At 35.1% G+C, this 61,773-nt stretch overlaps 3 protein-coding genes across 5 annotated transcripts; 2 read left to right on the plus strand and 1 right to left on the minus strand.

Annotated features, from left to right (window-relative positions):
* The first annotated feature begins 5,512 nt into the window (after positions 1 to 5,512).
* On the plus strand, positions 5,513 to 23,196 carry LOC121410985 (protein Wnt-7b-like). 3 transcript variants are annotated; one of them, XM_041603431.1, is made up of 4 exons: positions 5,513 to 6,218; positions 13,855 to 14,084; positions 15,878 to 16,146; positions 21,093 to 23,196. In XM_041603431.1, the coding sequence occupies exons 1-4, from the start codon at positions 6,148 to 6,150 to the stop codon at positions 21,570 to 21,572; spliced, it is 1,050 nt and encodes a 349-aa protein (XP_041459365.1). In that variant the 5' UTR covers positions 5,513 to 6,147; the 3' UTR covers positions 21,573 to 23,196. The 3 variants fall into 3 exon arrangements, with proteins under 3 accessions (XP_041459365.1, XP_041459364.1, XP_041459363.1); XM_041603430.1 differs by having other exon boundaries at positions 5,514 to 6,218; positions 15,866 to 16,146; XM_041603429.1 differs by having other exon boundaries at positions 5,515 to 6,218; positions 13,855 to 14,102.
* A 4,928-nt stretch (positions 23,197 to 28,124) lies between these two features.
* LOC121410986 (PI-PLC X domain-containing protein 3-like) lies at positions 28,125 to 32,389 on the plus strand. Its single transcript, XM_041603432.1, has 2 exons — positions 28,125 to 28,532; positions 29,700 to 32,389. Exons 1-2 carry the CDS (start codon positions 28,406 to 28,408, stop codon positions 30,530 to 30,532), a joined length of 960 nt encoding a protein of 319 aa, XP_041459366.1. The 5' UTR covers positions 28,125 to 28,405; the 3' UTR covers positions 30,533 to 32,389.
* Positions 32,390 to 37,277: 4,888 nt separating this feature from the next.
* Positions 37,278 to 59,688, minus strand: LOC121410987 (coiled-coil domain-containing protein 66-like). Its single transcript, XM_041603433.1, has 16 exons — positions 59,531 to 59,688; positions 55,463 to 55,524; positions 54,950 to 54,972; positions 54,050 to 54,425; positions 53,158 to 53,484; positions 49,629 to 49,795; positions 48,077 to 48,220; positions 47,308 to 47,374; positions 46,310 to 46,458; positions 43,189 to 43,322; positions 42,504 to 42,591; positions 41,477 to 41,783; positions 40,732 to 40,944; positions 39,221 to 40,008; positions 38,371 to 38,454; positions 37,278 to 37,793 (listed from the first exon to the last, which is right to left on the minus strand). The coding sequence occupies exons 1-16, from the start codon at positions 59,539 to 59,541 to the stop codon at positions 37,728 to 37,730; spliced, it is 3,006 nt and encodes a 1,001-aa protein (XP_041459367.1). The 5' UTR covers positions 59,542 to 59,688; the 3' UTR covers positions 37,278 to 37,727.
* Between the last annotated feature and the right edge of the window lie 2,085 nt (positions 59,689 to 61,773).

Consider the following 61,773-nt stretch of genomic DNA (forward strand, 5'->3'; position numbering starts at 1 on the left):
TTTCATTTCATTTAGTTATAAAACTTGATCATTTGCATTTTACATTGAAAACTCTATTGTTACATTTTCTTTTTTTCGTAAAACTAGTGTGTACATTTACTTATGTTTTCATCATTATTAATAATTTACTTGTGGCTTTTGTAAGAACTTAAAGAAGACCACACATTCCGATTAACTCAACCCTGGAGATATGATTACATTTTGAATAACAAAAGTCTCCGAAGGACAGCGATTTTCCAATTTTAGAAAATAAAATAAACCAAAGAAAATGAGATGATATGCTGGCATTTCTAATTTCCAGAATCAGTCTGGAGACGGATCGAATTTGCAGGTAGAAAATAAAGAGTTATGAATTTGAGAAACTGGTTAGGTCTGAGTTTGTTTCTTCAGCTAACGAAGCTCGTTACAATTGATTTGGAGAAATGATATGCACTTGAGTTTTTGTTCTCAAAATTTAGAAGTCATTGCATCCCGTAGGGTTTATTGTGTTACTGTGTGCCGTCTGGCCCCAAGCATCAACTCTTCACAAAGTAGTTCGACTGAGGGCTTGTTTAATTTTCTACATGTGTGGCGGCCAGGTCCCTGGAATGTATACCCCGGAGTTATTCAAGAAAACATCCTGATTGATTCCTTTCTCCTCATCTCTTTCCTTCTCTCTTCCCTCCTCAAATCTAGTCACTGTTCTCGAGATTCATATCATACTGCGGGCTCGCGGGAAATGAAGTAGGATCCTTTTGTTACAAGATGATGAAATACCTGTTAATTTTGAACATCTGATGTATTCTTTTATTCAAACATGTTTCAGATCCGAGAGATAAGTTATTTATAACTTTATGCCTACTTCCAAGGTAAATTCCAAGGTAAATTCCAAGAGATGTGAATTTTGAATAATATGTGCCCCGTCTCTTCCTCCTACACCCCCGGCCCCCACACCTCACACATTTTCTCCCCAAGTCAAAACGACAAAATATAGGCTATTTACGAGTCAGAATTATTCTATGATAAGTTTGGACAAATATCGAATGTATTGTAAGAACAATGATCCTGTTATTTATTAAAAATTTTCCTCCAGACTCTTGAAAAATATATCAGACCCATTTAATCTTTCTCTTGTGGAGTTTGAATTATATATGGAATATAAATTGGTATTTCCAATCACTTTGTTTTTACTCCTTTCGAGCATTAACACATTATTTTCAGGTGCAATATTTTCAGTGCTTCGCTTTCTACAGACATGTACCACAAACACCATTGAAAATGTGAAATTTACAGCTATTTTTTGAACGTCAAATCAATGTTAACCTAGTCATTTAGGACAAAATACTGTAGAGCGCCTAAAAATTATAATAAAGCCGGTCATCGGATATAATCAGGCAAGCTATACAGGGACTTCCTACATGGATACCCATTAACTATTAAGCACCTGGGTGGGGCGTGCCAAAGTTGGGATCGTTTGAATCCTTGCTAAACGATGCGAGGCCGATGTGGGATTCAAACATTCGACCTTCTTGTTACAAGGCGAAAATAGGAACTACTACAGCACGGCGCTTCAAAATCTTATTCATTGCATTTTTCCTTATTCATGCTGGTAACCAATACATTTAGTAAAGGGAACATTTATTTGGAAGTAAAGTAATTAAAGAAAACTAACGAGAAACATATTGATGAAATATTGATGAGAATACTAAAAAGAGAGAAAAAAAGATGAGAATTTTTCACTCCTGATATGGCATGTATTATAGTGCCAAAAAGTACAATCGAGAAAAAAAAAGAAATTTGTAGAAATATCAGAATGGTACTATTTCTGGGCATTTATTTCCATAAAAGTAACCATTAACTACCTTGTTCAAACCTTCTTGGACTGATGTTGAATATCTTATTAAGCAAAGTGAAATATTATTTTTAAAGAGGCTTCGTCTGGTAATTTCTGCAACCATGATTGCAGTTGTTTTTCCTCTTAGTTGGTGTCATCTGAGACACTAATAAAGTTAATTCCTTTAAAATGTCTTTGAAATCTTTTTGAAGGACGTAGTCGTATTTCACAACACGAGTCATATTTTACTAATTCCGATGAATTTATTTTCGTTTTGTGGCCTCATTCTCACCTTAAAAATCGAACAATGCTAAGTCTTGATTTCAAGCACGTGTGACAGGCAAAGTGAAAATATGTTTCATTATCATCAGCCGCCTCAAAGTGCAATAGGTGTCACGTGATAATAGGTAAGTTAATATGCAATGACAGATGACTTATTCGTCCAGGGGAAGAAAATATTTGGAAGAAGGTACTTTCAAAGAAGGGTTTCGCACCGATGCAAAATTATCAGTTTAGATGGCGATAAGAATCTTTTAAAAGGCAAGATTGAAAAACGTGTGGAGTATATAGTAGGAGACAATTTCATTATATTCAAGAGTGATAAAAATAATATACTAATCAAATTTTTTTTATTGAGTTACACAATCGTATTTATAATAATAATAATAATAATAATAATAAAGGTATATTTACCCAGGGTAGCCACTTCAGTTCCGAAAACTGTTCTCCAGCGGGCCCTGCTATTATAGTACACAATCGTATTTATAGTAATCGTAATTGTCGTTATCATTTGTCGTCAATAATGTCATAATCAATGTTAACCCTAAAATTAGTATCAACTTTAGCATTACTTTTGGGCAGGAATGTCACTCTTCAGACTAAAGTCTGACTTCAGAACGTTCAACAAATTTTCGGGAGCAAATGTTGGAAAGGTGTCATTGTAGATGATAGACAGATTTTTTTATCAATGTTTAGTCGCACCACATACAGTACATTATAATTAGTCCTCATGCAATGCTGTTTAATGGGTCGGGAATAAGCTTATGTTAGTTAAAGTAAGAGATTTCATCATTTTTTATTTTTTTTTTTTACTTTTTCTATCTATGAAAGCTTCGCAAAATTAAAGTCAGTCATAAACACCTACAATAAGTATCATTCAATATGTATATTGAAATGCTTATTTATTCATAATTGATTTTTTAAACTCGTACTCTTTAGGTCTATTAGAGAGCTATCAGTTTGTAAAAGAAACTACGTTGAACAGACATATTTATAGTTGTGTATTACAGTATTAGTTCTATTTTAGGAACCCAATCATCAGAAGACCTAAATTGCAAAGCATGGACGATTGTGACCCAATATAAACCAATGAAGTTGTTAAAATAACTTATTATCAATCCCCAAAATCTTGCCAAAGGGGTAACGCTCTGTCCCAGACGTTTAATTAGATACTACTTACAATTTCAATGTATATACTTAGTCTATAATCATTCACAATTTTGTCGTACAGTCAACTAATTACATTAATTTACACTGAAATACTTTTCACTTGAACAGGAATCCTCAAAAGGGTGAATTTATAGACGGAATTCGTAAATGCTTCCGATATCTTATTGTATTAACTTATATTGTACTCTTAGTCTGGTGTCTGTTCATTGACCTTATGTCATGTTAGTGAGAAACGGTGTTAGGATTGCAGAATCGAGTGGTGAAACCTTAACTAATGAATCCTTATATCTTCCTACTCTGATGTTATCATTATCACAGAGAATAGTCAATTTCAGATAATGTTGTGCTTTCTGTTGTCTGGGTACGAAATTTGTTCGTAAACAAAATTTCTGTGCGTTGTTGGCGAAGGACACTGGGTCGAACTTGACGAGATTCATCAATTTTGAAGATAACCTACATGGCCTTGCAATGAAATGGAAGCAGTTGTTATTGATTCTTTGACGACAAGTGGATTAGGTGATGACAATTCAGTTGAGTAAAATTGTATTCCATTATCTTTCTTCGAGACAATGACTTTAATAGAATACACTTGGATGTGTGCATGTTTGTCTTAACCGGTATCACTTTATTCTTTGTTGATGTACTTGCGAATAAACCAAGCTTTGTTTTTTCTTAGAATCTTTTTGAGTGGGTTGAGCAACTCTAGATGTGTGACTCATCCGATGTTGTTATTGACGAATTTGAACTTTTTGCCGTTAACCAACGGTTGCTAAACTAATAAAAGGCTAAATTGTCATTACACGTACATCTAACACATCTTTTTATGACTTGTAGTTATGGAACTGACAAAATTCTGAAATGAAAGCTTTCCCAAACAAACGTAGATTTGTTTAATTCTATTTTGCTTCTACATTTTCTTATTTATTTGGCCCTGTTTAGGAACCTGTGTGTACATGTTCTTCATGTATCTTAAATCAATTTTACGTATGTTATGTTTTTGACAAGTTGTGATATTTTAGGCGCGGATGATGCGGATCCAGTATTTTTCTGAAAGGGTGCACTGAAAAGGTCATCACTTCCAAATGAAGGCGTTTTTGGTTTTTCGCTTTTATCTTTCTCTTTTGGGGAGCTGCAATATACGTATGCAAAAAAATGTATTGAAAAAAAATATTAGATAGGTGAAAAGGAATGGGGAGATGAAGAGACATTCGTTGTTTTTTTTTGACAAATCAAATCTACACAAGCTAATTTTTAATTCGAATTAAAATTTTAAAAAATCAAACCCTTAGGTGTAGTGATGACAACCTTCCATTGAAAACTGAATCAAAACTTAATGTCATTTCCAAATTAAACTTACAAGTCTTGATCTCAATCTCGATGTTTGTTATGCTAGTTGTAAAAGAATTGATATTCTTGAATTTTTATTAAAAACACATGTATGTAACATGGTGCAATATTACTTAGTAATAGCCTATGTCTGTAGGATACGAATTAAACCGTCGGAAAACAATTTATAGAACTTAATGCTCTCCATTTTTTCCGTATTGTTTAATTCATACGAATGATTTATTTGTTTAATTAGTGAAGCACAAGGAGTGGAGTGATAAAGAGTAGCAAGTTGTATGTCGTCAGCCTAGATATACAGATCTTGAAGAGCGCTTGAGAGGGTATTAAAGTCGGCGTCTTTACAATACCACAAAGGCATATTAATTAATCAGACAATAGGAAAACAGGTGGCAAAAGAAACCCAATACAACAATATTTAAGCGGCATCCCTCTTGCTATTATCCTTCAGTCCTTTATGTTTCTCTGTTCCTTAGTCTCTGGTCTTTTAAGTAAATACGTCTGAGGCATGTAAGTGTAAAGTCGGCCCTTTGGCAACTGTAATGCAAAAAGGGTTTTCCACCGAAGATTTGGGAAAGAAGAACGAGACAAATAAAGTGAGAATGGAGGGAGAGAAACAGAGAGAGAATGGTAAGAGAGGGGTAGAGAGAGAGAGAGCGGGGAGAAAGAAGATACAATAATAATAATGATAATGATAAAGAATCTTTAAAATTACAAAGAAACAGAGAGATTTGATAGTGTTAAAAGAGACACATGGGCATAAGAAAGGAGAAAGAGAAATGTGTAGAGGTGGAAAGAGGAGTAATGATATATGATAGAAAGATGAATCAAGACAACATCAAGAAGAGTGTTGGCAAAAGGTGGAAGAGATGAGATTGTTTAGGTATCGGGGTCCAAGATTGTAGTACAAAGAATGTGCGATCTTCGGCGGGCGGTGATTGAGTTGACGATATGGAGCGAAGAGAAAAGAAGGAATTGAAACTGTGTACAGAGGGTATGAAGGTATGGGTTTCTAGACTTAATTTTTTTTCTTCTTTAATATTCTGTAAGTCGGTACGGCACGATCACGTGTGTATTTACTCAACGACAGATTTCTCAGTGTGCCGATCCTTCGGGCTAGGTAGCTCAGCTTGCTTCGCTCACCGGCTAGCGTGACGGATTCCCATTTACTAAGCAGACGACCCGAGACATTGATACTTCTCTACATCTCCCGCGCCTTTTCTTTTCATAGCCCTTCCTCCTCATACATCACGTCATTTTCTCCGACCGATATGAACATGTCCGTCCATCTTATGCAGGACTTAAGAGGTTCAGTCTTGCTCGGACTGGTTGTTACCATATGACGTCATAAACCTGATCTCTGAGGACAAACTTTGGACATTGTTTCTCTTTTTAACTTTTTTTTTCTGGGCGGTCGAGGATTTGGTGGATAAGAAGAACAAGAGGATTGCTGAGAAGTGTATACGTTTGTGTGAAATGGATCGTTGAAGAATCTGTGCCGAGGCTTGATTGCTATTTTATCAATTGGGCATTGCTGAGCCATGCGGCCTAACTTGGTGTGGTTATTCCATATCATACTGCTGGTTGAGTTCTCACACCAACCCAAGCTTTTGTAAGTACAAAATACTTGATAATACAAGAAAAACCCAAAACCCTAATCTACTGTTGATATGATTTCCTGTATGACTTTTTTTTTGCTTTCGAGAAATATCGAGACAGGCGAATTTGGTTTCAGCCAGAGATGGGCCACAAACATAATTAGATTTAAATACATCAATTTTTAAGTATATGATGTAGATCTTTTTTAAATACATGAATTTTTAACTATATGATTTAGATCGAATTATTCTACAAGTATGATTTTTAACGACAATCTACTAAGACGGTACGATGCATCTGTCGGAGATACAGGATAATGTTTTTTTCCGATTCGTAACGCCAATGAGCAAGTGGTATAAGATCACTAATGCCGAAATGGGTCTTCTTTAAAACATATTATTGGGCAGTCCTGTTTTGTGTAAATTCAAGAAAAGGAACAAGGATTAAAAGATGATAGAGTCAAATTGTAGTTCTTTGATATTGGTGCTGAACGTTTACATATTGTCTAGGAATTTTTGAGGTAGGATGCTGTTGTCAATAAGTCTCAGGGCGGCGGAACTGGGGGGGGGATCGGGGCTGGAGACCACCCCCCACACACACACACACACACACACACATTTTTTTTTGCAAAACCTTTACAAACCGCGATTATTTTTTGCATGATCACCCTCCACCCCACCACGACCTTAAAAACTGTTCCGCGACCATGTCACTGACTTATTAGAATTGAGTAACGTATGGATAGTTAAGGTCTATCTTTTTTTTCAGTATTCAGATAATGCTTTTTATTTATGACAACTCTGACTTATCTTCCATTACCCCCAATGAAAGGGTAGGATGGTTTCATGTACTAACGGGTTTGTATAATGTGTCGCAACAAAGAAAGACATCTTCTGAAAAGTAAAAAATTGATTCAGAATGCCGCTGTGTCTATCAAGTCATAACTCGGCGTCAAGGTTGTGCCAATGTTTGTGTGGTTGATTCAATACCCCCGAGAGGAAATACGTGGTTGAGTCCCTGCCCCTCCCGGGACACTCCCAAAACTGAACTGGATTCCCCTATTTTATCAAGAGCAAGGGTACTTAGACATGTTAGACATACCCTGAAGCTTGGAGCTGACGCTGCATGGCGCGTTATGGTCAGTCCTAACATGTAGCCCGAATGTCTTCATCGGAGGAAGGCGTTCCCGCGGGTAGCTGGCGGAACTGTGATATTTCCCGGTTAATAAACCTTGGGGGATATTCTCACCCACCTCAATTGCCAAGTTCATAGTGCGTTAACCCCCGACCATCCAACACTTAACTCCTTAAACACATTTAGTAAATCGATGACTATATACTTTAAGGCATCATGTGAAGGAAGGTAGTTTCCTCCTTTCTATCAAAAGCACTGTTTAAGAGTTGAACGATTCTACTAATTTCATGAGATACCGGGAGATCATAGTTTCTTTTCTAGACAATGTAATACACGAATAAGTCCTTTCCAATACTGAAGCAACAAGAAATCTTTGTCTCTGAATCGTTAGAATTTGATGAATGGTGTGTGTATTTTCATATGTCCTTTGCTTTGTCAGTTAAACACAACATATCAGCGCTCTAATGAGCCGGTACAGCACGACACAGAACTCTGAAGATGAATTACCGCATTGGACTAACCTCATCTCTGAAACTCTTTTATGCCTCCTTTTGCTAAAATATTGTCACAGTATAAAGAAATGAACGATTTAATTCACACCATGATGATAATATTGTGAGATTCATGGATATTAAACATGTTTAATTTTGTGTGTGACATAAAAACAAACGAAAAAAAGCAGCGCCGATATAAGATACATCATAAAAGAAAGACTGGGAGCAAGATTTTACTTTTTACTTTTAAACCAAACAGGTTGTTTTTGGCTTGTAGGTATGTTAATTGTATGTTCCTCTCCTATTTGATTCTATTTATAGCACTTTGTTGCTTTGTTCATGGAGCTACTCCCTTCATACAAGCCATTGTTTGAAACCTTAGAATGAAAATCCATTGGCGCCAAGTAATGATTTATATTAAACTACTGAGGTATTATGTTCGGAACTAAATAATCTTACCTTCATGGAAGAATATTTGTGCGGTATTGGCAGATTGTGGGGATTGTGGTATCATCTTTGTGAACATTATGATACGTGAACAATTTGAAAAATACGCATAGCACCATCACTTTTAGAAATGATAATAATAATTTGTAAAGAGTGCAACGTGGAAACGCGCTTCCCCAAACATTTTTTTCTGCATGATGATATTGAAGCATATGTCATGTATGTGATTATCGTTTAATCAAGATTATTTTAAGATTGAAGGCAAAGCACACTTCTGCGTCCCATATCATAATATTGCCATTTAATATTACTTTTATGACTCGATTTTGAACTCGCAAAACCGCAAGTACAACATCAACCCGAATGGGGGTCGATAACAAAGCCGTATAAACCTCTTTCATCTGACCCTGTCGGATTCACTCGTATAGTGTACCCTCGAATGGAAACTAATCATGTTGATGAACATGGATGTTTATGTTGTTGGAATCAATGTTGACTCACTGGTATTTCATTCCATTTCACAGACCTATGCCATATAACCGCGTATATAAACATTGAACACACACACAACGAACACACGCACGCACGCACCCTCACCCTCTATGGCATTCCCACGAGAATTCTACTTGCACAATATCTGCTGGTCAATCTTTAACCCGTAACCAGCGATTCGTGTAATTTGTGATGACGGCATCGATAAAAAAATTGGTTAAGAAAATAGAGGTTCATCCCGAAGTCGTTATAATCCAACAAGTGTCAGGTCGAATCTTTATCTGAGGTCTTTATATTAAGAAAAACGGAAACTTTTTCAAACAAAAAGTGGAAGGAATCTATCAAAGGTTGACCTAATGATCATCTCCATTCGGAATCCATGTTCGTCATGCCGAGTCATGGGTGATGGCTCTACTTATCTTTCATTTCTGCAATAAAAAGATAACTGTATAGACCTATTAACACCATACCTAGGATTCTTAACTTTACCTATCTGGTAATAAGACATATTAAAGAGGAACATGTGGGGGAAAATCACATGTGAATTGCTACTCTCGTCACAATGTCATCAAGAAGTGGGACATCGAGGAATTAAATTGGAATTCAAATCATATGCGGGTTTTATGATTTCCATACTCCAAACTTATAAAAAGATATTATAAACAAGTCTATGTTTTTAAAGTCTTTACCATAGGCAGAGCATAAAAAGAACCCTATTGATTCCGAATTCATCATTTTTTTTATCCTCTGATTAAACAACACAAGATATTATATACCTCCTTTTATGCATTTTGAGGTACTGCGTGTGAATACGATCGTAATCGCAAGCGACTGATGTTGACGAAATTAAGACGATTCTCGTGCATCTTTGCCTGATCATAATCCAGCACGTTCTGCATGATGTCAATTTGACTTTCATGGGACTAGTTTGAGAAGGGGTAATCGTTGAACGTTTCCATATTTTGTACACGGTCCGAAAAGTAGTATAGCATGGCGGTCGGTATTTCAACGAGCCGATTTGAAGACCTCGTTCATTTACACGATGAAAGACGTGGCAAAAAGCGATACCTTCTCTGGCTCTTTCACTCAACCATATTCCATATACCACCCCTCTCCAGAGTTTCATTCTCTTTCTTTGCTTATTTTTACGTCGTATCTATCATTGCCTTCCTCTTCTCCCACCCACACTTTCCACCAAACCTTTTCATCACTTTCTACTTGGAAAGGTTATCCTCACTTTCTATTTAAGAAACTTCGAGAAGAAGATCATAATTTTACTCAAAAACACAGCTTTGGAAATTCAGCTACATAGGGGAAGGCGGGGTAAGTTGTGACAGTTTTTGCTTTTTGCATGTTAGAATTGATATGATTAATAATCTTGTCGAAATAAGTACCTTGCCTTGAAATTTAACTCTTCTGAAATATTTTCCACCTTTATATAACTTTCTATCCCCACACTGAAAGTCATCGTGACCTTTGAAAAAAACGATGTCAAATGGCTCAACTTGCCCCATATATGGGGTAAGTTTGATCCACCTTCTGGGGTAAGTTGAGCCACAAAAACTTATGTACAAAATGTATGAAGGGAGAACCAGCATGTCAATTTTTTGTTTAAAGTCTTTTCATTTGCTAATTCTCTATAAATACTAACATCCTTTAAAAGGAAAAGAGCAGCCATGTAAATTTACTCCTTTCAGCCAGCATTTCAATCGATTTTTATGGTTTGTTTGTTTTTTAAGATACATTACCATAGGAATTACCATGGCTCAACTTGCCCCATGCTGTTTGGCTCAACTTACCCCAGTCCGAACTCAGTGCGATAATTTTGTATCCACACATTTATTATGCATCCATCATATAAAAGACTATGACAAGAATGAAGATCCATACCTGGACTAATAATGTTGTTATCATGTCTTTATTATATTTAAAGACGTGTGTGTTTATAAAGCACTTATCTATTTTACACTCTTTTTTACTTTTTTGGATGAAATTCATATTTTTCCCTCTAAAAAACTACTTTTTGTTTCAAAGTTGAAAACAATATGGTGGGGTTAGGGGTTATGCTATGGGTCATCAATACATGACACCACCACAATGTCTGACTCATTCATTATTGGCCTGGGGCTGGTGGCTCAACTTGCCCCTATGCTCAACTTACCCTGCCTTCCCCTACTTGTATTAGATTAAAAGCAATTTCGGTATGTGGGCTTATATTTATACATACAAATATTTAAATTATGCTAATTGGCTCTGGTGTTTAACAAGGAGTGATCCCTGCTTTGATCTCAATACATTTTTTTTAAAAGCTGTCAATCGCCTTTGATATATAGATTTTAAAATATGCGGGTTCAAAACCTGTTATACAAAACAAATTTTTCGTGATTTTTTTTAATTACATTTTGAGGATGCCCTTCACACCGTTGATTCAAAATGCTTGGCAGTATTTCAAACATTAATCATAATATATAAAATATACATTATACTCCGTTAAGTATTATAGCCACATGATAATTCAGTAATGGAATTGGTATCATGTGGTGAGCATTGAGTCCATGTAAGTCAGACTTTAACATGATGTAAAACACATTTTTATGGATATATTGAATAAAAAAGGGGTAGAAATATGTAGTTCGCCAGATTGAAGCGTAACATGATAGTCACGTGTGAGTTATGTTGAACGTGATGCCTACTCCTGTCGAATGTCTCTTTTGATATCAGACCTAGTGATGATATTTCAACAACTATGTCCGTTAACCATCATCTGGTAGTGATGCTGATGGGGTGAGATACAAAGTTGGTTACCATGGTGATAAAGATTGAAACTATGAAAGGCGAGAGATAATTTCAATTTGATAACTGTTGGTACTATAGAGGATGTGACAATATTTAAAGTTATTAGGATTTCGTAAGAGCAATTGAGAGCAAACACCCTCATTTCGCTATCATTATTTCAATGTTTGTGGTTTTGTTCATTAATTATTTTTCTTCGTTGGCAGCTGATCATTTTTTTAATGGAAATATTAGAGTATAAATTATTATCTGTGCGTCTGAAGATTAACGATGCTGTCATTATATGTATTTTTGTACCCGTTTGTTCTTTTTCAAGTTAGTACATAATATTCAAGGCTCCCGCACAATTTACTACTAGCCTGTGGTCCCAGTTTGATAGATATGGCGTTCTTTTGTTACGTCTTAATAATAAAAGAAGGATATATCTTATTTGAGTTCCATAATAACCAGAAAATATTGTTACTCTGTTACTTTTACAAATTACACGTCTTAAGATCGAATAAATTGCCAAGTTGACGTTGAGTTGTATCCCGATATCAGTACGACTGTCCGATCGTCATTACTATTCATTTGATTCTCCTTAAAAAATAATGAATAAATTAACAATACACTTTCCAATTAAGATCATCAGACACTCGCACAATACATATTTTAATCCTTATATCAAGCTCTTGTTTCAAAAATAATGTCAGTTAGGCCTATATTCATGATATTCACAAATTGTGCGATGGCCTGTAAGTTTTGTCATTGCCATACCGTTTCATTATTTTTCTGGATTTCCTTCCTTATCGTCTGTGTGCATGATGTGAGTGCGTTATTATGTGTGGGTTGCAAAAGTGAGAGTAGGTAAAGGTATCCCAATATGTATGCATGGGTATGAGTTTTAAAGTGTCTGTGTGTAGTGAGTATGGGGATGCTGGGGGTCTGTGTTTATTAATTTGAGCACATCAATGTACTTTTGTTCAGTTTAATTCATTATAAGTTGAATTAAATACCAGTCAATCGGAGAAATTAGTGTCTATTACCTATTTACAATCATACATGGACTGCACGATGGTAAGACTAGTTTCATGACATGTTACTGGCTCCAACGATTAAAGTAATTAAGGATTTATGAACCATTTATTCAAATAATTCAACCATAAAATGCCAGTTAAGAGTCTATCAATGATAAGAAAATTTGCGAGACCTGAATGAGAATAATAATTGATTCGATAATAAAACGTGTCAAGGCGATGCAATTAATCATATCGAGATGCCTTGTTTGATGAAGCCAAAAGTAAACATTGTAATGATTTTATGATGACACCTTGTTCTGGTGATGGAAATTACAGTCTGAAGTTCTGAATAAGGCTCGAAGTTCACCTTTATTACCAGAGTCCTTGTAATGTCCATAATTTCAATCAATTTTAATATTCCACAATACCCCCAATGCTCGATAGTTGTTCGTTTTATGTTGTATTTGTTTATTCGTTGTTGTTCGATGCCTAATAATATAAATTTTCGTGAAAAGAACAAAAAATGAACTAAAGGCATATCAAGGTAAAATCTGCTTCTTTGCATGTAAACAAAATTAATTTCCTTCAAGTTGGACAATAAAACAACTAGGCCTACATATTTATGATTTGCCTTCAGGTTTCCCAAGTGGGAAAACTACACACAATTCCTTCTTACAAACAATGATTAATAACGTGTTATCAACATTCCTATCATTTTATCAACTTTATTTTAGCTACCTATGCATAAGAGAACCAGAAATTTGAACAATATACAGACAATAGTAGAAATGTAGATATACATAAGATTGATGAAAGTATATTGGATACGAATGAAAACCAATGGTAGGACATAAACAAAAAGCAAGAAGTCATATACTCCGGCAGAAAATCAATGTAAGAAATATATTGGAGGACAGAGTAGAGAGGGGAATGGTCAAAAATAAATTGGAGAATGAAAAAAATTTCGTGGAACAAAAAATTGCAAAAAAAATCCAACACGGCTAAAGATAAAGTTCAATGGAGAGGCGTTGAAATCAGGAGAAGATACTCAGAGAAGATAGATATGCTTAAGAATTTAGCACAGTTATCAAAGTACAATGATGTAGAGTTAGAATTTTACTTCAATACAAGTAATACTTCTGGCCGTACATGCACTTATCTACTCCACTTGACACGTTATTAACATGATTAATGTTACTGATTGAACCTCGATAGCTATATAGGCTACGAATTCAGCCCATTCTTTTCTACATTCTTAATAATATTTTCACTGTTTCGATGATAATCACAGGGCCCTTTCGTCGGTGGTAGCACTCGGAGCCAACGTAATCTGCAATCGCATCCCCGGTTTGGCTCCACGGCAGCGGGCCATCTGCCAGAGGAGGCCAGATGCCATAGTGGCCATTGGAGAAGGAGCACAGAAGGCCGTGCAAGAGTGTCGATTCCAGTTCCGCAACGGAAGGTGGAACTGTACCCTGCCAAAGTATGAAGAGACCATCTTTGCACAAGATATGCCTGCTGGTAAGGCAACACGACGAGGTGCGATGATTTGATAATTGTTACATGATCCGTTTCCACGATCAGAAAGATTTTTAATATATCAGTTGAAGTGCATCAAATTTATTGGCTTTTAACGTTCCGAAGGGGTAATATTGATAATCGTAATGGTATTTGGGGCTTGTCTCTGTGGCCAGCTTACATCAGATTATCTGTGCGCTTCCTGTGACGTTGGACCCTAGCTTTAGCCTTTGCACATGCTCATAAATATGTATGCATGTATTTGATGAATGAAATAATGGGGTGGTTGGGATTCAAACCTACGATCTTCTCTTTGAAAGGTGAGAGTCAGAACCACTAGACCACGACGCTCCCATGAATTCAGTGCCATATTTATTTGTAATTTCACTTGATCTTTTGAAGTCTTTCTGATCACGTAAGCATTGTATTAGCTTTTTTAATATTTAAAGTGAAACAAAAATAATTCGTTGACAAATTCATACTGGTTATAGCTACTGAACTTGATATTCTTGTTGATAACAGGCATATGTAACAATAATTATTGTTTTATTCCCCAAGATAAAGAAGATTGCCAAAATATTTGGTCTACAACTTTAACGAGACCAACCTCCACCGTTTGACATTCAAGTAGATTTTTAGTATTATAGTGTCTAAATTCACGGGCGGCGCGAGGGTATATGATAGGAAAAGGACGATGACATATCTTATCGCTGGCTCTCTTTTTATTTTTTTTCCTTTTCAGAGATCCTCTCCTTTTTATATCGATCTTTATTTCTTTATGAATTGAAAAATCAAAGAAGGCGGTAGTCCTCCCCCCCCCCCCCCTCACACGAGTTGCCGCCTCTGTCTATTTCTCTTTGAGTGTAGAGGTCGCATAAACCGTGGAATTGTAACAGATCAAGACAAATATAGTTCGATATTCTGAACGACAATATCATTTGACACACTAGCGTACAGATGGGGATGCTTTGGGCCGCCCCCCCCCCAAAAAAAAAGTTTCATAACCAATAAAAATGGGAATCAGAAACAAAAAAGTGAAAATACTATTATCTGAATATTATATTAAAATCTAGAATTTTATTTTTTTTTTACATTATTTTAACCTTTTTTCACCTTTTCATTTTTTTTTTGCTTTTGCCCATCCACTACCTCTTTATGCTAACATTGCTCTTTTCCGGATATTTGTCCCCCACCTTTCAATTTAGCCAGACTTCTAAAGAAAATATATTTTCATAAAATATATTCCAAATGTGTTAAAGATTATTAACCTTTTTAATCCATATATCAACATTTTTATTATCATTCCTCTTGACAGTAATTGTTTCCTCCTAGACTTTTACTCATCCGTACTTCTTCGAAACCTTCAGTTCATGGAAATGTCGTCTTCCCTGGTTTGTGGCGACTCGTCTCTTTTTTCAACGATGATAATGAATGCCCTGTCAAAATATTTCTCCGATTACATGTATACAGAATCATTTTGTTTTGATTCGTGCCATTTTTTGGTGGTTAGTTCTTGTTGTTATCTTATTTCTTCATGAAGAATTATATCACCGTTTGATAGTATTTTCAAAGAGCCCCCCCCCCCTTCCACTCTCGCTTTTTTCCTTTCTTTCTGTCTTTCTCTTTATGTTGTTATTCATGTATTTATATTTCTATTGTATACGTATTATCTTTTCAGATTTCGATTTCTGATTAGCACTATAAAAATTTCCTCACTTTTCATTTTTTTATGTTTCGATTCGAACTCGTGTTTGACCGTTTCTTGCTGTATTTTTCGTTTACTGATTCCCGGGCAGGTAATCGCGAGGCGGCCTTCCGTAAAGCCATCACCTCAGCCGGCATCACACACGCAATTACCGAGGCATGTATGCAAGGAAATCTCACCAACTGCAGCTGTGATCGAAGCAAGGAGACCGGGGTCACCGACGAGGGTTGGCGATGGGGAGGCTGTAGTGCTGACGTCGAGTACGGTCTCAGGTTTTCAAGGCTTTTCGTCGACTCGGGAGAAGTGGCAAACAATGCCAAGACGCTCATGAACCTTCACAATAATGAAGTTGGCAGAAAGGTATTTATGATTCTTCTTCTTCTCCTTCTTACTTTTTTCTTCTTTTTCTTTTTCTACTACTTCTCCTTCTTTTTATTCTCCTCCTCATTCTCATTCTTCCTCTTTCTTTTCTTCTTCTTCTTCTTCTTCTTCTTCGTCTTCTTCTTATGCTTCTTCTTCTTCTACTACTACTACTACTACTACTACTATACTACTACTACTTCTTCTTCTTCTTCTCCTTCTTCTTATGTTTCTTCTTCTATATACTTCTTCTTCTTCTCCTTCTCCTTCTTCTTCTTCTGCTACTACTAATTATTTTTCTTCTTCTTCTCCTTCTTCTTATGTTTCTTTTACACTTCTTCTTTTTCTACTACTACTTCTTCATCCTCTTCTTTTTTTCTATTCTTTTCTTCTCTTCCTCCTCCTCCTAATCCTCCTCTTCATTCTTCTTCATCTCTTCTTCTTCTTTTCTTCTCTTCCTCCTCCTCCTAATCCTCCTCTTCATTCTTCTTCATCTCCTCCTCCTCATTCTTCTTCTACTACTTCTTCATCTTCTTCTTTTATCTTCTTTTTCTTTTCTGCCTCCTCCTCCTCCTTCTTCTTCTTTTTCTTCTCCTCCTTCTCTTTATTCTCCTTCTTCTACTACTACTTCTTTTTCTCCTTCTTCTTCTTATGTTTTCTTCTTCTTCTACTACTACTACTACTACTTCTTCTTCTTCTTCTTATGTTACTTCTACTTCTTCTTCTTTTTCTTCTTCTTCTTCTTTTTCTTCTTCTTTTTCTTCTTCTTTTTCTTCTTATGTTTCTTCTACTTCTTCTTCTCCTTCTTCGTCTTCTTCTCACTCTCCTCCTTCTTCTCCTTTTAGTTCTTCATCTCCTTCTCTTTCTTCTCCTTAACTTCTTATCCTTGGCTTACTTATATGGCTAATGACGTTACGTAACATAATTTCACTTAAATAATTTTCAAGGAAAAGTTTCTATTTAAAATAGAATTTTAAATATTGCCTTGCTCTTAGATTGATTGCTTGATTGTGTGACCTATCTTAAAACTTATGTTGCCACAGATGAAAGAAGGGTGATGGTTAAGGGTATTTATAACAGAGAATATTTCAGATGCATTCTCATTAATTTAGAAATCATTTGCTTTCATTGATCGAAATTCATATAATAATTTCATCCTGATTTGACTTGAAGTAATGTTAGTACAAACATGCCTAATCAATTAAAGTTTTTAATTTTATAAACATAGAGCAAACAATACATGATTGGATTTTTGTTTATAAATATCTTTAAAATTTAATTTAAAATTTCATATAGATTAATTATTGCAGTTGGATAGTCGCACATACTTATTGTTAGACTGAAAAGAATTCAAACAAAATATCAATTTGATGAAATCTGAGCCCCAAATAATAAGTTTGACGACTAGCTTATAAGTAGATTGCTTTGTGAAGTATTTGAAATGCGAAAATAATTGATGTAAAATGAAAAGAGGGAGCGGCAAAATTGGAGACAAACATTTGCCTCCCCTGATCATTTTGCAATGACTGCAAAAAATTGTTCATGTTTCCCGCAATTACAACAAACACAATATGATGTGGAAATATGATACACCGAGCTTTCCGAAATGCATCAATGAGTTTTGAGCTAGTGGAGGATTAACAAAGCAAACATTTAATTGTTTCCTTTGGGGCGAATTAGAGATCTAGATATTAATGTGACTCAGAGGGCAAAGCGAGTTCTATCTAGGTTATGATGTTATGTTTTTTATTTTACAGTTCTGACATGTAATGAAAAATATATGGCGCCGATGCTTTGTTACATAAAATTATTTGAATGGCAGTTATCAGTATCGACAAACAAAAAAGAAACTTGTTAATATCAAGAAGTAACTTAAATGTTTTTATGACATATATATGGCGCGAGGTTATTGTTGCTCCCGTTATTAAGACCAAGTGGGGCACATCACCACCCTGAAACCGAAAGGATGGTACTCATTTTGGAAAAAAAAAACAAGTAAATAGGTTGTCCGTCGTACAAGTATTAGAATGATGACTAGATATGAGTCCTTGTAAACAGTATCGAATGTTCCAGCTAACTTCCAAACCAAATTCCTATCCGGAACAATGCCACGAAAGGTAAATGAAAGAAATGCGCTTAAAGGTCCCTTGTATTCGTCAAATTATCTTTTGCATTGTTTGCCAATTACTCCTGGCGAACGCGTTCAAAGGAGCAGTGCAACAACAAGATTTTCTTTGAAAGCACAACACAATGATTACTTGCTCGGCTGATAGTAGGGCTTCTTCGACCACCAACGGTAATAGTTTCCTTTGCAAGAATAAGGAAAAATGTTAAACCATCTTTATTTCAGGGATGGGAAGCAGAAAGGAGATAAAAGAGGGAGTTTTAAAAAATGAGGAAAATGGGGCATGGGAACAGAAATGCATAGATAAAATGAAAGGGGGAACACATAAGAGACATACCAAGACAGATTCTGAGTCAGTCTTTGTGTCTTTGAACCAAAGGCCTGGTTCATCTTGCCGAGACGCTATCCAATTAAAGGAAACCTAAAATATGACATGTAGACGTGAGAGATAAAACCCAAAGCAACAAAGAAACTAACGCAATTGCTACTTTCATTGATACACAAATCTGTTTGTGTCTAAATTAATTCCCTTTCCGCGCTGTATCCCTTGGAAATCATTTTGCAAATTGTAATAGGAAACAAACAGTATGCAGGAGGAAGATGGGACGTGACAGTTTTGATGAATTAACTTTTTAATGAATTAACGTAATGATATGATATTTTCATGATTTGATAACATTGGGTGATAAATGCATATTGCAAATAAATGACAAAAGTAGCATTATTTGATTTTAATTGCAAGCAAGCTTAGTTTTTGTCTCACCTGCGAAGCAAAGTGAGACTATAGGCGCCGCTTTTCCGACGGCGGCGGCGGCGGCGTCAACATCAAATCTTAACCTGAGGTTAAGTTTTTGAAATGACATCATAACTTAGAAAGTATATGAACCTAGTTCATGAAACTTGGCCATAAGGTTAATCAAGTATTACTAAACATCCTATTAGAGTTTCATGTCACATGACCAAGGTCAAAGGTCATTTAGGGTCAATGAACTTAGACCATGTTGGAGGAATCAACATCAAAATCTTAACCTGAGGTTAAGTTTTTGAAATGTCATCATAACTTAGAAAATATATAGACCTAGTTCATGAAACTTGGACATAAGATTAATCAAGTATCACTGAACATCCTGCATGAGTTTCACGTCACATGACCAAGGTCAAAGGTCATTTAGGGTCAATGAACTTTGGCCGAATTGGGGGTATCTGTTGAATTCCCAGCATAACTTTGAATATTTATAGATCTGATTCATGAAACTTGGACATAATAGTAATCAAGCATCACTAAACATTTTGTGCAAGTTTCAGGTCTCATGATTAAGCTCAAAGGTCATTTAGGGTCAATGAACTTTGGCCGAATCGGGGGTATCTGTTGAATTACCATCATAACTTTGAAAGTTTATTGGTCTAGTTCGTTAAACTTGGACATTAGAGTAATCAAGTATCACTGAACATCCTGTGCGCATTTCAGGTCACATGACCAAGGTCAAAGGTCAATGAACTTTGGCCGAATTGGGTGTATCTGTTGAATTACCATCATAACTTTAAAATTTTATGGATCTGATTCATGAAACTTGTACATAAGAGTAATCAAGTATCACTGAACATCCTGTGCGAGTTTCAGGTCACATGATCAAGGTCAAAGGTCATGTAAGGTCAATGAACTTTGGCCATGTTGGGGTTTTGTGTTGAATAACCATCATATCTCTGTAAGTTTATTGGTCTAGTTCATAAAAAGTGGACATAAGAGTAACCATGTATCACTGAACATCTTGTGCGAGTTAGAGTAGTTATCAAAGTCAGCACTGCTGCTATATTGAACCGCGTGATGCAGGTGAGACGGCCAGAGGCATTCCACTTGTTATATATTATGGTCACTTATTGATATCATTCGCATAGACGTTAAACTAGTCTATTTCAAGTTCAATATTGCTGGGGGATCGGCATGAACCAGACTGTGTGTGCAGGGGTGCGTGAGAGCAAAAAGAATACCACGAGGATTATTGATAGACAAAAGGCCAGCTGAATTTGTTCTTACACTTTCATTACTACTCATTACTACTAGTCTACTTCCATTTCTACGTAATATTTCTCCGTCTCCTTCTAAAGCTATGTATATACTTTTACTTCTACTTCTATTTTTTCATCTACTTTTATACATCTACTTCTATACATCTATGTCTACTTCTACATCTCCTTCTACATCTACTTCTACATCTTCACCTACATCTACGTCCACTTCTACTTCTAATTCCACTTCTAAGGCCTACTGAATTTCTCCTAACACTTTCATTACTACGCTTTACTACTAGTCTACTTATATTTCTACCCAATTCTCCTTCTCCTTCTAATTCTACTTCTAATTTTACTTCTTCATCTGCATCTACTTCTTCTTCTTTCTACATCTACTTTTACTTCTACTTCTACGTCTACTTCTGATTCTACATCTAAATCTTCGGCTATCTCTACGTCTACATCTATACATCTACCTCTACATCTTCATCTACATCTAATTCGACTCCTACTTCTAATTCCACTTCTACGTCTGTTTCTACTCATATGACTACTTCTACTTTTACTTCTACTTCTACGTCTTCATCTACGTCTACGCTATACGTCTTCTATTTACGCGTACGTTTATATCTACTTATTCGTCTACGATTACGTTTGCGTCTAAATCTATACTGCGTCTATGTCTCCGTTTAGTTCCAGTTCCATTTTTTCTTCTGCTTCTACTTCCTTTTTTTTATTAGTTTTTATTCTAATTTTTATTCAACCCTCGATACTAAAACCATATATTTCTATTGTTGTTTTCTTAATTCAGGTAGTAGAGGATCACGTAGGAATGGAATGCAAATGCCACGGTGTTTCAGGGTCGTGTACAACCAAGACGTGCTGGACAATGCTTCCCAATTTCCGATCAGTGGGAGATATTCTGAAAGAGAAATACGAAAGAACTCTCCAGGTGGAGCCCGTAAAAGCTAAACGAACAAGGAGACCGACGTTTCTCAAAGTCAAAGACTCCGAGAATTACAGAAAACCACGCTTGTCTCATTTAGTATTTTTGCACCGGTCGCCGAACTATTGTGAGTTCGACGAGAACAATGGTTCGATGGGAACGGTGGGACGGAGGTGCAACCGGACTTCGACATCGACAGACAGTTGTGATCTCATGTGTTGCGGTAGAGGCTACAACACACATCAGTACACCAAAACATGGCAGTGCAACTGTAAATTTTATTGGTGCTGCTACGTCAGATGCAATCAATGTAGCGAACAGACTGAAGAATACACGTGTAAATGACACGGACTTTGTGTAAGGACAATCACCATAAACAGCAATAGGATGCCCAGGATGGGTTTATATTGATTGTGAATTAATACAATCTGAAAATGTTAATGGTTTAATGTGACGAAAAAGTTATGCAGGGCATTTGAATGTCGACGATCAAATCGACGACTGAAGTTAAAGGACTGAGTGATGACTTGTTTTCAAATCAGAAAACTCCTAAAAGGAGAAGAAAAAAGGCCATGTCGAAAGTTTTAACAAAATAGACACATTTGTCTGCATAATCATGCTATTTTCTCTATCCTCTTAGCGTGGCGGGACTTGATACTTGTCGTGCTTATTCGTTCTTTGCCTGTAAACTCTAACACGTTTAGTACCAACGGTTTGCAAAGATCAAACAATATTGCGTCATAATATCCTCACTATATATCTTGTGTAATCAAATGCGTGCATACTGAGTGGGATGGTGCCAAGTAGATATTACTTGTCTCTCTGACCTCCCATCGAACCAACCATTTAGATCACAGTCATCTCTACCATTCTATCAAATCCAACTTCCGTTTACTTTTGTTTCGTTTGTACAATTACATATACTAGTATCATCTCCAAATCACTTTGTCATCGAAGATATTGCTTCAATTTGGGGGTAATTATAATGATAGCAAGTGATGTGATAATTTCCTATCCAATAGGTGCGATAAATTCAGCCTGAGAACAATCACAAATTCTTAATTTCGATAGCATCATTTTTTTATGATCGTTAATAGTATATCTATTTTGTTTATTTATAGTAAAATAAACTTATAATGCCTCTCGCACGGAGAAGTGCCCAACATTATAGTTGACATCTTGGAGATGCCAGTTGCCTGACATTTTAGCGGATATTTTTGTTAGGCCTATTATCAGAAACAATTTGTATTTTGCAAATTTTACGTTTTTGACTATGTAAGACATGATAAAGCATAATCGATTTGATGACATTTCAACTTGAAATAAAACGCCTCTTCTAATATGATGTCACAATGTTTTAAACTTTGCAAGCTTGCAGAATATGTATCTAAAACGAAACTACACTAACAGAGTTAACTCGGACACAATCTCTTTCACAACAAATTTCAAATTTGTTTAAAAAAAATAAAACCTATAGTCAATGAATTCATATTGGTTGTGATTTTTTATATCAGTACTTGAAATTGTTTTATTATGGATACAGCGCTCTCTTTTTTGTGACTATTGTGACCTTTTCCTTCCCCGAAATTCTTTCATTTTCCATCCCATAAGTGTTTTCTTTTCTTTTTTTATTCAAATTTTTCAGAAATAAAAAGGTCTAGACTGTCTAGATATCGTAATCGAAATTCGGAAATGGTAATCTCAAATATGAATTATCATAGCCGTGAAAAGAATGTTATATAAAAGCGCTCCTTTGCATAGTGATTTAAATGCATTCAAACTATTGATAGGATTAATATCTCGGTGTTAGGCTTTTAATAATTTCATATTTCAGTAGGCTGCATGAGTTCCAGTAAAAAAAAATAATGAATACCCCCTTCTCCGTGTATGTTACAAGTCACTGTTCAAGGAATTTACTATAGTTTTCATAAGACATGCATTATAATCACAATACCTGATATAGATAGGCTACCTTCTAAAAACAAGAGCAAGAATTTAGTATTTAATCTAAGTCTAGAAGGACATAAAAAATCATGTTTATATGCTCGTTATTAGCATTATTTGCAAATAATATGTAAACCAGTTAAAATTCCAGAGCAGATTACTTAACCCTTTGCCCGATTTATTTCACCAAAATCGTCTACATTATGTCTTTTCGTCTATTCCTCAAAAGGTTCTCCAACTTATTTAGGACAAAACCTTGGTTTTAGATTAAATTTTGTAGTTGTAGGGTAAGCATGTCTGAGATTCGGGAAACTTCTTTCATTTCTTTCCCCACTCCATCTCATCACAGCTCCCCAAAATCTCATGACCAGTTTTAATATTGACAGTTATTTTTATCCGCAATGTACACATCACACCGCATATTTGTGCAACGTATTATCTTTCTTTCCTGACTTAGTCTTCCAAAGTCTTTTCCTTTATCCTCTGATCTTATACCCCAACCATCCGTATTTTCCCCGTTTGGCTTTATCATTTATCGCACGAACATAATGAGTGTATAATGACATCCCACTTCATAAGAATATACACCTCTTATCGGGCAAATGGGTTGATTTATTTCTCTTTCTGAAAGGCAATGCACAAATAGCTCCCAGTTAAATCCGTCATAATCCTGTCCGACATCAAATTCAATCCATACACCTCCCAATCATGTATCGTCGCCTTCTCTTTTATTCGGTTTACTGTTAAAGCGATTTAAAGTTTATGAAGAAGGAACGCTGACAGGTTGCCGTCAATTTAAGAATTCATTGTGATGAGAGGGTCGTTTCACATTCATGACACCTGTCAAATTAAACAATGAGTTTATACTAGACATATCCGCTTAAATGTTCAAGTGGAAAAGTGTCGCAAATCCTTGATTTTATTACCATTTTGTAATACTTCTTTCTTAATCTCACAATGTTTCAGTGTTCAGAATAACTATCTGGTCTCACCTCGTTGTATGAATTCATTATTTGAGCTGTATTCGGTCTAGACTTTTACGATAAGAACGTTCGTTAAAGGATAACCAAATATTATTCTAAAAAGAGTTATAAGTATATGGCAATGATGCATTTGATCCATCTGCCTTTGAACTGGTCAAGAAATCATAGATTTGCTTTATCAACATTTTATTTTAAAAAGCGTCATTTTGTAAGTTTTGATTGAAATTTCCGCAATATTTTCAACACAGAATGTTTTAAATAAAAACAAAATAGACATAATCATACAGTGTATAAGACTGGATCAAGAGCTGAGATTTTTCATCACCTCATTTAAGCTTGAATTTTCACAATTCATCGTGTCCAATGTGTTTACAATGCAAGTGAACTGAAAACAATTTTGATTTTTTTTTCTATACTGATGCGTGGTCCTGAGCATCATCGATGTACCAATTGTTCGGTAATAAAATTGAGCTTTATAAGATATGATCTTTATTGTCATCAATTTAATGTTTTTTTCGGGTAAAACGAGCAGATGTGATCATCGTCCTCATACACTCAGTAAAATTATATTTTAAATGAATAGTGAGATCAGAATGGGACCATCACAATGTGTCGATCATTTGTATTAATTAGAAAGCAGTCATGAACTTGTAAATCGAGTTATCATGGTTATAGAACAAATAATTCAAAATGTTAAAAACGGTTGCGGGAAATATAATAATCAATTGTTCGGAGTAATAGTTGAATTAACATTTAAATAAAGAATAAGTATGGAGACACTCAATAGTTTTCCATGAATAAAGATTGCCTTTGTTATTGTTATTGCCAATAAAAAATTATTCTATAGCAAGTCAGATGATCGTTTTGCGATCTCATCCCTTGGATGCATGATCATTCATTTACTCTGAGATTTGGTTTGAGTGTTTTCTTTAAATTTTCGAAATTTAAACAACTGGTTATGTGTAAAAAAAAAATAGTATTAACCATCAAGTGCATGTCCAAGACTTTATTGTTAAAAAATAGTAGAGAATAATGAACGATGATGAATTGGCGCTTAGCAATATTATGTTTAAACAAGTATGTTTAAACATGATATAAAAGCAAAATATCTGCTTTTGAAATTCCATCCCAGTTATTATTTCTCACAATTACAATATATATATTTTTGTAAGTATATTGTTGAATTGATCTTTATGTCGTATGGATATCACTAATATCTATGACTACCTGCCTATTAATTATGGGCTGTGGCCTTACTCTCATTTGCAAGCTCATCTAATTGCTGTTTTCATGCAATTATTCAGCTACGTTGAATTTTGTGGATTTACAATCAATAAATATCACCAACTTAAGAATATTTATCTATTTATTTATTGAATTCTTGAGTATAAGTATTCTCTATTCTTAGCTGAGTAAAGGCCATTGTCAGGATTGTCCATCGGGTAGGAAATATAGGAAAAGAGACAATCATATAATTTGCAAAAGTCTTCTCGTTAAATCGTCGTTCATGTCTTTACCTTGATAACATGAATAATAAATGACAGATCTTGTCTTCTTTCGAATATGATATTCAAACAGCTTTATGAAGATGAATGATGGATCGTTTTAAATCCCCACAATTGCATTTTTACATGATTAAGTAACAATGATTTCATTTTCTTCCATATTTATTGGCGTTCTCCAGGATTGTTTTAAGTAATTTGATGTTGAATGTGATTCTAAGACGTTCGTGCTTTTCAATGGTCTTAAAGGGCTTTTCTTTTTTAACTTTTGTTTGACTATTAATAAGTCTAAAACAATACATGCCTTTTCCTTATGCCAATAAAGATATATGTACAGTGTTGTTTTCTATGATTATGTATGATAAAATCTTTTTATATTGTATAATAAAATCAATTGTCTATAATATAAAAAAAATCTCACAATCTTACTTTTCTATTCTAGCGTTTTGTTTAACCTACATATTTTTGGTCAAAATATGGGTATCCTCCAATGGAGGTGTGCCTAATTCCCCCTACAAATTCGAAATCGATCAATAATTGTGCCATTTGAACACCTATTAATTTGATACGCAAAAGGGTCACCAATATAGGCTACTCTCTTAAATTTCTTTTAACCTTAGCAGTATACGTATTTTCCTTTTCAAACTACCTGATTCTGATTTTTGGCATACACGTTTTACTAGTATCTTCATACGGACAGCTGTAAATTAAGATAAACATTTCAAGGCAATTAATCATATATGGAAATGATTATGTAATATTTCCATGGAATGTGTACTGTCATAATTCTAGTAGGCGCCCGGGTAGGCACATAGCCATCCGTGCGCGACGAATACAAGGTCACTCTTATTCTTTTATAATTCTTGTTCTTTTTTATTGAAAGTGCTAATCTTATTTACCCCAACCCCCCCCCCCCCCTCCACACACAGGTTTATTTCCAAATGGCGTAATGCCAATTCGTCCAATTGCCAACTCGCCTACTTTTCGTCCAATAGCCATTTAGTCCATTTGGTCTAATTGGAGTAAGTGTTAATTGTACAAGATGAATGAAAATAAAATGGATATTGGACCAACTGGTTATGAGACGAAATGGTGATTAGACGATGTGAAGATTGGACCAAATGGTTGTAAGACGAAATGTTGATGGACGGAATAGTCTAAATGGAAGTAGACCATTTGGTGAGTGGACGAGTTGGCAATAGACGAATTGGCAATTTACCCACACACACACACCGCCTGAAATTTTTAGGAGCATTCCTTGAGCATAATCAACTTTATACAAGTAATGTTTTGTCCCCTTTGTCCATTTCCATAGTCCATTTTATATTGAAATTATTGAATTCTTAAGTAAATCATTTATAACCATACTCTCGATATGTGCGGGTACAACCGCATGCGCAGCGTAGCTGTTTTTGCGTGAATTCATCCATGAATGCTGTTAAAGGTCAAGTCCACCTCAGAAAAAATGTTGATTTGAATCAATGGAGAAAAATCAGACAAGAACAATGTTGAAGATTTCATCCAAATCAGATGTAAAATAAAAAAGTTATGACATTTCAAAGTTTCGCTTATTTTCAACAAAATAGTTATATGAACGAGCCAGTTACATCCAATTGAGAGAGTCGATGATGTCACTCACTCACTATTTCTTTTGTTATTTATTGTTTGAATTATACAATATTTCAATTTTTACCTGATTAGGACCTCCATGCCTGAAACACAAAATGTTAAAATAATGGAATTCTACGTGTTCAGGGAGGAATGAAACTTCATTTCACATGACAATGACGTGAAAGTCAAAATATTTCATATTTCAAACAATAAAAAACAAAAGAAATCGTGAGTGACTGACATCATCGACTCTCTCATTTGGATGTAACTGGCTCGTTCATATAACTATATAAGCAAAACTTTAAAATGTCAATAACTTTCTTATTTTACGTCCGATTTTGATGAAATTTTCAGTGTTATGCTTGTTGAATTTTTCTCTTTTTATTCAAATCAAGTTTTTGTTGGGGTGGACTTGTCCTTTAGAATGCTTAAACTTGCCAATTTTGCATTTTAACAGCATCCAAGGATGAATGCATGCAAAAACAGCTAATCCTGGTTATTTAATGATAAAAATCCCTTAATTTCTTTCTTGAAATGTGGGGGTGTTTGTGCAGGTCATCCACCTAGATGCTTCTCGGTTGAAATCACATGTGAAGAGCTGATATCCAAGGACATTGTTCTTATAAACATAGTTTAGAATTACCTTCCCAAAATACGAACTTGAATCTATTATTCTCCGAAAAGCGAACTGTTTATAATGAAATATAGTGTTTCAGTAAAACAATTGATCGTTAACCAAAGTCATGAATGCATAAATTCATCGACAAACAGTATACGGTTGTTAAAAGCATGGTGACACGCCCACTTTTTGTCGCCAAGAAACAGCTGTTAGCTCCTCGCGGAGCCGATCCGAAACACCCTACCCACAACCAAATCGGCTGTACGGAGTGAGTTGTTCACTTTCGGTCATCTCATTTTCGTATTTTTTTTCGAAAATTCTTAACACATATTTGGGGCATAAGTTCATTCAAATCATTTATTAGATATTCAACAGTCTAAGCTATAAGAACACGTCACGACAATTACGGTACACAGCGATATTTGTACTGGGCGATTTGTAAAGCTAATTCGATATTTGCCCTCGATGTGTTGTTGGGCTGGTTAGGCGATTTGATTTCTTGAGTGCTTTGAATGTAGTATGGCGAGGCAAGAGAACGGATCGGTTATGGAAAATGGCAGTGCTACACATAATGAATTTTCAAACTGGATGGGAGAGTTGCCTGATAGATTACGAAGTGAATCACTGAAAAATATAGCTATTCCAGGTAAGTGATCAACAAATCATTGTCCCATTCATCCATTTTGATGTTGGTTAATTTTTTTTTGCGCGAGTGCGTAGCTACACAATGACAATGTGTTGGAAGTGATGTGGACTTAGCCTAGGCTAGAGCACTTGTTCACTGCTACCATCTGGCCTGTGGAGAATCTACAGGTAGGACTATGGTATGCCAATGCTGTATAGAGCACACACCTTAAAAAATCATTAAAATATCACTTTTGTGACCAAAATTACTAATTTCCATACAGTTTTAATTTATTTATCGTTAGTAATGTGGGAATAATTTTTGTATTCACCAGAGCGCTCAAAAACTTGAATTTTGGGCATATTTTTGTGTACGACCTCTATTGGTGGAAAGTAATATGGCAAGAAAATTTTCATTTTTTGATCTCTATTTTTAATTAAGAAAAAATGATATAAAGAATCAAATTTAAATAAGAGCCAAGCAGTATGAATTAACAGGTCTAATGGAAACTGTCAGTGTAAAAAAATCAAGCATTTGCCCCAAAGAAAAAGAGAAAATAAGCCAAACATTGCCACCCTTATTTTGTCACACATGGAGATATAACTGAGAACAAGGTTATATTATAACCTTGTTCATTGAATGAGTGGGCTAGAGGACTCCGTGTGCATGACATATTTTTTTTTATTTTGATATTGTCATTTCATCACGGAGCCTAGACATGTATATGGGACTGTGCCTGGAGAAGATAATACACAAGAACTGAAGACGGGAATTCCCTTCATATTCAACATAATAATAGAACTAGCGACCCTATTTTAGACAAAAATTTTATTAAATTGCATACCTTTTTTTTATACACCTAGTCTAATAAACCCTAAATATGCGTATAAAGGTACAACAATATCCCCCCCAAAAATATGAAAAATCAGAGGTTTCTTACCAGACCAATATTGTGTATCCATTCATAAACACTGCAAATACATTAGGCTTGAACCGCTTCGATGAGCTATTATTGATTGTAAATAATTATTGTAACAATAATATTTGTTTACAATTGATATTCAAATTTCAGTATTTATTGTCATTGTCCTGATTATGTTAGTATTTTTCTCATCTTTGATGTCCAATCGCAAATTAAATTATTCAATATTGTAAGACCTTGTATTATCCTTTCTTGTTTCTTTGAAGGATCTCACGACTCTTTCAGTTTCTTCCTCGACTGCCAATCACCAGTTTCATCGGGCTCACCAGACACAGTACGGAACCTTGTCGCAGTCTTTGGTGATGCAGCCAAAAAGATTGTCCACAATTGGTCAGTCACACAGTCACTCAACTTCAAACAGCAGCTGGACCTAGGAATTCGCTACTTTGACTTCAGAATATCACGCTGTCCAGGCAAGGAAGGCTTCTATTTCGTGCATGGTCTGCATGGCTTACAAGTTAGCAACGGCTTGCGAGAAATCAATGACTGGTTAAATGAGCATCCAAGAGAAGTTGTAATCATTGATTTCAACCATCTGTACTGCATGCAGGAGAAGCATGATCAGCTCATATCCTGCATAGAGGGTGCATTTTCCTCCAAGCTTTGCCCTGAGATGGATCTGGAAGCAGTCACCCTTAATGTCCTGTGTGATGAGGGTTGGCAGGTGATTACAATCTACCATGATGAAACGTCGGTAAAACATCCTAACATCTGGCAAGGTCGCAGTATCCACAGCGTATGGCCCAACACAACTGAAGCACCCAAGATGGTGAATATACTAAATGCTCATCACACCAGAGGAAGGCCTCAGGACAAGTTTTATGTATCACAGGGTGTCTTGACCCCAACGGGTACTACCATTCTACAGCATATTGGTAGTAACTTGAAAGATGTACTTGCGACTGCAGCAATCAGGAATACAAAGTTCTTTTTGAAGGATAAAGCTATTGGACCGAAGGGTATTAATATTGTCATCGCAGACTTTGTAGAAATGGAGCAGTATGTTGAGTCTGTTCTTGCACTCAATCTAAAGGGATAGTGGATTACTGTAATATGCCAAACTTGCCAGAGATGGAAAACAAATTTTAACTGAAGAACATATGTGGTACTTTTATGTATAGTATTTATTGTGGGTATTTATTGTGAAGAATATAGTATTCATATATTTGATTAATTTATCTATAAATGTCAATTACTTGTAGATTTGTGTCTTACATATAGTAGCTTATGCAAATGTCCATGTTTAAACAGATGAATGACAAAAATGTTATTGTTTTTTTTTCCAAATTCACGATAGTCTGTAGCTATTGTAGTGACCAAGAAGTGCTATTGATAATCGCAAGCAGAAAAAATACATGAGATGTTGTTAAATTATCTGTTTAGAAATATGAATTAATTCTGAATACATCTATATCAGTGAGCTGCAAACTTGAGCTCATGAATCGGTTTCTCAAATTATACTTTGTATTTGGGAAGGAAAAAAAATTAGTCTCACTTTGTAATAGTTAAAGATGATTTTTTTTAAAGGAATATGAAATTCTATGGTATATTCTTACTTCCAAAATAAGTGGCAGAATTTCAGTCTCATAAAAATCCAGCATTCCTGTACAGATTAGTCAATTAGATAGAATGAGTATCTAGTTAAGTTATTTTTTGTGATTCAGTAAAAAGAAAAAGAAAAGGTTTTACAACCTCTTTGTGTATGTTTAGGCTAGTATGCTGTTAATTGTTTGTTGTTTTGCAATTTGATTTCATCAATTAGATCCTGCCAATATTGATTTGTTTTTAGTTGATTTAACAAGTATGAACTTTTTCTCCTCTCAAATGATACAAGCTTCATTGTTCCCTGTAATCATTCCAAGGTGCTGTGTTAAGTTTGAGCTAAAACAAAAAATGATGCAAAGTCTGTATGCAACTCCGAGACAATTTGATTAGAGAGAGAAAAAATGTCATCATTAAAGCTATTGTACAATGTACCAATCATCTTACGACAATAAGCTATACCACGTTTATGTAAACAAGTTGTATCTTTTTCTTGTAGGGAATGTATAGGCAATGAAAACCTCACATGATTGTAGCTGTATTCTTTTTTGTACTTGAGCATTATTGAGCATTCAGATATGAGACAATGCTCAGCAATAATGTTGATATGGTGAGAGAACTCATTCCACGTATGCTAACGAACATATTAACTCTTGTATGCCCCTAAACAGGTTGCCCCGGGAACCTCGACACGTCTTCAGACAGTATGTGTTCGGGCTGCCGCAGTAACTAAACAGGAAGCCTAGTACTGGGAAAGATGGTGCTTTTGTTATTTAACTGATTTGTCCTATGGAATGGAATAGAATCAAGAATGGGCCTATATTACCTAGTAATTTAAGAATTATTGTACATGGATGAAGTACAAGAAATTATTTTTCTTTTATTGCCTCAAAAATAACTGTACCCTTGTTTTGGAATATGATAAATTAGTTATCATTGTAAGGCTTATGGGGGGTTTCAAGAAACTTTTGCGATCAATTGCAAGTCTACTTGCAGTCCCTAAATTGATTGTAAGTTTTGAAATTAAAAAATTAAATTGTAATTTATTTGTAATCTGCTTCTTGAAACAAGCAGTGTAATCTGACTTGCTACAGTTAAGAGAGTCAAAAGTGGCCTAAGCTTTCGATCCTAGCAGAATCTTCTTCGGAGGCAAAATGACCAGTTAAGACTGATTTATCAATTGCAAAATTGCAACAAAATATTTGCAATAGATTGCACATATTTTCTTGCAACACCCTGTTAGATTCTCCTCTTTCACCTTGTAAATCTTAGAAGATTCTTCATTCATGCATGAGTGAGTAAAAAACAAATAGTCCATCTACCATCCAAGTTTGGTTGAAAAGCAACATACGGTTGCAGAGTTAGGTGTCATAAGAGAGTCTTGCGTGTAAACTTTAACATTGACCTGAAAATGACCTTTGACCTTACCATATGACCTCAGACTGCAGCATAACATGCAGGTCCCCCAAGTCCATCTTCCATTCAAGTTTGGTTGAAAAGCGACTTACGGATGTGGAGTTGGGTGTCATAAGAGAGTCTTGCATGTAAACTTTAACGTTGACCTGAAATTGACCTTTGACCTTAACATGTGAACTCAGACTGCAGCAGAACATGCAGGTCCCCCACCCCAGTCCATCTACCATCCAAGTTTGGTTGAAAAGCGACTTACGGTTGTGGAGTTATGTGTCATTACAGGTTTGTGACGGACGGACAACATTTGGATCCCTAAGTCTCGCCTTCACCTCTGGTGTGCGAGACAAAAATGAAGAGGCTTCAGCTTTTTAGCACTACGTATTGTTCAGGTTCATGTCTTTTGTTAACCATATGATAGCTCCGGCAAGGAATCTGTGAAAACACGTGATTTTTTTAAAATTCAGTCCCCGCCCCCTTGACAAGTGACTACCATGGTGATAGCCAGATATATTTATTATTTCAATAATTGTGGCCATTTACAGAATAGGCCCTATTACTAATGAATAACTCATGCAACTGACTTTTTGACAAGGATATTCTTAGTGTTCAGTAAAGTGCTGTTGATGCTATATCAATTATGGATATAGTGTACAAAACATTTCATCTCATCTGGTAGTGTGTTAAAATCTTTAAACTCAGATATAATTAATGATAAAGCAATCATTTATATCCCAGTCATTTTCACTTTTTATTTTATGATTTACTGAATTCTATGAATATTTCATTATCATCTTGGTATAATAAATAAAGCTGAAACTTTATGATAGTATACTATGAATAAAATAGAAGTCATTTGCCTAAGTTTGACAAATAACAATTGAGATTTCTGGTTTGCTTACTTCTCAGATGCAATGTATGCATAAAAAAGTCCTGCACTATGAAGTCAAGTTAGTTCTACAAGTAATAAAATCAGGAACATGAGGAGCATAAATTCCATTAAAAAAATATTCTATGGATTAAATATTGGAAAAAAAAGTCAGTTCATAAAATTCACGATACACTGGAAATGAGAAGCTCACAAGTTTAGCCACATAATAAAAACTGAAATTACATAATTCTGCCAGCTTTTAATGGATTCTCACATTTATTGATGAGTTTATTTCCTGCATTTTGTGCTGTAAATATAACAAATTGGATATTTATGTACATATTGTACAAAACCATTTTACTTGGTTGTCTGGGTGAAGTCCACTATGCGATGTGATTGCACGAAGATCTGATTGCCAATCACATCAGAGGCCAGCGCTCCCATTGCAACAGCTCTGCAACACCAACACGCTGCATCTACATGGAATGCACTGCAGTGGCGTAGCAAATTGGTCGCGACATCATCTAGGACAATCTGATTCCATTTTGCTCAAATTATCAAAATTGCACGAAGATTTAGCATACAATATCTGACTTTTGATCTGCGATCTTCTGCAGCAAATCAGATTGCAGATGCACATTGCAAGTTGGCGTACACTTTGCAATTTTGTTGCAATCGGGTCTTAATGCAATTGCATTGCATAATGTGTGCTTCGCTTAAAGCACAAATATCTTTTTATCCTATCCCAAAAACTCTTAATGCTTCTGATTTGATCAAAGGGACGATGTGACATCTATAAATACATCACTTGTGAGAGACTGCATTTAAAAAGCAAAAGTTTGAGAAAATACAAAACCACAAAAATGTAATATGCACATTTACATTGAAAATACCTGTACATAGAAAATGATTTTCCAATAATGATTTAAAGTTTATTATCCACAACAAAGACAACAGCAAAAACATATATTTCCAAAATAATGAAGCATATGTAATATTCATAGATTATATTTTCTGTTAATAAATAAAAGCAAGAAATATTCAAGGATTTCAAAACATTAAAAGTCATATCTCAACATGTATTCTTGATTTCTTAATCCAAAAATAAAGCAATATAAACAAATTTCAGTACATAAGTGTCACTATAAGTACCTCATAAAGAAGAGTGCATCCTATAGTAAATAATATTTGAAACATTAAAAATAAATAGCAATTATTTAACAAATATTTTATTATCACTTCTGTGCTAAAAGACAAGTCTTCATATAAACATGGTAATGCTATATGAATTCAGACCATAAACATTGGATGATTTCAAGTTAGATGTTGGGGTGGAGTCAAATTTTAGATTGCCTTCAATAGATTTAAAAACAAAATGTAGGTTTATAAGAATTATCCTAAACACATAATTGATTGCTGAACACCTAGAGAGATTTGTCCTAGGACCTTCTTTATTTCAAGTGTGGTGTTAAGGTGACACAATATAAAAAAAAACTAGCACATCAATGATGTGGAGCTCATCCGGCATCTCGCAATGAAATTTAACACAATTTTAACTTCAGCCCAGTTGACAATGTAGTGAATTATACTGGTGACTTAAATTGAGGAAATAGAATTGAAATTGATGAGGAAATGACATAAAAGCATTTTTGTGATCTATGAATAAATATCATATAAATTAAGCATAAATAACTTTCTAGTCAAAATTTCTTAACTCTGTGTAGAACCTTGGTGAACCTCATGTAGCTCTCACATGGAACAAAAATAATCAATATCAATTAACAAATAAATAGGTAATTATTTGGGAGTTTTGAAAATATATGAATAAATTATAATTAATGAATTTCAAAATTCTGTGTTGAAATTTTGTATCACCACCTCCAGCTATCATATTAAGCAAACAAAATTGAAATTGATCAACAAATGAAGAAGAAAAAACATCTTTTGAGATTTATAAATTTTGCATAAATTAGCATAAATAATTTTCCAGACAAAATTTCAAAATTTTGTGTACAAGTTTGGAGAACCTCATGCAGCTCTACCAGATGGAAGAAAAAAAATCAAAATCGGTCAACAAATAAACAGGCATTTTCTGTGATTTATGAATAAATTTTGCATAAATTAGCATCAATAGTTTTTCTACTGAAAATTTCATAATTTTGTGTAGAAGTTTGGTGGACCTCATGAAGCTCTACCAGATGGAAGCAAAAAATTCAAAATCGGTCAACAAATAAAGAAGCTTTTTTTGTGAATTTTGAAAAATGTGCATACATGAGCATATTTAATGAATTTCAAAATTCTGTGTAGAAGTTTTGAATCCCCCACCTAGTGCTATCATATAATGCAAACAGAATTGAAATCGGACTTGACATGGCGAATAAATATCATTTTGAAATTGTGGACAGACAACGGACGCCATGCCACAAGCTCATCTTCGGGCCGGATGAGCTGAAAACTAAGGTCAACACCATAATTGAAATCACCCATTGTATTAGCATTTTCCAGGTAAATGCTTGTACTTTATCCTCGATCATTTTAGCACCAACATTCTATCTGCCCCCATTCTGCTTTCCAATACGATTATAAGTCACTAGGCACAAGTGTTCCACTAAAACAGGTACAAAGAATATGTTGTCAAGAGCTGGGATTTTCTTTTCTATTAATTTACCAGTTCCAAATCAAATTTACATATACTTTTAAATAAAGGGCAATCTTTTTTTTTCTATGATAGAAATTATTTATACTTTCAGTATTTGAAATGAAATGAATATATTTTAACTGTATATAGGTTTAAATGTATACTTTTCATGACAACTAATATCCTTTCTTCATGATCAACATCTTAAACAGTTGACAAATTATGAAGAATTACAGATTTTACAAATGAGCTATACTATACTAATAACTTTTTTAATCAAAGTACCATGTATCTAAAATACTTGGTTTCATAATGTAAATACGCTTTGTATTTTTAATCCAAGCTAAGCATCTAGAGAACTGCATGATTTTTGTTTACTTCAGATTCTGCTTCTTAAAGAGGGTGCGGCATAGTAGCCATGAAGAAAGAAATATGTGTTCACAGCCTTTCAAAAACTTGAAAACTGACAAGGATGATAATCATTATGTTATTTTTATATCTCCATATGTACGGTACTTGGAAATTCATACAGATGAAAGAATAATGAATTAAAATATAAAGAGGAAATGTGCAGACAAAGAATAATATCAACATATTGCACAATATTTGTTTAATTAACTTAATTCAATTTATCAAGAATACATACATTTTAAATGGCAAATACCTTTTACTGAGTAACAGAGGATTTCACTCAATGTATAGTGGAAGCAGATGATAATAGTACAATGGCTTGTGTGAACTTTTTGCCCTATTCTTTTTACCATAAAAGACTTGTGTTGGTTAAAATCAGGTTTATAATGGCCAAATCCACCCCCAAAAAAAGTCAATCTGAATAAAAAGAGAAAAATCCAAAAATCACAACACTGAAAATTTCATCAAAATCGGATGTAAAATAAGAAAGTTCTGATATTTTAAAGTTCACTTAATTTCACAAAACAGTTATATTCACATCCTGGTCGGTATGTAAATGAGGAGACTGATGACATCATCCACTCACTATTTCTTTTGTATTTTATTTCATGAAATATTTTAAGTTTCTCCTCATTGCCAAGAAGAAACATTGATTGATTCCTCCCTGAACATGTGTAATTATCATTGATTAATACTATTTGGTCCAGCAAAGTTGGTCCTTATTGTCAAATCTGTAAAAAATGAAATATTGTTTAATTCAAACAATAAAAAACAAAAAGATATAGGGAGTGAAGGACATCATCATCTGTCTCAATTGCACGCCACTGAGTTGTGCATATCGACATTTTGTGGAAAAATAAGCAAAACTTTAAATTGTCATAACTTTCTTATTTTACATCCGATTTTGATGAAATTTTCAGCTTTATGCTAGTTTGATTTTTCTCTAATTTTTCAAATCAACATTTTTCTGGGGTGGACTTAACCTTTAAAGAATGGGTATCAGGTTTCCTCTAGGATTGTAATAGTAATTGTTTTGATATCTGAATATGAAGCAACCCATACACAGCTATTGTTACCACACCAGTCCAACCTATGAATGAAATAGAACATTTTAATAATTTTTCATGCAAGATGTTCTCGATGGCAAGAAAACTATTTTTGGGAGAAATGTGTATGAAAAATTATACTATCAACTGTAGTAAATATAAGCTTGCATTTATTTTTCACAATCAATCACTGTCGACATAATGTTAATGGAATTTTGTGAATTATACTGTATGTATTTCATAGCAATAATCAATTGAATACTTTTCAGTATAATAAGATGAAGAACACGAAGGATATAATTTGCGATCAGTCACTCTATATAATCACAGGTGATGAAGGTGATAAACCTATCTCCAGCTCTCTCTGCTTCATCAGAAGACCCTGTAAATCAAATGAAAAAAAAATTATCAAGTAAAACTCTAAGATCAGCAGATGGTGAGACGATCACTTGATCAATACCTAGTAATGAACGTCTGAATGTTGTTTAGATAAAGAAAATTTACATAGAAATATATCATAATTTAATTCCTTTCAAGACAAGCAAGCATTCATGCCAGAATGAGACCAAGTGCTATTTTTACAATACACCTTTTACCTAGTGAACTTCCCTTTTAAGGACAATAACACTCACATTCTAACAACTAAATTTTCCTGTTACTGGGAATTCTTCAGACTTGTATCAGATGGAAAACTGTCTTCCTGTTAAATGTTGTTAGTGGATTCAAGTAGATTTGATTTTCAATCATTATTTGACCTTTACCTTGTTTACATCAGCACTCATATAAATTTATTTCATTCATTCCTGATTGGAGGAAGGAAGGGATAAAAGTTTCACAAAATGGCATGCAGTGAGTAGGCTTTAAAATGCATTGTGCCATGATACACATTTCATCTAACATGACGTTCAAGGAACATGTCCCCAATAAAGTAACTATGATCTATTTATATCTCTACTAACCTGTCTTAACGTTGAGAGCTGCATAAGAATTTCTTCTTGTCTATGTTCTTTATCTTTCAGTCTGTCTGGATTCAACAATGGATCCTGTAAATAGAGAATATAGTTTTGAGGGAACCTATCACCTGATTTATCTCTTATAAAGCTTTGTAATAGAATAAAATCAATCACAACTTGAAATTCATCTCATGCACAGAGCTGCCAAACTTTGGAAGAGTAATTTTCAATCAACACTTTAAAAAAAAATGCTTTAATAATTAATTGACCATCCTCATGCAGCACCTTTTTTTATATATTTTTACTCTGAAGTTTGGAACCATAAATGGAAAAATATGAATATATATTCTTTTTCACTTTACAGAAGGTATTTTCAATGCAATTTTATATCACAAAAAGTTTCTATGCTTTGCAGCAGTTCTCCCTTGATTTTGCTAAATTGTCCAACATACATATCAAAGAAAATAAAAGTTTGTATCACATTTAAGAAAAACAAAATCACACTTTTGTATTTTCACACAAAAGTCACACTGCTTCACCAGTAGGTAAGTACAGTTAGTAATTCAGACCAAACTTGGGTCGAGTTGATACAAATCAATCATATTTCGGGATGTGATAGATGTATTTTTGGGGTTTCAATTTTGCAGTGAATAATGCATATTTACTCCTTTGCGTTTTGATTTCAAAATATATAAGATTTAATGTTTAGAAACAGACTAAAAAAAAGCAAAATCCATGGAAGATTGTTGGATGTTGGGCATCAAGAATCACCTTCCAATGAGAGGTTACAAAAGATTTTTTTACATGCTAAGAAACTATTTACATTTTTCTGTTAGAAAATACAAATTGAACTGACCATTTCTCTATGTGATTGCCTAGAATGCCTGGATGTTCTGCTCGGTGATGCATCATTTGTCTTTGGGGCCGGTCTTGGTGGAGCAGGAGCAGGGCTAATAGATATGTTACCTTCAAGTAACTCATCATCCTCAGTTCTCATGAATGGTACAAAGTCATTGTTCCCAAGTGTTGGTGTTTGCGTACTGTAGCTGTCGTCACTGGAAGACGGTCTGAACTCCTTTCTGCTCTGTTGCTGTGACATCACTCTTTCTTGTGCTAACATGGCCTCCTCTCGTCTTGAACCTGCTCTCTCACGCTGCACTTTGGTAGCTTTACTTTCTTTTTCATCCGAGTGATGTGACAGCTTTGTATCAGCTCTTGATTTTCTTCCTTGACCCTCATTCTCTACATGAGTTTGCTTGGTCTGAGACCTCCTGGGAGCACTCTTCTCCTGTAAACTAATCAACTCCTCCTGTCTCTTCCTCAGTCTCTCTTCCCTTTTACGTTTGCTCATTGACATATCCTTATCAGAATTCTTAATCCCCTTCTTGCTTTGTGCATTTTGTCCCCATTTTGGTTTGGCAGCATCAGTGTTTTTTCTACCCTTGCTAGCTTTCTGTTCTGACACTTCCTCTTTGATAGAAACCACCTTCACTCCTTTGTCCTTCCTTCTACCTCCTTCCGCAGGATGCTTGCTCTTTTCCTGATCAGAACGTTTCTTGCTCTTAGGTTTGTACTCTGCTCCTTCACTTGCCCGTCGTATGGCTTCAATCAGTCTGGGAGATATGTAGTTTTCATCCAGAACATCTAATTGCATATAGAGGAAAGAAGGTAGAACTTTTTTAAATACAAACGCCTTTATGATAAATTGTTAATGGCAGCTTGGAAGTTGTATGACTACTTTGATAACCTATATATCATTTTAAAGCTTTGATTTGCTCTTCCACACTAAAAAATAAAAAGTAAATTTCTGGCTGACTTTTGTAATCGTATGGGATGAAAACAACACACCATTTCCTCATTTAAGGAATAGCTTCACGCAAAATTACCTGAAAGAATGTTTTATTGTAACTAAACATTTAAAATCCAACATCCTGAAGTGACTTTGGCCATGAATAAATATCATCAAAGAATACAGTGCAGTAACAACAGAAAGAGAGATGAAGGTACACTAAAGCTTTGTTTCATCATAATTGCTTTGTTGATAAATCAGTAATGGCATCAATATGATAATTTTCATATGTACTCTTGGTCCATGTATCATTTTGTCTAACTGGCACTTGGCTTAATTACGGTACCAGAAGGGCAAATGACTTTAGACTAAATGAAGTTTTGTATTAAACTTTACTGGATATTGGATGAACTGATGTGCAGACCTAGATGAAATTAGACCAAACGGTAAGTGTATGAACTGGATTTAGACAAAGAAGTTAAAAAACAGGGAGTTTGATTCACTTTAATTATACCACATGGTCAGAGGCTAAAAGCACCATTTGAAAGAGCATGATTTGGTCAGAACATCATGCTTACCAGTTTGTGTTGATACTTCATTGATGGGGGAAGTTGCAGCATCTTGGATGTGAGAGGCTGCAGTTTGAGGAATCCCTTGAAGGTCTGCAGAGGGACCTTTCTCTCGTCTTGGTGAGAAATTGATTGAGGTAGCTGGTTTTAAATCAGGCTGAGGATGAGATACAGTAACCTGGACAGGAAGTCTAGGGGATACCTCAGGACTTTGCCGTTTTTCTAGAGGGAGGAATAAGAGAGCATGAAATTAAAAGGAATATAACAGGGGCCGCGGAATGGTTTTCAAAGTGGGGGGGCTGACCATGCAAAAAATCACAATCATATGGTCATTTTTATGTTTTTGTACACGGTTTTGGAAAAAAGTGGGGGGCTGAACCCCCACGCCCCCCCCCCCCCCCCCCGCCCGCGGCCCCTGTATAAGGTGATGTTGTAGTTATCGTTTGATTTTTCTCTCAAACTAAATGAAACAATCAGCTACATGTAAATGCATAACTATGTACTTTTGTGACAGTGACAATATGAATGAACCTGACCGACCAACTAAAGCCCAACAAAAGAGAGAATCCTATATACCCTCCTAATTTTGATTGATGGTAGTATAATAACATTTATTAGTCACTACTCTTATACATGTTTAAATGGTAAAATGATAGTCCTATAAAATTTACATTGTTGAATCTTTACCAAACAAAAGTGAGCAAATAAATCATGCACTGAAGTATATATGGAGGGGGCAGCATATTTGTCATACCTTCCCAGCTTTTCCTAAGGTTGGTGACATCGTGTCCCTGCCTTTGAAGCTTCCTCATCCTTTCTGCATGTTTTTCCCTCATGGCTGCTTCATGTGCATTCTGCATACTCTCTTCAAGGACTCTTTGCTTAGCAGCAGCAGCCTCTTCTTTCTTCCTCACCTTCTCCTGCTCATGCTCAAAGTCTCTTGCAAGACGATCTCTCTCCTCAGCCAACTTCCTCTCCTGTTCGGCCTCTTCCTGGCGTCTTAGAGCCAAAGCCTCTTGCTTCTTTCTCCGTTTCTCCTCCACCTGGGCCTGAACAAAAGCCTGTGGGAAAGGTCAGAATGTGTGGTGAGTTGGGGGAGGTTCCTTTGAAAAATATGCATTACGCAATACACAATTCCGCAACAAGAATGTTGCTGTCCTTTCCGGAGATGAGACATACAACTTGTCCTCAGCAATATGATTATATACACTATCTTTCCTCAGAATCACTTCAAACAATAGCTATGTATAAAATTAACTAGGAAATGACAGTTTGCCTCAACATAATAAATGGTAATTATCTGCTTCATGGGCAATTCACCAAATGCCAAGTGGATTTTCATAAAAGCAGTAAATTTTAAGAAACATAAACAAAAAGAAAAACAACTTCCAAAATGGAATAAAAACGTTGGGGCGTCGTGGTCTGTGGGGGCGTCATGGTTTGGTGGTTACTACTCACGTCTTTCAATCAGATGGACGTGGGTTCGAATCCCAGCTATGGCGTGTTTTCCTTCAGCAAGAAATTTACCCACATTGTGCTGCACTCCATCCAGGTGAGGTGAATAGGTACCCAGTAGGATTTATTCCTTGAATGCTTAACTGCCTATAAGGCGGCTCAGCTACAGCCAGGGTAATAATATGATACCAAGTATCATGCGCAGTAGAGTATATGCAATTATAGTAGCTGCACTATATAAATGGATCATATTATTATTATTATTAAAACGAACTAATTATATTCCATAAAAGGCAATTTTCAAACACTGATACAAAATGACTAACCATGTGTTCCATATGCTTCTTTTTCTGGGCCTCTCTTCTCTCCATTTCAGCTGGATCAATCAAAGTATTGGAAGGTCTTATATGTGGTCTAATGGGGAAAAAACATAACACAAGACTTGAAATTGCAAAAAACAAGAAAAAAATAAGTTTTCATTCTTACAGTATGACAACATTCACCAGTATGTCATTCCAAAATGAGCATTTTCCTAAAACCTTTGTAAAGAAATTTATAATGTGCATATGGTTGATGTACATAGTGACCTACAAATCCAATACATGTAGAATCTAATTTCAATTTAAATTAAAATTAAAGGTCAAGACAACTGGACAAGTTCATTTTCGTAATTTATAGAGAAAAATCACTAAAGCATAACACTGAAAATTTCACTAGAATTGGATATAAAATAAGAAAGTAAATGTAGTACAACATATTTAAGGTGGACCCATTATAACAGCTAAGAATTGAAATATTCCATATTTCAGATAATAAAATACAACAAAAATGGTGTGTGTGACGTAATTGGTTTCCTCTGCTGAAAAACAGTTCTGTGAAAAAAACTTTAGAAGTCAACACTTTATTTTTTCACATCCAAGTTTGATGAAATTTTCAGCTTCATGCTTGTTTAATTATTCTTCATTTATTCAGATAAACTTTTTGTTTAGGTAGACTTGAGCTAGAACTAACCTGGGAGAAACCTCATCGATGGTGTGAGGAGAACGGGAAGAGTTCAAGGGAGCACTTTTTGGTTGATCAGTTTCCTTAGCCCGTTCTTTCTTCTCAGCTGCCATCCTACTCATCACTCGAGAGTCATCTTGTACCTTAAATTAACATAATCCCAAAAGAAACAAGTGGAATGCCTCTGGCCGTCTCACCTGCATCACGCAGTTCAATATAGCAGCAGTGCTGACTTTGAATACTACTCTAACTCGCACAAGATGTTCAGTGATACATGGTTACTCTTATGTCCACTTTTTATGAACTAGACCAATAAACTTACAGAGATATGATGGTTATTCAACAAAAAACCCCAACATGGCCAAAGTTCATTGACCTTACATGACCTTTGACCTTGATCATGTGACCTGAAACTCGAACAGGATATTCAGTGATACTTGATTACTCTTATGTACAAGTTTCATGAATCAGATCCATAAACTTTCAAAGTTATGATGGTAATTCAACAGATACACCCAATTCGGCCAAAGTTCATTGACCTTTGACCTTGGTCATGTGACCTGAAACGCGCACAGGATGTTCAGTGATACTTGATTACTCTAATGTCCAAGTTTAATGAACTAGACCAATAAACTTTCAAAGTTATGATGGTAATTCAACAGATACCCCTGATTCGGCCAAAGTTCATTGACCCTAAATGACCTTTGACCTTAATCATGAGACCTGAAACTTGCACAAAATTTTCAGTGATGCTTGATTACTATTATGTCCAAGTTTCATGAATCAGATCCATAAACTTTCAAAGTTATGATGGGAATTCAACAGATATCCCCAATTCGGCCAAAGTTCATTGACCCTAAATGACCTTTGACCTTGGTCATGTGACGTGAAACTCATGCAGGATGTTCAGTGATACTTGATTAACCTTATGTCCAAGTTTCATGAACTAGGTCCTTATATTTTCTAAGTTATGATGACATTTCAAAAACTTAACCTCAGGTTAAGATTTCGATGTTGATTCCTCCAACATGGTCTAAGTTCATTGACCCTAAATGACCTTTGACCTTGGTCATGTGACATGAAACTCTAATAGGATGTTCAGTAATACTTGATTAACCTTATGGCCAAGTTTTATTAACTAGGTCCATATACTTTCTAAGTTATGATGTCATTTCAAAAACTTAACCTCAGGTTAAGATTTGATGTTGACGCCGCCGTCGCCGTCGGAAAAGCGGCGCCTATAGTCTCACTTTGCTTCGCAGGTGAGACAAAAATGCATACGTGAGGCTATAGTCCAAGTTTGTGCTAAAATATCATGGGAAGCTAATGTTACATACTTGACTATATACTGTTATTTCATTAAATGACGTAATGTTAATTGTAGGTGGGTATTTAACACATTCAAATTTTACTCAAAAGATTATATGAATAAGTTACCTGTATTGAAACACAAATTTAAGGGAATTGTTATGCAAACAAGTGGAATGCCTCTGGCGGTCTCACCTGCATCACGCGATTCAATATAGCAGCAGTGCTGACTTTGAAAACTACTATAACTCGCACAAGAAGTTCAGTGATACTTGGATACTCTTATTTCCACGTTTTATGAACTAAACCAATACACTTACAGAGATATGATGGTTATTCAACAAATACCCCCAACGTGGCCAAAGTTCGTTGACCTTACATGACCTTTGACCTTGATCTTATGACCTGAAACTCGCACAGGATGTTCAGTGATACTTGATTACTCTCATGTCCAAGTTTCATGAGTCAGATCCATTACCTTTCAAAGTTATAATGGTAATTCAACAGATACGCCAATTATCGCCAAAGTTCATTGACCTTTGACCTTGGTCATGTGACATAAAATGCCCACAGGATGTTCAGTGATACTTGATTACTTTTATGTCCAAGTTTTATGAACTAGACCAACATACTTTCAAAGTTATGATGGTAATTCAACAAATACCCCCAATTTGGCCAAAGTTCATTGACCCTAAATGACTTTTGACCTTGATCATGTGACCTGAAACTTGCACAGGATGTTCAGTGATACTTGATTATTATTATTTTTAAGTTTCATGAATCAAATCCATAAACTTTCAAAGTTATGATGATAATTCAACAGAATCCCCCAATTCGGCCAAAGTTCATTAACCCTAAATGACCTTTGACCTTGGTCATGTGACATGAAACTCAGGTAGGATGTTCAGTAATACTTAATTAACCTTATGTCCAAGTTTCATGAACTAGGTCCATATATTTTCTAAGTTATGATGAAATTTCAAAAACTTAAACCTTAGGTTAAGATTTTGATGTTGATTCCAACATGGTCTAAGTTCATTTACCCTAAATGACCTTTGACCTTGGTCATGTGACATGAAACTCACGCAGGATGTTCAGTAATACTTGATTAACCTTATGGCCAAGTTTCATGAACTAGGTCCATTTACTTTCTAAGTTATGATGTCATTTAAAAAACTTAACCTTAGGTTAAGATTTGAGTTTGACGCCGCCGCTGCCGCCGTCGGAAAAGCGGCGCCTATAGTCTCACTCTGCTATGCAGGTGAGACAAAAACACAGCAATGATAAATCAATAACATGTCAAGGGTGAGTTGCATAAATTTTACATTATCATATTTTCATTTTACATACCAGAAAAAGTGCAGTAATATGACATAATTTTCAGTACTCCGTATTTACACCTACAACATTTGAAGTTGATACATTCACAAGTTTTTTTTTTTGCTTATTGTAGGAAGGTAAGAAATGATTGAAAATGAAGATAGACATGCAGGAATCCAACCAAAAACAGAATGCCTACCTGTAAGATGTTCAAACTTCAGTCATCAAGTCGAATTTACAATACTTAACTTGAAAAATCAACTGGCTCTTGTGTTAGTAAGTGAAAATTCAATATTAACATTTTTCATATATATATATATGGATAAATAAAGCCTCCAAAATATAATGGCATTACTCTATGTAGTAAGGCATTGTACAAACAGGCATGTCCACATTCATATGTTGATTTTTTTTTTTTTATACAAAACTTAAAAATTTCAACGCAAATCGCATAATCCCATAATGTCACTGTAACGACCAATGAATAAATTCTGTTTCTTACCTGGTTAACCTTGTTATCCATTCTAGATATCATCCTGGATGGTGGATGCTCAATAGGCTCTGCCCAATGCTGTGCTACAGCCGATTCTAAGGCACGCTTGCTGGCCTTTTCCTGCTCTTTCTTCTCTCTAGTTTCTCTTTTCTGTTTCTCTGTATCATGGAGAAATACAATTACCATACAAACATTACCATTCTATTCTAATATCGCACTCTGAAAACCAAGACACTTCTCCCTTGTAGAATGAAAACTTATTGTGAATACTGAACAGACAGGTAAGAGCTGTAGACGGGCGAGTTTTTAAAGGACAAGTCCACCTCAAAAAAAGCTCATTTATAGAGGAAAACCAAACAATTACAACATTGAAAACTTTATCAAAATCTAATTCAATCTATGAAACTTATAAAATCTAGAATGCTTGATTTCACAAAACAGTTATATTCACATTTATGAACCCATTTTGAAAATGTTGATTTGCCATTATTTTTTTTTATATATTTTCATTATTCAATACATAACATCTGAATTATCATACCTACCAACATTACATAATTTCTTATGAAGAAAGAAAATACAACTTGCATAACACCTATGTTAACTTCCTTAATTTACATCCGATTCTTATAAAATTCTAAATACATGCTTAATTTTTGTCTCTATTTCTTAAAATTAAATTATTGCGAGTGGAATTAGCTGTCAATTGTTTATTATTAAAAAAAAAAGAATATGTTGGAACGTGTGAGTATTGGTAATACTGAATAACACAACTATGTGAAAGACTATAAATAATAAAATTGCAATAGGGGTTTACTACTTTTTTTCATATGCAATTTCATATCAGATTATCGGTTTCCACTAAAATCTTACTATGAATTTATTTCTAAAATTCTTTATTTTGAACAAAAGAACTACAATGAATCCATTAGAACATCATAAACCCAAACAAAAGGGAACTATACTTTTCCACAATCATCACACTAGCTAGCTACATAAATACTTACCTAAATCTTGAAGCCATTGTTGTTTTTCCTTCCTTTTCAATTCGTCATTTCGTTCATTAGCTATTCCCTGTAAAATAAAACAATAAATATATGTGACCTACTGTAGAAATTTTGCCTTGGACTGTGAGAGCATTGCATTGGAGGAGATGGTGTAGTGAAGTATTATTTTATTCTAACTTTACCTTATAATAATAACAAGGAATTCTATCCCATACATTTATAAAAGAGAAATATTTTGTTGTATTTGTTGGAGATTCTTGGTCATTACACTAAATGTCAGCTAGCAGTAAGCAACAGAAGTCACTTTTTAATGAATGCACAGAATCTTTACAGATTTCTCAAGCTAATATATAACCCAGTGTTCTATAACAATTGAAACAGTGGATTTTATATATTTTCCCTTTATCAAGGTACAATATTTTTTTCACATTACTTCATCAAATTCAATGATCTGAATAACTTCTTCTTCCTTAGAACATGCTAAAATCAACAATGCAAATAAAATTTTGTTAATTGAATACAAAGTACTCGATATCTAAACATTTCATTTTTTCTGGGAAACAAGGTATTATGAGCCAGAGTGAATGTGACTTTAGAAAATGTTATCCATCTGTACTAAAGGCAAGAATGCAAATGGTTGGGACTGCCTCAATTGCAAAAAAAAATGCATAATCAGCTATACAAGGCAAAATGAATGAAAATCAAGCATGACTTTAAAAAGCAAGGTATCAAACAGCTACAAGATTTAATGAATCAATATCCAACATACCCCAATGACAAAAGAGCTTCTCATTGCTGCTGGTACATTCCTCTGTCTCTCTATGTGAGTAACACCAGAAATTGACTGACTCAACATATCGTTTGACTCTTGACCTCTGCTACTTCGACCTGGACTTGGGTGACCATGACTCATCTTCCAAAACACATTTTAAAAAAGAAAGGGATTAATGTCGAATATAAATTCATGGCAGGTTTTGACTTGACATTTCTCAATCTGTCGAATAATTGTTGTATCTATATTAGCTGTCAGCGCCAAGTATCTGATATAACTGTCCACCCAAACTGGTAGAGTAACTGAAATATCTTTGGCCAGATGATAACAGTAATAGAAAACATTTCTACCACATTAATCTGGTGAAAATGGGTCTTGTCAATACTGTTCAATGGAGAGGAGATAAGGAGATGTTTTATTCCTTTCACACACAATAAACAAATATTACAAAAATTTTGGTGTTACATGAAGTGCAGACATTGGGCAGATCAGATACTTGGAGCTACATGAATACATACATGATAATGCATATCGTTACAATGTCATAATGTCATTTTTTATCTGTAAAAAGATAAACTGAAGTTGTCGTGAAAATCGCAAGGTGGATTCCTAGCAATCTCAACATCACATGTTCATGGTTTCAAATATATTTCATGTGCCAAATGATGGTGTGATTTAATCTGTGATGGTGATTATCAGTGAACTTAACTCATTGAGTGCTTCGTGCACGCTACGTATCCTACTATTACATGCCACACTCGTGCTCGCACGCCTACTATTGATTGCTTTGTGCTTGCATTGTTTCCTACCCTCGCCTGCTTCGTGCATGACTGCGCACATTCGGAATTACAATCATTGTTACGCCGTTTTGCATTGTATTGCGCATCGCATGCACGCCGTAATTAGCACTATTGTGTGCAGTGCGAACTCTGCTTTCTGACAGATCAACTTACGCGGTTTACATTCGACTTTTTCGAGTATTTCTACATTTTTTTACAAGATATGGCTCCGCCTCTGAGAGGGAAGAGACCTAGGTTTTTTGATCCATACAAAACACTCCACAAAATGGAAATACTTGATACAACTCATATTTTAGCAGTAAAGATAATAACCAATCCATATAATGAGGACACCATTATAAGGAGTATGAAATTTCCTACAACTTTACTACACAATATTTTGTGGATAAACTAATCGTTAGAGAGTTACAAGCAATTGTAATCATGACTATTGAAAGGAGTGAATACGACTCGTGATCCCCAAATCAATGTGGCACAGGGGGGTTTTGTGGCTGGCACAGGGGATTAGCATCGGAAGAGCACTGTGGCATTGGGTTAGTAGTGTGTGTGGCATGTTAAGAGTTAGGAAAGATTAGTTTTTATTATTCCACATACCATAATTTGCTAAAAATAGACAACAAACTTTCTATATCTATAACTATGATTATATTATATCAATTCACATTGATATAAAAAAAAAACCTGCCTATAAAAATTGTTTTTCACTGGGACTAATCTACTTCGGCTTCAAGATACTTAGCCCAACTTACTGCGGGATTATCTCTAGGAGACAAAACATCCACACTACTCCGGAGTGGGGCCCCACCCCCAGGCTGCCCCCAAGGATTCCATCCAGAGTTCTCTTCATTCTGGCTGCGACCCCTCCGGCCCCTTCCATCTTTCTCCTGAGCAGCTTTTTTTGCAGCAAGCTGTGCATCTGAGGGAAATAAACATGATTTTTTTTCACTTTCAAAATTGAACCCAAGCCAATGTTTCCCTATTCACATACACTACTAACATGACGGCAGCTTGTATCTCAGTTTGAAAAAAAAATAAATTTCTCTCCTGGTGGAGTTGCCTTTTACAGCACATTGTTCAGTGTTCAGAAGTAAACTTGCTTTACATTATAAAAAATAAGGAAATAAAATCGTTCCATACTTTACTTCTCAAATCTAATTGATTCCTTTAAGTCATATTCGGAATTCAGATATATATCAGCTCATTTAGCAGGGTTGGCGATTTTTTTGATTTTTTTTTAAAAATCAAAAAAATCGGATTTATTTGATTTAAATCAGATTTTTTTTATTTAAATCAGATTTTTTTGATTTTTTTTATTTTTTTAAAGTTCCTTCGAAAAAAAGGGTAATTATCCCCCCCCCCCTTACTCTTACAATGACATCAATATTGATGTTATACATTTCACCCCTAATATTGTTCTTAACCACATATTTTGTAATTAAAATCCAGTAAAAATGGACAATTAAAAATAAATTTGAGGAATCATGTATCTGAACTTAATTCTATCATACATAGGCCTATGAAGGAATATTCCATAGGGAATTCCCAGTGAGTAGAGAAAATTCCCCTCTGGGATTTTTCATTCAAATATTTAAAAAATCCAAGAGAAAAAATCCCTTATCAAAACTGCCAACAAACCCTTTGCCAATTACTAGTATTCATGTATATTGTAAGAGAAATAATTCAAATCAATGATTTTTTTTCAATTAGTCACAGCTTTACAATAGTCAAAGAGAGACTACAGTACAACTGTATATGTTTAGGATCTTTTTGATAAAAAGCTCTTCTCTTGCTACAGATAGATTGGAGAACAATATAGGAGATAGCTTAGTCAAAGGGTGACTATACTACATTCTGTTACTGTGATTTTTTCACATTAATCTACCATTTTTATTCCCATATTCTCTACAAAAAAATCTGTTTGATCCATGAAGTATGAAAAAAAATCTACTTACTTTTAACTTAAAGGATAAAAACTGCAAAACTGCTTAAATTACAACATATGTATTACAAAAAGAAGTATTTTATTTTAAATAAGACACAGCTTACAACTGCCAATGATTGTAACTGAAGTACCTGCATCTTAACATTAAAATGCAGTGTTAAATGTTTATTCTGAGTTTTGCAAATTGTTGTTATAGAGCTCTTTCCATTATTACATGCAGATACAAAACTTCCATTATTTGTAGCACTGAACATAAAATGGGCTGCAGTGACTTATAAGGTTTATAAGAGAAAGCTTTTCTCAACAGTCAAATTATGACTGTACTACATGTACATTATGTTAATGTGATTTTTATAATTATGTTATTCAAAACATCAAATGTATGATAAATGTAACAATACGAAATAAGAGGCATGTTAAATATGTTGATTACATGCAGGTATCATTTTTTTATTTTACATGACAGAAGTAGTTATGTGTAGGCGAAGGATCAAAACTGGAAAACTGCCAACAAACCTTTTCTCATTGACTTTTATATATTATTTTTTTTTACAAACTGCTCTCTGAAAAGTCTTTGGATTATGTGAAAACTTTACGTTAAGAAAGAAATTGACTAATAATAACTGACAAAGAATGTAAAATTTCAGAAAAAAACTCGACATAATTTACAAAAAATGAGTACCTATTGACAACATACATCTGTAGTTTTTAAGGAATTACCTGATTTTATTAATTTGATTTTAATTTGTTTTAAGTAGATATGAAGACTTTGTTGATCTTTTATTGATATAAAGTTAATTCAAAGTTTTTCAGTTGACTTGAAGAATTAAAACTGCATTGAACAAATACTTTGTCAATGATTTGTACATTTTTCAATGGAAGTGATTTAAATCAATGATTTTTTTAAAACAAGTGGAATGCCTCTGGCCGTCTCACCTGCATCATGCGGTTCAATATAGCAGCAGTGCTGACTTTGAATACTACTCTAACTCGCACAAGATGTTCAGTGATACATGGTTACTCTTATGTCCACTTTTTATGAACTAGACCAATAAACTTACAGAGATATGATGGTTATTCACCAAAAAACCCCAACATGGCCAAAGTTCATTGACCTTACATGACCTTTGACCATGATCATGTGACCTGAAACTCAAACAGGATATTCAGTGATACTTGATTACTCTTATGTACAAGTTTCATGAATCAGATCCATAAACTTTCAAAGTTATGATGGTAATTCAACAGATACACCCAATTCGGCCAAAGTTCATTGACCTTTGACCTTGGTCATGTGACCTGAAACGCGCACAGGATGTTCAGTGATACTTGATTACTCTAATGTCCAAGTTTAATGAACTAGCCCAATAAACTTCCAAAGTTATGATGGTAATTCAACAGATACCCCCGATTCGGCCAAAGTTCATTGACCCTAATGACCTTTGACCTTAATCATGAGACCTGAAACTTGCACAAAATTTTCAGTGATGCTTGATTACTATTATGTCCAAGTTTCATGAATCAGATCCATAAACTTTCAAAGTTATGATGGGAATTCAACAGATATCCCCAATTCGGCCAAAGTTCATTGACCCTAAATGATCTTTGACCTTGGTCATGTGACGTGAAACTCATGCAGGATGTTCAGTGATACTTGATTAACCTTATGTCCAAGTTTCATGAACTAGGTCCATATATTTTCTAAGTTATGATGACATTTCAAAAACTTAACCACAGGTTAAGATTTCGATGTTGATTCCTCCAACATGGTCTAAGTTCATTGACCCTAAATGACCTTTGACCTTGGTCATGTGACATGAAACTCTAATAGGATGTTCAGTAATACTTGATTAACCTTATGGCCAAGTTTCATGAACTAGGTCCATATACTTTCTAAGTTATGATGTCATTTCAAAAACTTAACCTCAGGTTAAGATTTGATGTTGACGCCGCCGCCGCCGTCGGAAAAGCGGCGCCTATAGTCTCACTTTGCTTCGCAGGTGAGACAAAAATCATGGTGATTTAAATCGCGATTTAAATCACGATTTAAATCAACGTGATTTAAATCCGCCAACCCTGTCATTTAGCACACAAATCATGTTCCTCAGACATTTAAAATTGAAATATACCTCACATATCATGTACGTGTAAAAACAATAATTATAAAGTCGTACATGACTTATCGGTAAAGAAAGATTAATTGTTTGTAATATTTGTAAATATTGACAAAAAAGAGAAAGGGAAAACTGGCAATGACAAAGAAAAGAAAATAAGTATTAAGAGATGGGTGACAGAGTATTGGCAGATACGAGTGGTGACTGCCAAATATTACTTACCAAGCTCCCTCTTCCATTGCTGCTTTTTCTTCTCCATCAAAGACTTGTCATTCTGTTCAGTCATGCCTATGGTGTTGATAATATCTGACTGTCCCATCCTAGGAGACTGCTTTTGGACAGGGTCAGTTGTTCTTGGAGACTCCTTTGTCCTCTCCTCATGAGAGGCATCCTCCTGAGTTGCCTGATCATTATTATTATTATTACTGTCTTGATTGAGAGAGATTACTGGCTCTTCAACGTCTGTTGAAGCAACGTTTTCCTTCTCATTTTCAGTTTCTGCAGTTTGCTCATTGATGCTACTCAAATTCACCTTCAGTTCACCAGCATCTAATATTAAAGAAAAAGATTTGTTAATGTACTCAATGTAAAGATCAGACAGATTTGCAGCTAAAGGAACAAAAGTTGAACAATTTAATTTTCTTTGACAAATTCAATCTGGAAATATGCAAAATATGGAGCCTGAAATATGTAAATAATATAATAAGTAAAATATGTCTAAACATCATCCAATCAAATTAAAGCAGAACAGGATTTTATCCTGGTAGCCATTGAAAGGATAAAATGCCCCTTATTAACCTTAAATGTGGTATATCAAATAGGAATTTGTATGGCACTGATTTGCTTTCACTTTGCATATTAAACTTAAATCGCATGAAATCAAAAGGAATGATTAAGTGCCACTATTATGATCTTCATATCTTCAATGGGAAATATTTTACATTTAAGACCCTTAAAAACCTTGGGGAATGCATGCACTACCCTCCAAAAATAAGTATACAATTCACTTGGCAACCTTCAGGGAAAAGACTTTTCTAAATGCTCTGTGGCTTCGTCAAAGCTGAAATTGGAAGAATGGGAAGAGAAAAGACAAAAAAATATCTATGAATCTCACCAATTGAGAATCTTGGAGCTCCAGCTGACTCACCGGCTGTTCCAATAGTCTTGAGAATTGCATTAAGTTGATCCTGAGTAAGAGTCACTGTGTCTGCTTGTTTCAAAATCTTTTCTTTCTTACTCAGAGCTTTCTTGTTTTTATCAACGAAATTATTTTTTGTTTTCTCCTTCTGATCCTGGGCTTTGGTAGTATGACTAGCATTTCTCTGATTCAAAACTTCTCTTTTCAAACTACCATTTTGTTTGTTTGTTGATTTTTGTTGTTCAGCTGGTTTTCTACCAATTGTTTTGCTGAGTTGCTGATTTCCTTCATCAGAGATGCCATGGACGTTCTTCCTGACAGGATAGGACTGAGTCTTGGATTTGTACCCAAACTGCAAAACATGTCAAAAGAAAACAAGACCATCAAACTCAAACTGAATGGTTACCTTCTACATACTTTTACAACTCATCAAACTAATCTATTACCCTGCCACTATCTTGATAATATGTGACTTAACATAAGATATACATCCTACGTAAGGGCGAAGTCTATGAATGGGTTTATTCCATTATAATACACATTTAGACGTTAAGTCGAAGGTAGAGGGCGTAAAGGCGCATTACGAAAATTGAAAGAAGACAAAAAAATTTGCCTTAACTGCAGAAAGATATATATATGTATATAATCATGTTTAGAAAAGGACTTTGATTTCACAGTTTATTTATAAATATTTCAAGAATTATTGATGATGATGTTGGATTAATAAAATATTGACAGGATTTTATTCTATTCTTTAAAATCTATGTACTCCATCCAACCACCAATCACAAAATCATGGTTAATAGTATTACTACTCTTCAAACATCAAACCCTGACAACTCACCCTTCCCCTTCTCAAAGAATATGGGTGCTTACCTTCTTTGGTTTAGTCTTTGTATCTATAAAGAAGAATAGAAAGTCAAATAACAAACACAACAATGACATATCACATTAAATTGTCCTCATATGAATTCCCCTATAACTGTTTAATTATGCAACTCATTTGTTTTTAATGCTTAAAAGCTATTAAAAGAGATATTTTTATATCTTTATACTTTAACATTTACATATGACAGGGATTGACTTAATCCAAGGTCATGGCTTTAAAATGCCATATTGACTGGCCTCAGTGTCTGGTGCCATTTGTTAATCTTTTTCATTTTTGTTCTCTGTTATGTAACAACATGCCCTGCCTTATAGAAAGATAAGTAGCCATGACCTAAAATATGGCAATTCATGAGCCACTATGAACACATAGGGTGTCGGTTAGTCGATTCTCATTTACACTATTTAATGTATGCGTCTTAGAAATTAAAATAGCAATCACGCGGCATAATGCACATTTAACTAATGAAGGCAAGCTACACACTAGAAATGGAATATAAATACCTTTGAACATATGACCAATCGAGTTTCCAGACTTAGCTTTGGCAGCTATCCTCAAGCCCTCCCTGAAATGAAATTGAAAAAAGTCAATATGCTATGAATATAAAGAAACATAGTACCTTTAATTAAATGATTTGTGTTTGGTTCCGACTCTGGAGCCGAACATGAATATGTGCATCAGAACACTGCATCTCTACCATAGTATCTCTATACTAACTTTTCATCCAAATTTATTAATAAAGATTGTAGTCAAGTCACAGGATTTAGCAAGAATATTATCGTTTTTCAGAGTCTTCTTAAAAGGTGATTTAAATCCTGTACCTATATTTTCGTACATTATATATTCACTGCTTACTCGAAAACATCGCCATCGCAAGAATGCATGGCCAGCGGCTGCAGCATTACTTGCAATTGCAGAAGCAATGATTTTTTTTAATCAGCTACAAATTTATCATGTGTAAAGATATAGGTAAGAGGTCTAAATCATAGATTTTAAGACAGAAAGAAGCAATGGACAAGGAGTGAAACAGCTGGACAAATTAGTCATATCTTTATCCACCAACCACTTCAGGAATCACTCATCACATATTGTGCTACCCAAGCACGTCCAAACACTTAAATCTGGATCCTAAATGGATCCTGGATCCTAAATACAGACGCATGCGTCGCCTAACGTTGGTGAAGAACAATAGGAAACAAGATGGCGGCGTAAACATCGGGCAAGTCTCTTTCGTCTATTCACAATATTTTTCTCATTTTTTTTTGATGAATTCTTGTTCAAAAATAACAAGAGCGTAGAAATGTCAGAAATGAATTTTAATCCCATGTACATGATTAAGGGTAGGCCTTACTGCGGCAGCCGAACACGTACTGTGTTCGGGCTGCGTTGTGATTCACCCCGACTCACCAGATGAAATCAGATGAGTATCGGAAATCACAGGAAAAGGAATAAGATTGGACAAAATTGTAATGAAGGAAATCAATACATACAAGCTGCAATATACATGATCCTCAAAACGAAGAAATAATGCCCCAAAACTAGGCAAAAACGGAGGAATTTTTTTCCGGTGTGCATTAAAAGTCGTTTGTACAGGAAGCAATGGAGGATCGATATAGCCTTTTGACGAGGCAACGAGATAAATTGATTTTTATCACCAAACGGGCGAAACAACAAAAACAATCGATAAAAGAGAAAAAACACTTTAAAAATAAAATAATATGTGATTTTAGTAAGTTCGTATTTTCATCAGATTCTGCCAATACCACTAAAGTCAATATAGAAAATACAACAAAAGGCTCCGACAAAAGGCTATCATTCGATGCGTCGGAGAAAGATTGCTATGAATATTCAGGAGTCTAGTTCCGTAAACTCTTGCTTCTCCTTTCTTGTAAGCCAGTCAAGATACGGCTTTGGTTTATTTCTTTGAAAGAAATAACATATTTTCATTTCAATTATTTTCCTTTCTTTCTCCTTCATTCTTTCCTTTTTTTCTGTTCTAGTTTATTTTCCTTATCCCCTCTATTTTATTCTTATTTTTGTTCCCCTACGTTCTTTTCACTTTTTTGGTTGGTTTTCTTTTTCTTTCTTCCCTTTTTTATTCTTTTGCCTTTAGGCTTTTTCTTGTTTCTTTTTTTTTTAATTCTTCGTCATTTTTCTTTTCTTTTTTTGTCTCTAATCTCTCTTTTTCTTCTTTGTTTTTTCTGTTTTCGAGAAAATTATACACATCGTGTCATACTACAAGTTTTTTTTAAATTATTTTTATTATTGGAAACTACAGATATAGGTAAATGAACAAGCGAAGAAATAAATGAATACTCATATATTAAAGGAATATATTCAGTGGCGTACCCAGGATTTTCCAAGGGGGGGGGGGCAATTTCGTCCGCCAAAAAAATTGACAAGCAAAAAAAAAAATGGTCATCAACCACAAATAAAGGATTTCGTACCAGAAAAAAAATCGACAAAGAAAAAAAAAATGTCTTCAAGTTCAAGAGGGGGCCACTTGTGGCTCGTCGTGATCAGTTGTGATTCGTCAGGAGGGGGCAGTCTGCCCCCCCCCCCCCAGGTACGCTAGTGAATGTATTCGTTGATCAAAATTGTTGAGTGATCAGCAAATCATCTCTTTAAGATATTGATGCCTATTTTCTGCATGGAAACCAGCCTCTGAAAGGCCTTTGTTGACTTAGCCTAGAATCTAGGGGACTGCATGATGTAAAATGATTTTAAAGACATCATCACGGAGTCCAATGCTGGCTCCCACATATCTTTTTTTCTTTCTCTCTTGTTATGTTTTCCATTTTGTTATTATGTATACTGTGCATGCATCCTTCTTTCAATTCAAATTGTATGTTTTGTTTTAATGAGAATTTAAAATAAATGAAATGAAAATATATGCAAATCTCATCATCATCTAACAACCATTTTCATACAATAATTTGATGCCCATATCAATATTCATTTGTAATATGTTTGAATGGAGATTATAAGATAGAGTATGGAATCATGAAATATGATTAAAATTCATATGTCTGTTTAAAGATTACTATGTTATCTTTCATCTTGTTGGCATTCTTTAAGCTTCAATCATTGAGTATACAAATCTCTGTGGGATAAGTATAGGTCTCTATAATTACAAATAGAATTGCTCATTATCATAATAGGACGCATAAAGTCGCCGGGAATCTTGCTTGTCTTATTGTTTTCCTTGTGTCTAAGAGGCGTTTTTTTTCTAAAGACATCCCATTCTTTATCTTAATTGTTTTTGCTTAAGAATTAATGAATAATAATGGTGACACTATATCAGCTTATCTATATACTGTACCATCGGAGAATTATGCAGAAATCAAATTTTGTGATAGATTTTGTCATAACATCCCAATAAAAGTTAGGCCTTTATCATGCACCTTTTCCATTTTTTCTATAACAAGTGCGTCGCAAGGAGGCGGTGGGTGGCCTTCCCCACCCCAAATTAAAATTTATTTCGTGATCATAAATAATTTATATATATTGATATGAATTATTTATAATCAAAAAATAAATTTTACTATTTGTTAAATAAGATTGTTAAATAAGAATTTTTATCTATAAATTGTTCGTTAAGACGGCATTGCTTTCCAGAAGTACGTTATACATAAGCGGTTCAAGGGTCGACGCTATTGTATTTCCTTTGTTTACATGAACGAGGGGTCTACGCGGCATCAGTTAGGTAAGAAATCTTAATTTTTTTATATTTTTATATAATAATATTTAAAACCTTCCTACGCATTAGGCGCGGGAAGGTGTAAGAATAAATAAAATTAATAGAATTCTCGTGATTTTGGTTTAAACAGATGGATTTCTTAGGGAAATCCATCTTTGTTTTGGTCCTTCGCTTAAGACAGTATGGAGAGTGTCAAGACGTCAATGATGAAGAAGTATATGACATATCTAAAAAAAAATCATCATCATTGCGTCCTCAAGACTAACGTTGTACCCAGTTGTTGTGTATCCGGACGGGTTGTGTGTCCGGACGATCAATTTTAGAATGTCATTTGGAAAAATTTAAAAGCAAAGTTTCATCAATTTTTAGTACAAAATTTAAGGAAATATAAAGGATTAAAGAACAAAATAGAAAATGATTACAAGTATGAATTCATATTTTAATGTAATCCACAGACAAAAAAGAAGGCTTCAAAAAGATAAAGTGTCCGGACACCCGACCCCCCCCCCCCCCATCTGTCTTGCGGAATTAGTCCTATGATCCTACTAGTATTCCTAGTAAATGATTTTTACTCTCTAGAAGCCGCCTGGCTAGGCGCAAGCAGGCACCGCCACAGGCACGATATGATGTAGCATGGCAGTGTCGCATGTTGATACGTCGACTATCGTTCTCGCTGCAGGCTGCCGCACCTCCCGCATTCGTAGAGCGCATCGCTAGCGCTAGCATCGCCATCGGTACCGTACGGTAGCCAACCTTGCACCGAGTCGCTGCGTTAGTGCCTCGCTTCTCACGAACTGAGTTACACCACGACGATAACGCGTAATTTAAGTAATTTTTGCTAATTTTTCATACTTAATTATATCGTATTTACCCTCGATTCATATTGATGCTGTCAAAAATTGGAGCTAATCATCTTTCATCACCAGTCAATTCAAGATTCTGAATTTTCGCTTCCTTAGTTTCACGGTTGTTATGAGTACAGATTTGTAGAGAAGAGAAATGTCAGATTTGCGCATGCTCGGTGCCATTAAGAATTTTAGAATGGATTTCAGACCTCTTTTCAAAAAGGAATCCAAAATATCATAAACATCATGATCATAAACCCGGACATAAACGCGCATTATTATTCATGCCCGGCCTTCATGTAACGAGAGGGGGCAGGGAAACAGTGTGAATTTTCCTTCTGCGCATAACTTCGTTCCACGGACCTTGACGGGTATGCGTCATAAATAAATGCCTTTGTTAATAAAAAAAAGGCCGAAAATGTGTAATTACCCTGAACTTGTTAACATTAAAGAATTTTGAAAAAAAAAATAAACAGATCCAAAAATTAAAAGCTTCGAAAGTCGAGAAGATCACTTCCCCTTCCCCAAGGAAAAAATCGAGGGGGGGGGGGGACATGCTCCCGGACACCAAAGAAATGGGCATAGTCGATCAGGGGCTAGTTGAGAAGAGGAGGGTGCTGATTAAGTTTGACAGGCAAAGAAAAAGTTTTCATTTCAAATCTTCGGGATTGCTTCAGAGCCTTGAAATAGGCCCTGCACTTCATTACCAAGCAGGATATATAGGCCTATAGGCAGTAGCGGACCGTGAACCGGAGGAGGGACTGCATTGTCTGTGAACAATGCTGTGCCCCCGGCCCCGGCCATGCTTTGTCTCCTCCGGGTCACGGTCCGCCACTGCCTATAGGCCTATGCATTATAATGGTTCATTATCCGATTACAGCCATGCCTGGTATTCAGCAAAACAAAGAGGTATTTCGAAACAATATTTCTGCTTCAATTTGTAAACAAAATGATGAAATATCGATTTCTGAGCTGAAACTTTCTTTATAGTTGTATATTTACTTTAAATTTTGATATTTTAAGCTCCATATTGAGCGAGATAATCAAGGCAATGCGAGCACGAGCGAAAATTAGTGACAAGAAAATGTTTTTTTTCCAGGTTTTTCCCTCATCTTATTTTTTTCACTCGTCTTCCTTCGATCTAATTTTTCCCTTCCTTTTTTCTCCTCGCTTTTCCCTTTCTTTTCTTTCTTCCCCTTTTTATTTAGCTCCGCCAATGTTGGCCCGGGTCCCTCGTCCCCCCTGGATCCGACTATGCCAGGCTATTATGAATTCAGGTCCAGTTGCAGCCCCCAACTTTGCATCCATTTAGCGCTCGATCTGACATAATGAGCCAACAATTTTGAGTGGGCCAGATCTAATGGCATATGCACGCGTAGGCGAAGAATATATCACATTGCACCTTTTCCTTCACCTATTCCTTCCCTTTTCTTACTTTTTTTTCCTTGGTCGAGAAACCAATGGAGAGCCATGGCTCCCCCCCCCCCCATCTATAATAATGCTTTGAGTCAAACATCGTAATCCCCCCCCCCCCGAACTATGTTGAAGTGGACTGGAATAATAGACTAATCTTCATGCTTGCTATAAAACTAAACTCGACCCGAGTAGAATTCGTGCCATATTGTTTCGTCCCACAAATTCCCCATTTGTGACATTTTATTGTTCTTTGTGGTCACCGTGACTCGTGATGGTTTAATTTGATTTTCGAAACTGGAAATAAACTAGAAATAAACGACCTACTCAAATCCAACATTGCTATACCATTTTGGTATTATCTCTGTTTATAGTCGAACCAAAAGCATACGCATTGCTTGGGCCTAATGTTAGGCCCCGGTGTTAGGCGGAAACTTTATAGGCCTTATCATCCTCAAGATAATCTAGTGCATGAGTTCTTGCATGGTAATAATCTAGACGCTTTTTGTGCCCTGTACAGTCAAAATGTCAAATTGTGTATTGAGGTAGCTTAAACTTGGATTGTCCACTGGAAAATGCGCAATTTGGAAACAAAAATGACTACCATAACCGAATAAGCCGAATGAATAATTATGTTAAAATGGAGAGAAACGCTATAGGCGTATCCTGCATGTGATTCCCTGTGACGCTCCAAAATATAGGCAGAGTCCATCCTTTTAATAGCCCAATGGCTAAGCCATGTCCCAAATAAATTCTGATATCACTTTTATCCACAACTACTCTGAAATTATTGGAGAAGTCCGGGGTGATTCGAGGCAACCAGTAGGCCTTCTGTATCTCAAGATTTTGCAGTTAT

The sequence above is a fragment of the Lytechinus variegatus genome, chromosome 3 (genome assembly GCF_018143015.1).
Source record: "Lytechinus variegatus isolate NC3 chromosome 3, Lvar_3.0, whole genome shotgun sequence".
NCBI classification, from domain to species: domain Eukaryota; kingdom Metazoa; phylum Echinodermata; class Echinoidea; order Temnopleuroida; family Toxopneustidae; genus Lytechinus; species Lytechinus variegatus.

Bases quoted from the DNA above. Each gene is read 5' to 3' on its own strand.
- LOC121410985 (XM_041603429.1), top strand. From the start codon at position 6,148: ATGCGGCCTAACTTGGTGTGGTTATTCCATATCATACTGCTGGTTGAG. The intron at 6,219-13,854 runs GTAAGTACAAAA...TGATAATCACAG, and splicing joins TCACACCAACCCAAGCTTTT to GGCCCTTTCGTCGGTGGTAG. The intron at 14,103-15,877 runs GTGCGATGATTT...ATTCCCGGGCAG, and splicing joins TGGTAAGGCAACACGACGAG to GTAATCGCGAGGCGGCCTTC.
- LOC121410987 (XM_041603433.1), bottom strand. The intron at 42,592-43,188 runs GTTAGTTCTAGC...TTTCCCCATTAG, and splicing joins ATCGATGAGGTTTCTCCCAG to ACCACATATAAGACCTTCCA. The intron at 41,784-42,503 runs GTTAGTCATTTT...CCTTTCCCACAG, and splicing joins AGAAGCATATGGAACACATG to GCTTTTGTTCAGGCCCAGGT.
- LOC121410986 (XM_041603432.1), top strand. From the start codon at position 28,406: ATGGCGAGGCAAGAGAACGGATCGGTTATGGAAAATGGCAGTGCTACA. The intron at 28,533-29,699 runs GTAAGTGATCAA...GTTTCTTTGAAG, and splicing joins GAAAAATATAGCTATTCCAG to GATCTCACGACTCTTTCAGT.